Here is a 72,089-nt window from a genome sequence, read left to right on the forward strand (position 1 = left end):
CCCGCGTGCCTTCCACAAAGTTCTACACCATTCGCGTCACGCGATGAAATCAGATAAGACAGGGTTCGGCGACAACAGACAGCCGGATTAGAAGCATCGATAACTTTCCAGAAACTTCGGATACATGCAGGCGCATCCCGCGCTGTGCGATTACATTCGTTAGGTGGCGAAACGTGGTCCCCGATAAAGATAAGTACACGCGTCAATATATATATATATATATATATATATATATATATATATATATATATATATATATATATATATATATATGGGAGCCCTGTTTAATATTTCTAAAGGCGCAAAAGCTGACGCATACAATGTTTTGAGCAGTTGCCGTCACTTTTGTAAAAACCTGTACGTTGCAATATAGCATTATAAGACACGCTTCTCGTCCACTTTGTTGTCCTGTGTCTCGCGCTGGTAGTATACTCGGAATTTCTAACAAGAAGAGCATAAGAGCATAATGCGCGCTATCCATAATGCAGGATCGTAGGCCCACGGCAGGCGCACCTGCCGTAGTTTTTCAGCTTTCTGCTCAGCCTGGCACGCCGCCCACGGTTAGCCTGTTTTGTGGAAATAAATTTTGTTATTATATTATTATTGCTATTAGATATTGTAGTTTCTTCACTGTAATTTATATGAATCATCCAGATTTTTTAAGCTAGTCATGCATTTAACCTGTATTAGATCAACATTGTTACGACATGCTTATGGGAGTCATTTCAAACTAGATTGCTCAGCCAGAGAAAGTACAAATTAATGTCTCAATGTTTATTCCAATTTGGTATTCCTAAACAGATTATATTGGCATAATTTTATGCGTGCTTGCATTATCTGCAATTCAATTTTTAGAGCTGGAGAAACTGATTCCTCTTCTTGCTGTCGCAAGGCTGCTTCAATGTCGATAGCAAGCTATAATTATTCATTTCGGATGTGTTAAGCAATGACTATCTCTCTAAGCTTATCAATGCGTTTTTGTTCCACGAACGCAATTAAGTTTTCTTTCTCTCTCTCGTTGACAGTCATTGTAGGGATTGGGAGGTCAATCCCACCGCCCGTAACCAGTTGTCAAGATTGAAGTCGGGCATGCATTACATGGTAGCTGGACCATGCCGTCGTCCAACTTATTTATTTATTTAGTACCCACAGCGCCCATTCAGGCATTACAGCGGGGGGGGGGGGGGGGGGGAGGAGGTACAGATGAAGAAAGAAGCCTAAAAATTGCAGGTTTGCATAAATTTGTGTACGCCAACAACACATTATTATACGCCTACAAAAAAAAAACAAAAGAGCACACAGCCAAGTTGCACGCAGCCACGACGGACACAGGCACGCTGCAGATGCCACATGTCGCATGTGAAAAAAAAGTACATAAAGCACAATGATTACAAAGACTCATAATAAAAAAGCAAAAAAAAACCAAAGCGAATAAGTTGCAAAAAAAGCCATGCGGTGATTAAGATACAGTGCGACTAGGTGAAAAAAGAGGCACTAAAAGAAAATGTCATTTGCAACTGGGATTCTTTACAGGTCATGATGATTGCTAGACGTACACGCGATATTTATCAAGCCTTAGGGATCACAAGATTCTATTGCTTTTAATACAGAAAAGAACTTGTTACTACAAGAAATTCTTACAACTGAGGAAGGAAGTCGGTTCCACTGACTGATGGTTCTTGGGAAAAAAGAGTTGCTAAAGGCCGATGTATTACATTTGTATTCTCTTATCCTCTGTTCACGATCTTTGCGTGCTGATGTGTAGTGAGGCTGGTTTATGTACACGTCACGCGGAATTCGTGTATGAGAGTGATATGTGCTGTGGGAAAGTTTCAGTCGAAACGACGCTCTCCGGTGCCGGAGAGATTGCCAGTTTAGCATTGCCTTAGATTTAGTTGCACTAAACTGTCTGCATTACATTTATATATCTAGTACATATCTTGCCGCCATGGACGGAACTTTTTCTAGTCTTTCTTTGTTAGTTATTGATGAAGGGTCCCACACAGAGCATGCGTATTCGAGCGCAGATCTTACATAAGATTTATACAGTAACTCCCGGGTTCGTTGTGGAAACGCGCGTGTATTTCGTCGTAAAAATCCCAAGCTCCGACAAGCCTTGCCTGCGGCATAATCCGCGTGCCGATTCCATGATAAAGAGGGGCAAAAGTAAACACCTTGGTATTTATATTCACACACCATTTTTACTGGAGAGCAGTTTATCGTGTATTCAAATTTTCCAGGATTTTTTTTTTCTGGAGAACCTCATACACACCGCTTTCTCGAGATTCAGTTTCATTTCCCATCGCTCACACCACTCGTGTATGGCATATAAGTCGTTTTGAATTACGAAGCAGTCACTCTCAGATGTAACTTTACGGTATAATATACAGTCTTCTGCAAATAACCTAATATGGGACTGTACATTTTCATTAATGTCATTGATATAAAGTAGGAAAAGAAGGGGCCTCAGAACTGATCCCTGAGGTACCCCTGACGTAACTTTAGTTATTGCAGAGTTTTCGCCGTTTACGACTACATATTGTCGCCTCTCGCGTAAATATTCGGCGATCCACGCAATAACTTGGGGATTAATATTAAAACTGGTTAGTTTTTGCAGTAACAGGTAATGCGAAACGGTGTCTCACGCTTTTTGAAAGTCAAGAAAAATACAGTCGACCGATGATTTGTCATCCAGGGCAGCCGCTAAGACATGTGTGAACTCTACTAGTTGTGTGACGCATGATAATCCTCGTCTAAATCCATGCTGATTACAGTTAAATAAAGAATTACTATCTATATGTTTGACTACTGCAGTATATAAAACATGCTCTAGAACTTTACTGCACACAGAAGTTAGTGAAATGGGACGGTAGTTATTAATAACGTTGCGCGGGCCAGTTTTATGTATAGGAGCAACCGATGCCATTTTCCAATCAGCTGGAAGTGAACTGTGTTCCAAGGACTTCTCAAAAATAATTTTCAAGTACATTGACACTATATGAGAGCTAGGCTTCAACATAAAATTGGGTAAACAGTTAGGGCCCACAGCTTTTGCACAATTTAAATCACGAAGCAGTAATTCAATGCCCCAAGCTTCGATCACTATCTTAGGCATGGGTGTGGATTCGTGTTTCAACAATTTCAGATCTTTCCGAGAATCTGTTGGGGCAGAGAACACTGATGTAAAATAAAGAACCAACAACTTGGCCTTTTCTGTGGCGTCGCAAATCGTAACGTCGCCATCGGTCAAAGCGGGGATAGAAATGTTGTCTCATTTATTTCGTTTTATATGTTTACAAAGTTCCTTGGGACTGTGCTTTATCTTACTTTCTATTGTTTTAAAGTAGGCTGATGTTGTTTGGATTGTAGCGTTGTTCACTTCCCGCGTTGCCAGCTTTAGTTTACATAAGTTCTCTTTAGAAGGGTATCGTTTGAATGAACGGTAAATTCTTTGCCTACGCTTCACTAAAACATCCAGTTCTTTAGTGTACCATGGCTTCCACGCTGAGGACGCTGAGGACGTTGTTGAAGGGAAGGACTGCTTCTCATCGAGAACGATGAATATGGGTTTATTTACAGTATCTACATAAGGACGTTGCAGTTCATCAGTCTAGCATGACTGCGGGATAAAGTACCCGCGAGCAGCTGCACAACAGCGGTTTATAAACACTCGGTCCTTTCTCGATCCCAAAGTCAGGGAAACGGCCGACCAGGCACCGTAGACGAGCCGCCTCCTTGCGCGAGGGATTACACAAACACACTTTCGCACAGGTTCACGGTCCCCACCGACGTCACACGGTCTTCGCAGAACTCGGGGCTTACGTCAGGAAAGGCACATCTTATTCCCCGAGCTGACCCCCGCAGCGCGGCCGCCGGTTGTCCATTGTCTTGCGTCTTGAAAGGCGCGTAGGAAGGGGCCTCCGAAGACGTTCTCTCGGCGACTCCTTCGCTCACAGCAGATCGGGTCGGCGGTGGCGGGTTCTGTCACAAAGCCTGATTCGTCGAACTCATCTCGGCAATCCGGCGACGCAGAGTGGCGGACGTGGCGCATTGTCCTGCGGACACAGTAAACTTATTGACGCCGTGTGGCTAGAGGGTTGAGGTGGCGTTGCAGGAAAAGTGGACGCTGCTGTCGCAACTGGCTGGCAAAACTTGCACCTCAGCGGGCCGTTTTAACACCATGGAATGAAACTGTTCACTTCCACAAGTATCAGGATGCAAACATTCTGGAGTTTGTCCTGAGCATTTGTCTGCATTCTATAGCGTGCATGTTTGTATCAAGTTCTGGTGTTGCAATCGCAGTGATCTACGCATATTTTTATATTGCAACAAACGAATTTATTAAAATTTGTTTTCAAATCTACAATGTGGCCATGCATTAACGACCACATTAATAAGCAAAAAAAGCTGCAGATTCAGTGCACGTGTTGGAGTCTATGCGAAGTGAAGTTTTTGTCAAGGGATCAATTAAATGCTGCTAAAGTAACTGCGATATATACAATTTGTCTTATTTTCAACAATCCAACATGTCATCTTTTACAAGGTTTGCTTATGCACCGCATAGGTCACAACCTTAATGTCCTGTAATGTTTATGCACTACACTGTTCATAAACCATACCGAAATTCAAACAGCAGTTAATGTTGATGCAGACTGCGAGACATCAACACAGTGTCATTGGTTGAGCAAGGAATGGTGCGAGGTGTATGCAGTGAATGAATGACATGTGCTTATGTACTTATTTATTTATATACCTCGCAGGCTGCAAGGTGGGAGTATTATGTGAGGGGGGATAAAAAAGTAGTTACGAAAGGAAGAAGGGTACAGCATTAAGAAAAAAACCAACAAGAAAAGCAGCCCCAATACAATGCACCCACTAGCCCAACGTGTTTTACTGGCACAACATTATACAATACTTAACAAACAATAACAGAAAAAATTACTGCCCATGCACCCTGTACAGATGGTAAACCAGCGAAGCTGAAATGTGCTGCCCCAGTGTTTATCACTGGGTTAATTTCGACGGTTTATTCAAGCCTTTCTATAATATTGGTTATGTCTGTGCTTCTTAATGTGGTTTGGAATGCCCCACACCGCGCTTTGCAAGATCACCATCATGGAAAGTGCAATGAGTGGTTCATTGTGGTAATCCGGTGGGTCCATCAAATTCTTTCTGAATTACGTTACGCATTTGTGTTTTGTAATGCGTTAATCATAGTATTTATGACTCGGTTATGCACTGTAGTTACCAATTCACAAACCGGGGCTGCACATTTGATTTAATTTAATACAGGGACACATTTTTGAACCTGTTGGGAAGTCGGAGAGGCTGAAGCTCTGCTGCGAGAGAGAAACGACATCACTATCGGTGTAGCCAATGGCCCACCACACCTTTGCTGCGAGATAATTATGACATCATGATCTTGTCTTAACCCCGACCCACTCTATGTCCCTTCCTTGCAATAATGCGTAGATAATTGTATATGATTTAAATGCATAAGCATTTCTATGTCTACCCAACAAGAAATTTCTTCGTCCATCATGTAAGACGAATAGTGGCTCACACACCCCAAAACAATGGCGCATACCCCTACAATAAGGTTTTTGTGATCGGACCACCAGTGTTTCGCCTAGGTATATACAGCTTCACTGTAAAAAGAATGAACACCTTTCTGCTAGAGACCAAAACAATCATGAGGTGTTGTAACAAATGAAAGTCTATTGAACATGCCGGGTACATGCTGGTCGACAAGCAATAAATCGAATTTACACAAAAAGCAAGAGCAAAATCTGATATGTGTCCATACAGATCCCAACATGAAACGCATCCACCTCATAAAGTGTAACAGAGGCCATGCTGACACAAGGTTCTCCCAGTGTCTTTGCATCTACAGCTTCCGTAATTTATCTAGGCAGCCGATCTCCACAGTATGCTAGCTTCTTCTTCTACAATGCACTCTCGACATCTGAGCATGCATTGCAAAGGAAGAGGCTAGCATTGTGTGCAGATCGGCCGCCTAGAGAAATTATGGAAGCTGTAGATATAAAAATGCTGGGAGAATCTTGTCAGCATGACCTCCGTTAGAAATGGATGCATTTTCTGTCAGGAAACACACATTAATTTTTGCTTCTCCTTTTTGTGTATGTTCGGTTTATTGCTTGTCAGCCAGCATTTACTCAGTGTGTACAATAAACTTTTGGTTGTTAGATCATCTCGGCTTTATTGTTCGTCCTATGTGTTCTCTGGTGCGGTTTGCAGCCAGGCTGTTCTTTATTTTTCAGACTGCAACAAGTCACTTTAATGGCCCTAATGATGCTTCTGTGTACCTTATAAAATCTTTTATTTGGCCTATGTAGCAAGAATGTATAGTGTAAAGCAGTAAGAACAGGGTACGCTAACTTCTAATCAAAAGGTTTATTGTGAAAATGCAGTGATTTATAACGGTTACCAGAAAGTAGTACAGCAATAAAACCTGGTAAAAACTAGTACTTGATGAAACCAAGCATGAAAATGGGAAAAGGAGAAAATACATATAAATATGCAAGTCCAGGGAAATAGACATTGTGATCACCAAGTGCGCATTTGGCTACCTTCCAAGAAACTTGCTTTTTTTTTTCCAAAGGCGTAGAACTGGAAGAATGTGCTTGCATAAGAGAACTGTCAGTCTGTCTATTGGAATAAGAACAGTGTTTCTTGAGAGGTGCTGGCATGCAGGATTGGCAATTGTAATGATTTTTTCCTGCACTTGGAATTTTTCTGTATTTTCATTCTGTAGCATCTTTATTTATGTTTGGTTGCGTCAAGCGCCAACTTTTATCTAGCCTTCAAAGATGTCTTCTTTTTCTGGTAATTTGTACAACTCACCACATTTTTAGAATGAACCTTAGTGGAAAGTTAGCACTCATCCATCTAGTGTCATCCTGTTGATACTGCTTCATGCCTTGCACCCTTGCAACATTTGTGTTTGTGTGTGCGTGCGTGCGCACGCATGGATTTGGATGTGAAATCAGGCCCTTGGGCCGAAGTATGATTCTTCTCCTGTGCAGCCTCATGAATTCATTAACTATAGTGCAACAGAAATACGATGGACAAGAACGAAGAGAACACACTGAGCGCTTCGTTCTTGAATGTTGTCTATCTATTGCACTTTAGTTAGTAATGAATACGCACCAACTCGTCCAGTTTTCAGTTCTTATGTCGGGCTTACAAGCCCGCTTGTGTCCTAGAATGTCTGCATGGCTATGTATCCTGTAATTTAATTTTTGGCAATGTACTTTGAAGTCGCATGTCAATCTCCTGCTTTTCCTGACAATCTCATGTGATGTGCAGGCCCTGACAGTTTCTGGTGAATCCATGCAGGTGTGCAGGGTGTTGTGCAGGGTGTAATTTGCACTACAAGTGCTGCTTTGATTGCTTTCAGTTCAGCTTTTCTAGGTGTAGGATGACCTGGAATGGTACTCACTTATAATGGGTTTAATTTTATGCAGTATCATACTACTTTTACACTGCTGTTGCCACATCAGTGTACTATATGTGCCTGATGTTTGTTCGCATCTTCATGATTAGCAACCTCCTCTGTGTGTTTGGCAGTTGCATATATTCTCCTGGCCTAATTGTTTGCCCCCATATTGGACGGTATGGGCCTGTTGTGTTACAAGTTCAGGTACTCTCGAGGTTGTATTTCTGAAGGGAGGGGTAGTCGTCTTTGCATCTCACATGCTAGCTGGCATAGTATCTGGGAGCCAGGTTCTGAGCTCTTGAGGCAAAGAATTTGTGCTGCAGGCTGGAACTCTACTCTGTCTAGGTGCTTGTTCGTTTGCTCTTTTTCATAGAGGTCTTCAAGCATGGTAAAGTCGGAAAGACCTGTTATTACCCGATGCCTGTATTCGATTAGTTGTATTTTTTGTGCGCTGCTGGTAATTCATACCGTACGATACTTTGGACACAAACACAGCATCTGCGATTTTCCGTAGTATCTGTAAATATGCGCACTGTCATGTTAACACATGCCCTTACGGTACGAAGTGCGCATGCTCATATTTGTACCAGTCCTTATATAAGCAGCCTCTTGTCTGATAATAAAGACATTTTGTTCCCTGCCTCCCGACCGTTCACATGGTGTCAGGAGTGGGGCACGAACCCACGCCCTTCTTCGAGCACCCTCCTCCTTCGCCCTCCTTCGAATGGAGCACGACGGCGTCGTTGCTAAGGTAACAGAACCGACTTCTTGGTCTAGTCACATGGTTGTGGTAGTAAAGAAAGAAAAAGTACGCATATGCTTGGACCCATCCGACTTAAATAAGGCACTTCTGAGAGAGCACTATCACATGCCGACGTTAGAATATATCCTACCGCGGCTGCATGGAGAAAAATTCTTTTCTACTCTGGATGCAGCGTCAGGATTCTGGCGGATTAAGGTGGACGAGCCGAGCTCCCGCTTATGCACTATGAGCACGCCCTACGGGCGATGCAGATTCCTGCGCACGCCGTTCGGCATCGCTTCCGCGTCGGAAATTTTTCAGCGGGTGGTGCGCCAGGTACTAGAGGGCTTGAGGGACGTTGCCGTCGTTATGGACGACATATTGGTTTGGGGACAGTCGCCAGAGCAACACGAGAGAAATTTAGTAGCTTTGCTGTCCAGGTGTAGACAACACAACCTGAAGCTCAATAAGAACAAGTGCAATTTCCTCCAGCCCAGAGTCCGCTACATGGGCCACATTCTGACTCCAGAGGGGCTGTGCCTGGTCCCGATAAGAACAAGTGCAATTTCCTCCAGCCCAGAGTCCGCTACATGGGCCACATTCTGACTCCAGAGGGGCTGTGCCTGGTCCCGAGCAGAGTCGAAGACATCATGCAAGTCGCGCCACTACAAAATCGTAAGGAACTGCAAGTTTTCCTTGGCGTGCTCAACTTCGTGGCTCGGTTTGTCCCTAGCATATCCACGTTGTCAGCGCCACTTCGCGAGCTGTTGAAAAAGGACGTCGCGTTGGTCTGCACAGACCAGCAAGATAACAGCTTTCGTCAACTTCGAGCGACCCTCGCAAAGGCGCCATTCCTTGCCTATTTTAACCAAGAAAAACCATTGACCTTGTCAGTAGACGCCAGTCAGCATGGCGTAGGAGCAGTTCTTCTACAGGATGGGCAGTCGTTTGCCTACTCATTCTGTTCGCTAACGGAAGCACAGGAGCGCTACGCGCAGATCGAGAAGGAAACATTAGCAATTGTTCATGGTAGCACAAAATTTCAAGATTATATCTTCGGGCAGTCAGAGGTTACCGTCGAGTCCGATCACAGGCCTCTGGAATCTATATTCAAAAAGCCACTTCGTGAATTCCCGCTGCGATTACAGCGCATGAGGCTTGTTTTGCAAAGATTCCCAATCAAGGTGACGTTCAAACCAGGAAAGGAGTTCTTTCTAGCTGATGCGCTTTCTCGCTTCCCGAGTGCTACGGAACTAACCGACGAGACAGAACAATTTCAAGTCGGCGTTTTTTCTTCGCTTCCTGTGTCAGACCAGCAGCTCGAGCGTATTCGGCACGAAACTAACAAGTACGCCAGTATGGCTGAACTGCGCCGTCACTCGAGTACAGAATGGCCGGAAACGAAGAACCATGTGCCGCATGCCCTGCGTCCATTCTGGTGTTACCGCAACGAACTGCATGTTGAGGAAGGCCTGCTACTCAGAACCAACAAACTAGTCATTTAGCCTGCCAAGCGACCGGAAATTCTGCGCTTGCTACACACCGCACATGGAGGCGAAGAAAAAATGAAGATGAGAGCCAGAGAAGTAATGTTCTGGTCCGGCATGAACGCAGACATCTCGGCTCTAGCTAATTCATGCGCAGCGTGCGAAAAGTACAAGCGCAGGAACACGAGACTGCCTATGCTGAGCCACGAGATACGAGGCCTGCCACGGCAAGTAGTAGGGCTTGATATTTTCCACCACGATGACCAGTGCTACCTAATCCTCGTGGATTTCTACTCGTTCTTTTTCGAGGTTCAAAAGCTACGTCAGACAACAGCGACAGCGGTAAACAATGCGTGCATGCTCGTCTTCGCGACTCATGGAATCCCGGCAAAGCTGTGCAGTGATAACGGCCCACCTTTAAACAGCGTGTGCTTCCGCTCTTTTGCTGCGCAGCTCGGAATTGCTCACGTAACTTCAAGCCCGTACTATCCTCGTGGTAACGGCATGGCGGAGCGTGCATTGCAGGAGGCGAAAAGACGACGAACGAAGCATCCTTTCGCAACCCTGGAATTTTACAGCGCCCTGCTGGAGTGGCGAAACGTGCCAATGGGCGCGCAACTGAAGTCACCTGTTCAAAGGTTGATGGGCCGCCAAACAAGGAAGCAGTTGCCGGTTCTTCCCCAGCACCTCGAACCTCAGACGGTGCCACCTCAAGCCGTTCGCAATTGCCTCCAGGAAATAAGAGAAAAGCAGCGGATCTTCTACAACCGGATGGCCAAGCGTCTACCCTATCTTCGCGGCGGGTCTCCAGTATCAGTGTACGACACCATACGCAGAACCTGGTCGCCAGCTGTGGTTGTAGGCCCTGCAGGCACACCTCGGCCGTACACCCTACTTACAGACAGCGGACAAGAGCTACGGCGCACCAGGGAGCATCTCAGTTCCAAAGAAATGCAACCTACGTCGGACCCTGAAGGTACAGTTTATGCGGAGTCGGTATCCCAACCTGACCAGATGGCGGAGCTACAACCTGAGGACATCCTTCGTAGAAGTGACCGTCTGCGTAGACCGCCACAACGTTACCCCCTGCCAGAGAGACGACATCATTCGGTCCCTGACATGCGAGTTTGTATTTTTTTCCTTTTGTTTTCTCTTCGAAAAGAAGGAAGATGTAAGTATGCGCACTGTCATGTTAACATGTGCCCTTACGGTACGAAGTGCGCATGCTCATATTTGTACCTGTCCTTATATAAGCAGCCCCTTGTCTGATAATAAACAAAAAATTGTTCCCTGCCTCCCGACCGTTCACAGTATCCACTTGTCCACCCCCCATGATTTCAAGATTATTCTTCTCACCAGGTGTAGAATTTGCGTCCAGGCATGGCATAATTGTTTCAACCGCGTGCTGGCTCTGTCGTCATGACCTTACACTAGCTGAGGATTTGTGTATGTCGACTTGCGTGTATATTTCTTCAGGTATGTGGAGCACAATGTGCAATCTGGTGTAGTTCTTGATTCTAGTCTTTTTTCCGACGTCAATGTAAGCTGACTTATCAGAAAGCGAGAGGCCACACTGGCCAAGGAAGTCTGCAGTGTTGTCGAAAGCTTGTTGTATCATTCTTGATTTCTGTATATTCCCATAGACTGTAGTGCACCATATGCTGTAGTACTTGTAGTATGCCTGTGTTGTTGGTGTGGGTGAAGGAAATGTACCTCCAACTTTCACCTGGAATTTTCTATCTTTCAGAAAGTGACTGTTTAAGTGCTCTACCAGAAATTATTTTGCTCATCGTTCCTCTTATTAGAGTAGCATGAGGCACTACTGCTGTTAAAAGCCTCTTCACTCTCTTCATTCTTTCGTAAGCGGTATTACACAATGTCCTGCAATAAAGTTTCTGCTGCTTATGGCCCACTCATATCTGCCAGAAGGAAAACCTCTTGAAAAAGGTTTTCTTTGTGCTATGTGTGCGAGGTAGTATGAGCATTCATGTCTTGACATTTATACATCTGTAGAACCAGCTTCCTGACAGAGTATTTGCTATACCTGATTATGCTTGTTTGTGCAGTGCTGTTGAACAATACATATTGATGGAATGAATGTTTACACACTCGAATTATCGCGAAAGATGGTTGTTTTACAATTGTGCCCTTTGCGTTCGATTGGTGTTAGATTATAGCATGCCCCCCTATGCAATAGTATTTGGAAGTTTAAGGGTTCAATAAAAGATGATGAACTAAATCAGTGTGCAAGAGCTTTTTTTACCTATGACTCCCATCTAAATGCGACTTCCATGGCTGGCAATTCAGCCCCTCGCCTTGTGTTAGCAGCAGAAGGCTATAGCCACAGTGGCAGGTGAATAAATTGAACAATTTGTCTGCAGATGTTTTTTTTCTTGCCTGTATGTAGGTAAAGCTTGCAATAAGTGTGGCATTGCAAAAAAGTAGTTTGTTGTCCTTCATTGAATAAACCACATATTGTGTATAGTTGAAATGCAGAAATTTGTTCTAAAATCTCCGGGTGATATGTTCTTGCAAGTAGCATGGTATTTCATTACATATAAATATAGTAATCACAGCGGATATCATTATACGGGTTTACACACCAATATATGTGATCACAAACTTATTAGAAACATGTAAGACATGAATGTTCTTGCACGTGCACTTGATCATCTGTGAACGTGCAAGAACTGCTTGTACTTAAAAGATTCAAAGTTTCACAGGAAGGGATGCAACTGGCTGACTTCACTGCACAGTTTTGATTTACTTTTCTTTAACGTGTCGTTTTCTACTGTTTCATCCCCACAAGAAGAGGCTGTTTGCCTGCTTTTCGCATTGCTGCACGAGTTTTACATGACGGTGTAGGTGGGTACGTTGTCACTGTGTCACTGTAGCCAGCGGAAAATTTACTTAATTTACTAGCTGTAGAGTTAATTACCTTTCAAAGCAAATGTTAACACAGGTGCAGTAAGGGCACAAAGTCCGCAACGTATTCAATATTTATTGGTTTATGTGCAAGAAAAAAAGTTCTCCAGAGAAGAGGCGCAACTTAACGTGCATGTAATATTCGAAAACAAATTAACGACGCTGTTTATTCAAGCCACGGATTTAATGCTATCGTAGAAAATTCATTACGATAGTCTACGCTATTGCTCTGTCAAATTTAATAAGTGAGGTAAGGTAACCTTTCAAGATGCATAGGGAAATTCACGCTTGAAAACTGACAAGAAAGTGCAACTGAACGGTACCGCGTTCAGCACAACGTTGAAACATCGGGTACTTTGCTGCCAATTTCAATTTTTTAATTTCAATTCTTTATTTGAAGACATAGAACATACAGAAATGCCAAAACTGGTTGGACCCATAGCCACAGGGAGGAAGACGACGACAACGAACGTGCCAGTAAGCGGCGAAGACCGGCTCCCGCTTCTGAAAATGATTTCGGTGATTTAATTTGAGCCCAGTTCGACTATTTTAGTGCCAACGGACTCTTTAAGTTGACATCCGACTCTTGAAGGTGGGTGGCCTTGTTGCGATTTTATTGGCCTTTTCCGTCCAGACCACGCCGCTGCGACGCTAACCCTAGCCGCGCTTGTGTTAGCGCAGCGAAGTGCTGCTGCATGCGGCCCCAGCTTTTCTCGTCAGTGTCTGCAGTGATGGGATGTGAAGTGGAAGGGGAGCTTCTGACTCCCGAGGAATTTTCCAAGGATCCCGGATGGCAAACAGTTGCTGCCAGGCGTTCCGCAGCCAAGTCGGCACCCGTCGATCGAGTTGGTGCCATTTCTACCGGCGCTAAGCCAAATGACAACGCGACCGCAAAGGCTCGCCGAGACCGCAGCAGCGCTAAAGCCAAAATTATTCGGGGTGGAAGGATGCCTCCGTTGCCCAAAGAAGACGCGAAGATCATCGTCAGGCCGAAGGGAGGTCTGAACATCAGCAAGGTGGGGCCGACAGTTGTGGCCGAGGCCATATGGAACGCAGTCGGTTTCGACCATTCCAACAAAATATCATGGTCATCAGCACCCACAGCAGAGAGAATGCGACCCTCTACGTCAGGGTCGAGTGCATCACTGTTGGCGGGCAGCAGCACGAGGTGAACGCGTACGAGACAGCGCCCAACTCTACGTGCAAAGGCGTCATCCGCGGCATCGCACCGAGTGAAGGCCCGGAGGAGCTCGATCGCAAGATTGTCAACTCAAAGAACCCGCTGGCCTTGGGAGCCAAACGAATCAAGAGCACGGGCACCGTGGTTGTGGTCTTCGACGGCTACAAGGTGCCAAACTACGCGTCGTACGGCGGCACACTGGTCAGGTGTGCATTATTTATGAAGCAAGTGGAGGTGTGCTACGCCTGTGGCCGCCTCGGGCATCGAGCGGACGTCTGCCCCTCGCCGGACGAAACTATGTGCAGGGGACGCGGCATCGCCAACCCGGACGAACAACACAAGTGCGACCCCAAATGCAGGCTATGCGGAGGCCGACACTTCACCGCTGCCAAGGAGTGCAAGCAGAGGTACCAGACGCCGTACCTCGTCAGGCGCGGGGACCGATCCCGAGCCAATAGAAGCAAGTCTCCGGCCCTCGCCATGGGCGAGCGACAACTCCCGGCCGCCGCCGGTCGCTCTGCGGCTCGCGGGAGCTCTAGATCCAGGAGCCCCTCTCCGCCTTGCGGACGCCGTTCCAGGTCCAGGGGCAGATCCGGAAGCCGCTCCAGGAGTCGCTCTGTCTCAAGGGCCCGGTATGGGTCCAGTGCCGGCCAGCAGAGGAAGAGAAAGTCCACGCTATCGTGGGCAGATATGGTTGATGGCGGCGCCCACGCGAGATCCTCCCGGGGCCCACGCGACCCGCTTCCAGAGCAAGCCAGGGACGCCGAGGTAGCACGCCTTATGAAGGAAAACGCGGACTTAAAAGAAATGATCAGAAAGATGGCTAGCGAACTGATAGGGATTAAGAAATTGGTAATCAGTCAGAGTGCTACATCCAACGCGTTGGCGCCGACCGCTACAGAAGCACCAGTTCCGGCCTGCGACTCGGCCGGCGCCGCCAAGCGTAGGGCAGTTTCCAGTAAGGACGATTCAGATTCGCAAACTTATGAGATCAAAGGCATGCTGGCCACGCTCACTAAGAGCGTGCAGCAGGTACAACAAGGCTTAGCACAGGTGCAAGTCGCCCTAGGAGACCCGAGGAGAGGCCTAGGCGCGCTGGCCGATCGCATGGACGCCATCGAGCGTCTGGTGATCCCAAATAACACGTCCGTAACTCCGATGCAGGTCGTTGTTCCGAACACGTCGGGGACTCAAATCAGGGCTACGAGCACATCGGCGTGTCAGAGTGGGGGCAACTTCTTGCGTGCACCTGTGCTTACAGCGGGTATCCCGGACAATTTATCTAATCATGGATAGTTGCAAAGAGGAGTTCAAAATTTGCCAGTGGAACTGCAGGGGGTACTACAATAAGAGGGCTCCTTTGGAGCAATATTTAAGATCGCTACCTAACAAACCACAAGTAATAGCATTACAGGAAACCGTCGTCTCTGCTGCATCCCTCTCTGGTTACCGTGCCGTCTCCGTGCAGGCCGAAGGTCGGGGAGTGTGCACGTTAGTTGACAGGAGGCTTACACATTTGTCTCGCGAACTGGAGCTGGCGAGTTGCAAGGCCGAATACGTCATGGCGGAGGTTCTGCTCAACACGAGACAACGCAACCAGCGGAGAAACAGCGTGTTTATACTCAATATCTACAGCAATCCTAGGGACTCGCAACAACACTTCGAAACGATACTCAAGAAGTCCGTCGACCTGGCCGGCAGCCATCCCTTGGTCGTCGTCGGAGATTTCAACGCACCGTACGGCGTGTGAGGGTACGTCTACGACACGAGCAAGGGCCGGGGTCTGTGGCAGACGCCAACGAAATGGACCTCACGCTCATCACGGACAAGGCGCTCCGCACCCGAATCAGCAACTCGGTGAGCCGGGACACCACCCCCGATCTGGCGTTCGTGAAGAACGTCGAGGGAGCCGAGTGGAGTAATACTGCAATAAATTTTGGTAGCCACCATTATGTGCTCGAGACCCGCTTCGAAGTCACCCGAAGTAAAACCAGAGAATTCACTGTTACGGACTGGGACCTTTTTCGCAAGCTCCGCGGCAACGACAGCGCACTCATCCCCAAAGACCTGGAAGATTGGTGTGAGCGAATCAAGAGTGACGCCAAGTCATCCACTAAGAAGATCGTCAGCGACCTGGAGGTAGAAAAGATGGACAGTAGGCTGGCCCATCTGATCGAGGCCAAGCAGGCGTTGCTTCTAAGATGGAAGGGACAAAGATTTAACCGAAGATTGAGGAAAAAGATCTCCGAGCTTAACAATGCTATCGAAGATCACTGTCGGACCCTCGGAAAGCAGCAGTGGGACGAGGTCTGTGACTCGATCGACGGGCAGATGCGTAACGGCAAGTCCTGGGGCATGCTAAAACATCTCCTCGACGAGGGCAGCACCAGATCCAGTCAGAGACACACGCTCGCCAGAGCCCTTCACGAAGCTACCACATCCTGTTCCGGGGACGAGCTGGTTGCCAAGCTCATGGAGAAGTACCTTCCCATAAAGCTCGGAGACGAGGAAGACCGGTTTCCCGACTACCTCGGCCCAGACCGTCCGGAATTGGACGAAGACTTCACCGTGGGGGAAATTAGGCAAGCCATTTTCGCGCTCAAGGGGAAGTGTGCGCCTGGTGCCGACAGAATCACCAACAAGATGCTGCGGAACCTTGACGACGGTTCGATCGCATACCTCACCGAGATCAACGAGACGTGGAAAAATGGCAGCGTCCCAGAGCAATGGAAGACCGCCAACGTCGTCCTGATCCCCAAACCCGGCAAGGCTCCGAACGTGGACAACCTCCGACCGATCTCTCTCACCTCCTGCGTTGGGAAAGTGGCGGAGCACGTCGTCCTCAACAGACTAAACAAATATCTCGAAGAGAACAACATCTATACTCACAACATGATTGGCTTTCGTGCCGGCCTCTCGTCGCAGGACGCCATGAAGATGATCAAACATCAAATCATCGACGGCAGTACCAGAGACACCAGGGCCCTGCTCGGACTCGACCTCGAGAAAGCGTTTGACAACGTTCTCCACGAATATATTCTGGCCTCCGTGGCAGACCTGGAGCTGGGCCCCAGACTATATAATTACGTCCGTTCGTTCCTGACGGGGAGGAAAGCGAAGCTGCGGATCGGCGACTTTGTCTCTGACGAGGTGCTCCTGGGCCCATGGGGCACGCCGCAAGGCTCAGTCATTTCGCCTGCTCTCTTCAACATCTGCATGATCGGCCTCTCGAGAAATCTGGCCGAAGTTGAAGGTATCAAACACACCATCTACGCAGACGTCATCGCCATCTGGTGCACCGGCGGTAGCGAAGGGCAAGTGGGAAGCGCCATGCAAGAGGCGGTAGACGTCACGGAGCAGTACCTGCTACCCACCGGACTCAGATGCTCCCCGACCAAATCTGAGCTTCTGCTTTATAAAAAAGAAAAAAGCCGCAGACCCAAGGGCTGGAAACCGGTCTCGAAAAGTGACATTCACCTGTTCACTCGGAGCGGTGACCCGATACCCAGGGTCGACACCAATCAGAGTTCTGGGTATGTTCATAGAATCACACGGCGGCAACGGCACTGCGTTACGCAAGATAATTCCGAAAACTGACAATGCTTTTCGCCTCGTCCGAAGGGTCACGAACAGACATCGTGGCCTCAAGGAGGACAACCTGCTTCGGCTCATCAACGTCTTTGTGCTGTGTCACTTCACCTACACGGTGGCCATGCACAACTGGCTCAGAGCCGAGCGGGAAAAGCTTAATGCCCTCATTAGAAAATTCTTCAAAAGAGCCCTCGGGCTGCCCGTCAGAACGCATACACAGAGGACCTCCTTCGGCTCGGCATACACAACACCATGGAGGAGATAGCCGAGGCTCAGGAACGGGCCCAGCTAATTCGGCTGTCCACCACGCCGGCCGGCAGGCGTATCCTCGAGGAGATCGGACTCGCACCAACCGAGAACTTGGCTGAAGACACCCAAATCCCCAGAGAAATAGGGGAGAAGATCGTGGTCGCCCCTATGCCCCGCAACGTTCATCCCGTTCACAACGCAGGTCGTCGCAAGGCAAGAGCAATGATTATACTAAAGCAAATAAACAAGTAAAAAATCGCAGCAAGCTTCGTGGACGCAGCTGCATACCGAGAAGGCAAGGCTTTTGCGGTTTCCGTCGTTGACACGCTGGGCAAAGTCATCAACTGTGCTTCCGTCCGGACGACGAACCCAGTGGTGGCCGAGCAATTGGCCATTGCACTCGCCATGCAAGACGGTCGGAGAGACAGGGTGTATAGCGATTCGAAAGCCGCCTTCAGGGCATTCCAGAAAGGCCGGGTAGCTAGGCAGGTAGTTCAAATTCTGAAAGGCGCCAAACACGGCAACACCTCAATGCACTCGATCCTTTGGTTCCCTGCACACGTCGGGGCGATAGAGGGGTTTCCTCTGAACCTCAACGAGTCTGCCCACAAGGCTGCGCGTGGCTTTACCGACCGCGCTGACCTCGGATCGGGCGACTCTCTCCCCGGACACAGAGACGCTCCTCTCACAGACAATGAAATCACTAAATTCTTTTACTTAGAGAGACGGGTTTTCTCCCCGCCTCCCTCCAAGCTAAGCAGGCCGCAGGCGGTCACACTAAGACTTCTGCAAACGAACTCGTACCCAAATCCGGCGACCCTTAATAGCATATATCCAGAGATTTATCCGAATTGTTCTTGCGTGGCCTGTGGTGAGGTAGCTACGCTTCCTCATATGCTCTGGGAGTGCGGGTCGCTGGGCCCGAAGTTCACCAAATAAGAGTGGGACGCGCTCCTGCGAGGTTCCGTCTTTGAGGACCAAATCCTGGCCGTCCAGCGCGCCCGCGATCGGACCGGCAGACTAGATCTGTCAGTCCCGTCGTGGGATTAGCCGGGTGCGCGTTTTATCGCGCTTTGCTGGACCAAATAAAAGTTTATTCACTCACTCACTCACTCACTCACTCACTCACTCACTCACTCACTCACTCACTCACTCACTCACTCACTCACTCACTCACTCACGCACTCACGCACTCACTCACTCACTCACTCACTCACTCACTCACTCACTCATAGCCACACGCTAGTTGCGGGTCCAATGAAAAATGAATAACAATTGCAAGTACAAAGTAAGATACATCGTGTGCATACACATATTTGTCGCATACCATTAAATTGCACGAGCGTACATAATAAAATGCGAAACAGTGAAAAGCATGTTATACTATTAAACATTTCCAAGTAAACACATAATACACTAGTTAGGAGCATTGCAGGCAAGTTCCTGCATTATTATAAACATACGTTATTAATCTCGACAAAATTAAAACACTAGTTAGATATGTCCAGCCGGTTTCAGCGAGTTACTAAAGAAGAGAAAGGACATCATGATTGTTCACATTGAAAAACATTATTAAGGCTAAGCAAGTATTTCTTAAGCACGGATGAAAAATTATTTGCTTGTTTTATTTCTGCTGGTAGTTTATTCCAAATGTTTGACCCTGAAAACTGTAGCAAACGTTGTCCGTAAATATTTTTAGTTGGAGAGGAAGATTAAAATTACCGCACGTTTGTTTTCTGGTCACACGAAAAGGTGAATAAAATATAGAAACATGAAAAGGCAGGTTGTGTTTTACGATGTTGAAGACACACGTGGCAATTTTTAATTCGTGTATCTTATCAAACGGCAAAACATTCATTCTATTAAATAATGTCATACTTGGTTCATCGTAACAAGAATGGGCAATTATTCTCAGGGCGCGTTTTTGAAGTTTGCATACAGGTTCAGGATAAGTTTTGTATGTCGTACCCCATGATTCATTACAATATGTGATATGGCTATGGATGAGTGCAAAATATAACATACGCAGTGTGTTAGTATCGAGATTATGCCGTGCTTGTGAGAGTGCATAGCATCCTGATGCGATCTTTTTACAAAGTGCGCTTATTTGTTCTTGCCAGGGCAGATTGCTGTCGCAAATCACGCCAAGATATTGAAATGAGTTGACTTCGTATAATGGAAAATTGTTTATTTCTAAATCTAATGATTTAGCAGGCAATGTATTGTTACGCGTTCGAAATACTTGTCGTTTGGCCTTGCCGAGGCTGAATTTATTTATGCTGCTCCGTACGCGGCGATTTTTGCATGCTATTCAACAAAAGAAAATTGTCAAGACCCCGACAGGCCATGTCGTCTCGCGGCAACTCGCAAAGGCGTACGAAGCAATCGGGAAAATGCACTTTATTTGCTGCGTAGCCTGTCAACAAACGCATAGAAATGGGAGAATGGAATCGGTGGTACAAGTTTTTTTATTCTCCCTTCACGTACGTACCGAATTCGACAATCCACGTCTCCGCGCATTGCACTTGTCGTGCGAGGCGCCATTTTCCATAACAAACCGGCGAAATAGCTCCTTGACAGCTCTCCGCGCAATTTTGAAGGAAAATCGCAGTGATCGCTGCGACGGTGCGACTGTGCGACCAACCAGTTGGTCGCAGCCGAAAATCGGGGGGTCAGCAGTGCGACTGCGATTTTTATCGCAAACGATGGAAATCGCACTTCCGGTTCGACGAAAATCGCATCATGTGAAACAGGCTTAACAAGTCGGGGGATTGAAAAGGAGAGCTCGCGTGCGCCGCAACCACAATTGAGGCGGCAGTATGGACGGCGGCAATTTTGATAAGCAGGAGGAGGCCTGGAATCGACATCGGAACAAGATGAAGAGAAAACGAAGCGCCAAGGAAACAGACGAACAGCGCGCCGAACGACTGGCTAAACGCCGCAACATAGCCAGACAACCAGACTAACCTGGACTTGCAATCAAGATTAACCAAGGCTAACCATGCTATGCCTTAGTTTTCACTACGTATATCCTGGCATAGCCGAGCTAAGCCACTGTCAATTTTATTTTCTCGCCCGCCAAAGGCAACTTCATCACTGCTGTCACCGTTGTCGTTCGGCTGATTTGGTCTGGAGCCGATGGCAGCCCCCAGCTGCACTCCAGCGGTCGGCCGGAAGCCACAGATTTCATGAGCTGGACATTGGCCTTCATTTAGAATGTTGGCGGCGCCCTCTCCTGTGTGACGCCAGCCAAGAGGTACCGCGGCGCGCTGCCTGCTCGCTTCGCGTTTGCCGTGGGTTCTGAGCCGCGTGAGCTCTTAAGCAAAAGCTTTACTGACCGCGTCGAGCCGAGTTTCGCCGTCGCCAGCAATTTGACCGCAGCTGCGCCGTAGCCTTGGCAACGCATCACGTGACTCGCCGCGCCGAGCTCCGCCGCAGCTGCCGGTTAAAGGCTGTTTCACATGCTGCGACTGCAACGACGAAAATCGGTGCTCTCGCACGCGTCGCAATGCGATTTTTAGAGGGCTCATTTCACATGATTGCGATTTCAATAATGCGACTGGTGCGACGCCCAGGCTTGCTTACTGCCAGGTTTTGTGGCACACGCTGCATAATTCTTTTATTGTAGTGAATAAAACGTCTACACTATAATATTATTGACTTCTCTTGATTAGAAGCAAATAATATGTACGTTTACTAATTTAAAAACGTTAGGTAAGATTTGTCTTGGAGTGCGCGACGGCAGTTTCTGTAGTTCAGTGCGACATCGCGCACGTAAACAGCTGTTCGCAGGTGGTTCGGCGGTTCTTTATTCTATGGTTCAGCGCTGCGTGTGTTCTTATCTACCTTCTATGACCGTTTCGTTCTGCCTGCACTACAACAATCTACAAGATGACCTATCGACAACTTCATATAGCTACCCTCACCGCATATGCAGTATTCGGAATTCGGCTGCCACGAAGTTGTCGTGTCACCTCAACAAGATCCTCGCGCTACCCGTGCTCGGCGTCAGCTTCTGGAGAAATGATGCGTGTATATTGCCCGTCATTGCGCATATGTGGTGCCTGCTCCTAGCCATATTCTTACGCCAAACGCAACAAGAAGCACCAAACCGAACGCCCGCGTGTGCCCCTGAACGAAGCCTCGAACGATCTGTGTGATTACGACGTGGAATGAAAATTGTGTTGTGAAATTGAACCTTAGCGCTAGCCTGGTTCGTCCATCGCCGTCCTTGCGCTGCGAATATATATATGTGAGCCATCTCTAAATATTTCTAAAGGCGCAAAAGCCGACGCATCAAATGTTTCGAGCAGTTACCGTCACTTTTGTAGAAACCTGTACATTGTAACATAGCATTCTAAAAGACACGCTTCTCGTCCAATTTGTTGTCCCGTGTATCGCGCTGGTAGTATACTCGGAACTTCTAACAAGAAGACCATATCAATACGCGCAATTCATAATGCAGGATCGTAGGCCCACGGCAGGCGCACTTGCCGTAGAATTTTTCAGCTTTCTGCTCAGCCTCGCACGCCTCTCACGGTTAGCCTGTTTTGTGGAAATAAATATTATTATTATATTATTATTGTTGTTGGATATTATAGTTTCTTCACTGTAAGTTATAGCAATCATCCAGATTTCTTAAGCTAGTCATGCATTTAACCTGTATTAGATGGGAGTCATTTCAAACTAGATTGCTCAACCAGAGAAAGTACAAGTGCAAGTCTCAATGTTTATTCCAATTTGGTATTCCTAAACAGATTACATTGGCAGAATTTTATGCCTGCTTGCATTTCCTGCAATTCAATGTTCAGAGCTTGAAAAACTGATTCCTTTTCTTGCTGTCGAAAGGCTGCTTCAATGTCGATAGCAAGCTGTAATTATTCATTTCGAAAGTGTTAAGCAATGACTATATGTCTGAGCTTATCAATGCGTTTTGTTCCACGAACACAACTAAGTTTTCTCTCTCCCTCTCATTGACAGCCATGGAATGAAACCGTTCACTTTCATACGTATCAGGATGCAAACATTCTGAAATTTGTCCTGAGCATTTGTTTGCATCCTATAGTGTGCATGTTTGTATCAAGTTCTGGGGTTACAATCGCAGTGATCTACACATATTGTTATACTGCAGCAAACAAATTTATTTAACTCTGTTTTCAAATATACAATGTGGCCGTGCAGTAACGACTACATTAATAAGCAAAAAAAAAAACTGCAGATTCAGTGTACATGTTGGAATCTATGCGAAGTGAAGTTTTTGTCAAGTGGTCAATTAAATGCTGTTAAAGTAACTGCGATATATACAATTTGTCTTAATTTCAACAATCGAACATGTCATTTTTTGCAAGGTTTGCTTATGGACCGCATAGGTCACAACCTTAATGTCATGTAATCTTTATGCGTTACAGTGTTCACAAACCATACCGGAACGCAAATGGCAGTTAATGTAGATGCACGCTGCGAGACATCAACACAGTGACGTTTGTTGAGCAAGGAATGGTGCGAGGTGTATGCAGATGAATGAATGACGTGCTTATGTACTTATTTATTTATATACCTCGCAGGCTGCAAGGTTGGAGTATTATGCGAGGGGGAATAAAAAAGTTGTTACGAAAGGAATAAGGGCAGAACATTAAGAAAAAACCAGCAAAAGAAGCAGTACCAATACATTGCACCAACTAGCCCAACGTATTTTACTGGCACAACATTATACAATACTTAACAAACAATAACAGAAAAAGTTACTGCCCATGCACCCTGTACAGACGGTAAACCAGCGAAGCCGAAATGTGCGGCCCCGGTGTTTATCACTGGGTTAATTCCAATGGTTTATTCAAGTCTTTCTATATTTGTGGTTCTGTCTGTGTTTCTTAATGAGGTTATGCACATGTTTGGCTTGGGTTTATCACATTGTTTATTTGTAATGCCACACATCGCACTTTGCAAGATCGGGATCATGGAAAGTGCAATGGGGGGGGGGGGGGGAGTGGTTCATTGTTTTAATCCAGTGGGTCCATCAAAGTCTTTCTGAATTATGTTACGCACTTGTGTTTTGTAATGCGTTAATCATAATGTTTATGACTCAGTTATGCACTGTAGTTACCAAGTGACACAACGGGGCTGCACATTTCATTTAATTAAATACAGGGACACATTTTTGAACCTATTGGGAAGTCGGAGAGAGACTGCTGCACGCACGCTCTGCTGCTAGAGCTGCTGCTGCTACTCGTGAATTCATTAACTATATTGCAACAGAAATACGATGGACACGAACGAAGTGAGCACACAGAGCGCTTCGTTCTTGTCTGTTGTCTATCTGTTGCACTTTAGTTAATAATGAATACACACAAACTCATCTAGTTTTCAGTTATTATGTCAGGCTTATAAGCCCTCTTGTGTCCTGGAATATCTGCATGGCTATGTAGCCTGTAATTTAATTTCTGGCCATGTGCTTACAAGTCGCATGTCAATCTCCTGATTTTCCTGACAATCTTGTGTGATGTGCAGACCCAGATGATGATGATGAAAAACTTTATTTATCCCTCTTTAAAGGGAAGGGGGCAATGGAATAGAGGGTGGGAGGAGGAACTACTTGAAGTAGGCCTCCTTTATCCTCTCAGCCCACTCCAGGATGGCCTCCTGAAGATCGGGCCTGGAGCTGCGCAAGGCAGCCTCCCACTGCTCCTTTCCAAATATTAATTGCTTGAGGAAAGGGGGAAGGGGCTGCTTAGGGCACCCTCACATGATGTGGTTTAAGTCTGCTCTGGGATAGATACAGAATTTACAAGAGCGAGAAAGGTAAATGGCGGGATGAATGCGGTGGAGGAGGTAAGGGGACGGAAAGGTGCGAGTCTGCAGCTGTCGCCACAGAACTTCACACCTACGCGGGGATTTGCCCATGAGTGGCGGAAAGGTTAAGCGGTCTAATCGGTAGTGTGTGCAGATGTCGTGGTAAGTAATAGGTCGATCCCGCGCTGTAAACGGCGCCTCCTACATGGCGAGGTCCGACACATCTGATGCCTGAGCCCGGACTGTAAATCCTCGGGCACTGGCATGAGCCGCCTCGTTTGCGGCAAGGCCCGCATGCGCGGAAGTCCAGATTAATGCCACAGTTTGATGGAAAGGATGGGCCAAGAGGAGAGAAAGGGCTAGCTTAGAGACCCTACCAGCTCCGAAGGTATGTATGGCTGCTTTGGAGTCGCTAACGATAACTGATGAATTTGGAATTGTGAGGGCCAGGGCTATGGCCGCTTCCTCCGCCTCCTCCGAGAAAGAGCCAGGAATGGAGGCGGCCGCAGCGACCTGGCCGTGAGAGTTAATGACTGATATTGGGTAATGATTTCTGTTCCCATATTCGGCGGCATCAACATAGAGCACGTCTTTAGAGGTGGAGAATTGTTTTTTGAGAGCCTTTGCTCGCTGCCTCCTGCGCTGTTTGCGATGCACAGGGTGCATGTTTTTAGGACGTGGGGGGATGCAGAGATTCTCGTGTATGTGATGTGGAATGGTGTATTTGGTCTTGATGATGGGTGCCGGAGTGATAGAAAGAGTTTGTAGAATGTGTCGACCTGTTGCAGTGTTAGAAAGTCTGCTATATTGGGATGTGAGGTGGGCTTCTGTGAGTTGTGTAAGTGTGTTGAAAGTTCCAGTAAGCGTTAGCCTTTCAGTGGAGGTACGTATGGGGACCCCCAGAGCGAATTTATATATTTTGCGTAAACGAGTGTCGATCTTATCTGATTCTGATTTAAGGAAATGATGTAGATATGGTGTTGCGAATGTAATCTTACTGATAACGAAGGCCTGAATCAAGCGGAGAAGTTCGGCCTCCTTTAGTCCGCCATGTTTATTGGAGACTCGCCCTAGAAGACGCAGGGTGTGATCGACTGTGGTGTGGAGTGTATGTAGGGTATATGTGTTGAGCCGGTTGCTTTGAATGTGTAAACCGAGCACCCGGAGCCTGTCCACTCTAGTAACGGGGATGTGGTTTAGGATTACCTCTATACTAGAAATGTGTTTTTCGGCCCCCCGGTGGGATGGCAGAAGTAGCTCGGATTTTTGAGGGGAGCATGTGAGATTCATAGCCCCGGCATGAGCCACGACGGCGTCTGCTGCGGCCTGTAGAGTGTCTTGAATCTCTCCATCGGAGCCGCCAGTCGTCCAAAGAGTGATGTCATCGGCGTAGAGTGAAAACTTGAGATCGGGAATAGACCGCAATGCTTGCGCCATCGGCATCATAGAAAGATTAAAAAGAAAAGGGGACAGCACTGAGCCTTGGGGTGTTCCATAGCTACCTAAAGCGTATGAAATGGATTGCTCTGTGCCTATGTGTATCGTTGCGGTACGGTTGGATAAGAAGGTACATATGTAGTCATATGTCTTTCCGCCAACCCCAATGAGATTAAGCTCTCGGAGGATGGCGGAATGTGAAACGTTATTGAAGGCTCCGTGGAGGTCCAGACTGAGAATTGCTTGCGTATCTAGACTGCTATTGGGCGTAATGATGTCATGCTTAATTCGAAGCATGATATCTTGGCATGAGAGAGATTTTCGAAAGCCTACCATTTCTGATGCATAAAGATTGTTGTGCTCCATGTATTTACTGAGTCGGTTGAGGATGACGTGTTCAAGTGTTTTACCTAGACAAGAGGTTAGTGATATAGGCCTGAGATTAGAAGTGTTGAGTGGTTTGTTTGGCTTTGGGATAAAAATTACCCTGGCATCTTTCCACGAACTAGGGAGGGTGCCAGTGTCAAAGCAGTGATTGAAGTACGCCGTGATGGCTGTGACAGAGTTGTCGCCTAGATTGCGGAGTATTTTATTGTTAATAAGGTCGGGGCCTGGTGCTGACATTGTGCGCAGGGTGGCGAGGGCATGGCAAACCTCTGCTTCCGTGACAGCGGCGCTAAGTAGGTCGTTGGGTTCGCCAGTATATTTCGGCATGTCATACTTCTGAGCGGGAAGCAGATGTTTATGGCGGAGGTCGTCGAAGAATCCGTTGAGGTTGTTTTTGTGTGCATGTAGCAGTTTGTTTATGCTATATTTGTGGTGTGTGCGCGAAGTGGTAGGGTCTAATAAGTGTCGCAAGAGCTGCCATGTGCGCTTGTTATCGAGGTTGTCATGCATGTTTTCACATACCTGGCCCCACTGCTGGCAGGCCAGTTGTGTGGCGTACTCCTGGATCCTGAGGTCTAATTTGGCAATTCTGAGTCTTAGTTTTCGGTTGAACCGTTGCCTCTTCCACCGTTTGAGAAGGGACTGTTTGGCTTCCCACATGTGTAGAAGTTTGGAATCAACCGTAGTGAGAGCGGTTTCGGGGGGCAGAGTGGTAGTGTGCGTCTGGGCGTCTGAGTGTAGTTGCTGAACCCATTCTGAAATGTCTTGAATGTTTGTGGGAGCGGATATCTGGCGGGCCTCTCGAAAATTGTCCCAATTGGTAAGGCTGAGGCGTTTGGGTGCAAAGGGTTTGTGTTTTAATTGTAGTGTGATGGTAATGATGTAATGGTCGCTGCCGAGGTTAACTTGTGAGTTGTGCCATGTGACGTGTTGGATTCTGTGTGTAAGCATAAGATCGGGGGAGGTGTCCTTAGCTACGCTATTGCCTAGCCTGGTTGGTGCATTGATGTCGTTATGTAATGTGAGTCTGTGGTCTTGTATGTGGATCCATAGGGCTCTGCCCTTAGGAGTAGAAACGGAGTGACCCCACAAATGGTTGGGTGCGTTAAAATCTCCAAGGATTAAGAGGGGGTGGTGGGTGGCAGCGGCAATAGCTTGAGCGAAAAGGGAGTCAAAGCGGTGATGTTTGTCTTGTGGACGACTATAGATATTGAGAATGTAAAGGCCAGGTGCATTATTTTTGCGAGGAATAATTTCCACAAAATCGTGCTCTATATCGACGCTGTCGAATTGGGAGTGATTGGCAGTGAGGTGCTTTTGCATAAGAATTGCCGTATCGGGCCGGGAGACCTTATTGTTCTGATAGACATTATAACCTGGGAAGCTGATTAGTCCGTGAGTTTCCCGAAGCGCAATGACAGCTGGGAGATTAGAAGAGGAGGCTAGAAACTGCTGGAGGTGTGCTTTCTTTTTTCGAAACCCCCTACAGTTCCATTGCCACACTTCAAACTCGGAGCGGGTCGGGTTATTGGCCATTGTTAAGCGGAGCCGGTGGGGAGGCGGGTCGAGCAGGTGCAACTATGCTAGGATGATTCGCGGTGACTCCAGCTATCCAACCTGTAGTTTGTTGGATGTGTGCTTGTACGAATTCAATAAATTTGTCGAGCTTTTCATTCCTGGCTGTGTAATCTGTATTGATTTTTTCAATTGCAGTGAGTATATTATGGAATTTAGTCTCTAAAGCGGTTAGCCTGTCGTTATAATTTAAGATTGTCTCGTGCAGGGTGTCCTCTGATCGCGGAGTGCTCGGAGTTTTAAGTTTGGTGGGGGGAGGGTGAAGCGGTTCCCGTTCAGTGGAGGGGCTAGTGTCCATGGGGCGGTGTGAAGAGGTTTCAGGTAGGGCTGATGGATGATGAGTCGAAAGGGTCGTGTTAGAGAGAGGGGCTTCAGAGGTTGAAGTAGAGGGGTGACGAGATTGGAGTTCTAATTTAAGTCTTTCAATTTCGGCTTTTAGAATTGTATTTTCTTCAAGGAGGGATTCATTATTAGCAGTCTGGTTTGAGGAGCAGCTGGAAGAGGCTACCTTAGCCCAGCTTACCTGGGGTGGGTTGCGCGAGGAGTTGGCGAGAGTAGGGCTTGATGATAGAGCTGGCCAGGCGACGTCTTGGGTTGCATAGCCAGGCCCACGGTCCTTGCTTTTGCTGCGACTTCTTCGCCGGCTTGAGTTGCGAGTACGGTCGAGACTGGGAGTTCGGTTGGTGGGTGAAGTGTCTTGTTTATGCCTGGGACGGGTAGGGCGCGGTTTGAACCTTTGTTTGCACAGTGAGGAGCCGGTTTGATGGTTTCCGTTGCACACAACACATATCGGGTCACATTCGTGGTCCATGGATGCGTCTTTCATTCCACACTTGGGGCAGAGTGTGTCGGTCGCATTTGTGCAGACTTCCTGGCGATGACCAATCTCGCGGCATCGGGTGCAGGCTTCTACCTTCTGCCTGAAGGGGCGACATCGAAGTGAACAGCCGTCGTAGTTGACGTAGAAAGGGATGATTTTGCCTTGGAATATGACCATGATGGTTTCAGTATTGCCCAGGCGTCGTGCACCCCCAATAATCAATGTTGGGTTGCACCTGCGAAGGGTTGAGGCGATGTCATCTTCTGAGTAATCTGGGGGCAAGTGAATGCATCCTCTGCAGGTATCGATGGGATCGGCCACATGGGTGGCGACTCCGTAAGGGTTACCATTGAATTGCAGACTCTGGATGTTGTGGTAGAGATCTGCACGTCCCATGTCTGGTGTGCTGATTAGAACGGTATTGTTGATGGTGTTGACACGAATTTGGTCAGAACTGGTGCGGTCGGTGATGGGGAGCCCCGCAGCCTTGAGGATGACTTGTCTGAGGATGCATGCATGGATTCCAGCGCAGTTGAGGCCCCCACGAACTCTTAGCATGATTTTATAATCGCTGCGCGGCAGCGGCGGGGGCTTCGGTTCAGCTCTTAATTGAGTCCTATGAGCCACTGTGGGGTATGCTGGTGGCGAAGGATGCTGACGCTGTTTCGAGAGGTTATTGTGGATCTCGCGCCAGGTGCGCGCGCCATCACGCTCCGTTCCTGCGCCCATCCTAGGCGGAGCTAGGCCCAGCAGCGAGACGGTCAGCCGAGAGCCCTAAAAAGGGCTGCGGCTCGCGTAAGGGACGTCGGAGTTGCTAAAAGAACTGTCAAGAAGTGCCGATAACACTCACATAGGTCCAGGCAGGAAATCAGGCTCTTGAAGCGATTGGGTAGGCACAAAAAGAAAAAATGCAGGAGCCGAGGCAACATGCGACCGCTCGCACCGTCGTCGTCTTCTTCCCACCTGCAGACCCAGACAGTTTCTGGTGAATCCATGCAGGGTGTTGTGCAGGGTGTAATCTGCACTACAAGTGCTGCTTTGATTGCTTTAGTTCAGCTTTTCTAGGTGTAGGATGACCTGGAATGGTACTCACTTATATGGGGTTTAGTTTTATGTAGTGTCATACTACTGTTACACTGCTATTGCCAGGTCAGTGTACATATTATATGTGCCTTATGTTTGCTTGCATCTTCATGATTAGCAACCTCCTCAGTGTGTTTGGCAGTTGCATATAGTCTCCTGGCCTAATTGTTTGCCCCCATATTTCACGGTATGGGCCTGTTGTGTTTCAAGTTCATGTACTCTCGAGGTTGTATTTCTGAAGGGAGGGGTAGTCGTCTTTGCATCTCACATGCTAGCTGGCATAGTATCTTGGGACGAGGTTCTGAGCTGTTGAGACAAAGAATTTGTGCTGCAGGCTGAAACTGTACTCTGTCTAGGTGCTTGTTCGTTAGCTCTTTCTCATAGAGGTATTCAAGCATGGTAAAGTTGGAAAGACCTGTTATTACTACCCGATGCCTGTATTCGATGAGTTGTCTTTTTTGCGTGCTGCTGGTAATTCATACTATACCATACCTTGGACACAAGCACAGCATCTGCGATTTTCCATAGTATCCACTCGTCCACCCCCATGATTCCGCGATTATTCTTTTCACCAGGTGCGGAAGTTGCGTCCATAATTGTTTCACCCACGTGCCGTCATGGGCTTACACTAGCTGAGGATTTGTGGATGTTGACTTGGGGGCATACTTGTCCAGCCATGTGGATCACAATGTGCAATGTGGGGTAGTTCTTGATTCTAGTCTTTCTTTTTTTTCCTACGTCAATATGAGCTGACTTATCAGAATGCGAGACGCCAGACTGGCCAAGAAAGTCTGCAGTGTTGTCGAGGGCTTGTTGCATCATTCTTGATTTCTATAAAGATAGCTTTCCCATAGACTGTAATACACCATAGGCTGTAGTATTTCTTGCAGTATGCCCGTGTTGTTGGTGTGTGTGGGCCAAATGTACCTCCAACTCTCACCTGGAATTTTCTATCTTTCAGAAAGTTACTGTTTAAGTGCTCTACCGGAAATTATTTTGCTCATCGTTCCTCTTATTAGAGTAGCATGAGGCACTACTGCTGTTAAAAGCCTCTTCACTCTCTTCATTCTTTCATAAGCGGTATTACACAATATCCTGCAATAAAGTTTCTGCTGCTTATGGCCCACTCATATCTGCCAGAAGGAACAACTCTTGAAAAAGGTTTTCTTTGTGCTATGTGTGCGACGTAGTATGAGCATTCATGCCTTGACATTTATACATCTGTAGAACCAGCTTCCTGACAGAGTACTTGCTATACCTGATCATGCTTATTTGTGCAGAGCTGTTGAACAATACACATTGATGCAATGAATATTTACGCACTCAAATTATCACAAAAGATGGTTGTTTGACAATTCTGCCCTTTGCTTTCTATTGGTGTTAGATTTTGCATAAGTATGCCCCCCCTATGCAATAGTATTTTGAAGTTTAAGGGTTCAATAAAAGGTGATGAACTAAATCTAAGTGCAAGAGCTTTTTTTTACCTATGACTCCCATCGAAATGCGACTTCCATGGCTGGCAAATCAACCCCTCGCCTAGTGTTAGCAGCAGAATGCTATAGCCACAGTGGCAGGTGAACAAATTGAAGAACAATATTTCTGTCTATAATTTTTTTCTTGCCTGTATGTAAGTAAAGTTTGGAATAAGTTTGTCATTGCAAAAAAAAAAAGCCCAGTTTGTGGTCCTTTATTGAATAAACCACATATTGTGTATAGTTGAAATGCAGAAATTTGTTCTAAAATCCTCGGGTGATATATGTTCTTGCAAGTAGAATGGTATTTCATTACTTATAAAGATAGTAATCGCAGCGGATATCGTTATATGGGTTTACACACTAATATATGTGATCACAAACTTATTAGAAACTTACTAGAAACATGTAAGGCATGAATGTTTCTGCACACTTGATCAGCTGCGAACGTGCAAGAACTGCTTGTACTGGCTGAACTGGCTGACTTCACTGCACAGTTTTGATTTACTTTTCTTCAGCGTGTCGTTTTATACTGCTTTATCCCCACAAGAACAGGCCGTTTGCCTGCGTTTCGCATTGTTGCACGAGTTCTACATGATTGTGCAGGAGGGTACGTTGTCACTGTGCCACTATAGCAAGCAATTTACTTAATCTACTAGCTCTAGAGTTAATTACCTTTCAAAGCAAGTGTTAATACAGATGCAGTAAGGATACAAAGTCCGCAACATAGTCAATGTTTATTGGTTTCCGTGCAAGAAAAAAAATTCTCCAGAGAAGAGGTGCAACTTAACGTGCATGTAATATTTTATTCAAGCCACGGATTTAATGCTATCGTAGCAAATTCATTACGATAGCCGACACTTTTGCTCTGTCAAATTTAATACGAGGTAAGATAAGCTTTCAAGATGCATCGGGAAATTCACGCTTGAAAACCGACAAGAAAATGCAACTGAACGGTACCGCGTTCAGCGCAACGTTGAAACTTCGGGTACTTTGCTGTCTTGTCATTTGCCTTTGCCGAGGTTGAAATAATTCAAGCTGCTCCGTAAGCGCGATTTTTGCATGCTACTCAACAAAAGAAAATTGTGACGACCTCGTCGTCTGCTGGGGATCGAACACCTCCTAGCACTGACAACTCGCAAAGACGTACGAAGCAAACGTGCAAATGCACTTTATTTGCTGCGTAGCATGTCAACAAACGTACATAAATGGGAGAATCGAATATGCGGTACAAGTTATTTATTCTCCCTTCGCGTACGTACCGAATTCTGCGATCCACGTCTCCGCGCATTGCACTTGTCGTGCGAGACGCCATTTTCCAAAACAAACCGGCGGAATAGCTCCGTTGACAGCTCTCCGCGCAATTTCGACCGAAAATCGCAGCAGTCGGTGCGACGGTGCGACTGCGCGACCAACCGGTTGGTCGCAGCCGAAAATCGGGGGGTCGGCACTGCGACTGTGATTTTCATCGCAAACGACGGAAAGCGCACTTCCGGTGCGACGAAAATCGCATCATGTGAAACAGGCTTAAGGCATGCGCTCTCCGCAGCTGGGGTGTCACCTGACCACGTGACTCGCCGCGCGCCTGATTAAAGAGCTAAATATAGTCCGACGTAGCGCGAGCGCGGGCACACGTGCCGTCACGTTGTCGAGAACAACAGCGTTGTAGTTCGACCGATGGCTCGACCGCGGTCGTGGTTCTACGCACTGGTGCAGCCAACGCGCTCCGACGAGCCCGGCATCGAGCGACGCTCGCCCGCGCGGCGATAATGCATGACTATAAAGGCGCCTAGAGGAGCGCTCGCCTAGCCAGTGCGAGTTTGGCCATGGATGAGAGCGAGGCCGGGCCGTCTTCTCTGAGCGTTGCTCGGGAGGCTTTGAGCCGTCGTCGCCAAGCGGCGTCTGACCACTTCGCGGATGTCGCCCGGCGTTCGCTGGATAGGGTACGCAACAGGCACCTCGCCGTCGAGATCAGCGCAGCGACCGCGTTCGCTCCCTGTCCGTTTCTGATTCGACGCTGCGCATGTTCGCCGCGTCTCTTTGCATGCCTGGCGCTTGCGCTTTCCCTGTGGCACAACAGGCGCCACACCGCTGAACGATGCGTGTCTACCCAAGCCTAATCACAGTCATGTCTAGCCACCGGCCTAGGCATGCACAGCCGTCATACGTGGCTTAACGATGATTGCATACCTAAGTATAATAATTACATTTAACCAAGTTAAACCGAGACTTAACCAGGCGAAACCAATCTTTAATCACTTTGCATATCCAGGGTTAGCTGAGCTAAGCCACCGGCAACATTTTAATGTGATTAGAATTATTAGGGTACTCGACGCACTTTCCGATATCTATCTATGCCTGTCTAATCGTTTTCCCGCAAACGGGTCACTGTCCATGGTCTAATGAATGCAGCATGCGGCTGCTTTGCTGAAGAAACCGGGTTCGAAACCAACCGTCTGACCAACTTGGGTCACCGGGCATGTGCCGCTCTTCAATGAGCCCCCCGACTAGGATCACTGGGCACATACATGCCAGTGGGTGCGCGCCACTCTTCGACAAACCTCATTGAGGCCAACAAGGGTTATGGGCCACTGTGCATGCGCTGTTTTTCAGTTATACTGTACCAACTTGGGTCACGGACCACTGTGCATGCGCTGTTTTTCAGTTATACTGTACCAACTTGGGTCACGGGTCGCTGTGCATGTGCTGTTTTTCAGTTATACTGTACCAACTTGGGTCACGGGTCGCCGTGCATGTGCTGTTTTTCAGTTATACTGTACCAACTTGGGTCACGGGTCGCCGTGCATGCGCTGTTTTTCAGTTATACTGTACCAACTTGGGTCACGGGTCGCTGTGCATGTGCTGTTTTTCAGTTATACTGTACCAACTTGGGTCACGGGTCGCCGTGCATGTGCTGTTTTTCAGTTATACTGTACCAACTTGGGTCACGGGTCGCCGTGCATGTGCTGTTTTTCAGTTATACTGTACCAACTTGGGTCACGGGTCGCTGTGCATGTGCTGTTTTTCAGTTATACTGTACCAACTTGGGTCACGGGTCGCCGTGCATGTGCTGTTTTTCAGTTATACTGTACCAACTTGGGTCACGGGTCGCCGTGCATGCGCTGTTTTTCAGTTATACTGTACCAACTTGGGTCACGGGTCGCCGTGCATGTGCTGTTTTTCAGTTATACTGTACCAACTTGGGTCACGGGTCGCCGTGCATGTGCTGTTTTTCAGTTATACTGTACCAACTTGGGTCACGGGTCGCCGTGCATGTGCTGTTTTTCAGTTATACTGTACCAACTTGGGTCACGGGTCGCCGTGCATGTGCTGTTTTTCAGTTATACTGTACCAACTTGGGTCACGGGTCGCTGTGCATGTGCTGTTTTTCAGTTATACTGTACCAACTTGGGTCACGGGTCGCTGTGCATGTGCTGTTTTTCAGTTATACTGTACCAACTTGGGTCACGGGTCGCCGTGCATGCGCTGTTTTTCAGTTATACTGTACCAACTTGGGTCACGGGTCGCTGTGCATGTGCTGTTTTCCAGTTATACTGTACCAACTTGGGTCACGGGTCGCTGTGCATGTGCTGTTTTTCAGTTATACTGTACCAACTTGGGTCACGGGTCGCCGTGCATGCGCTGTTTTTCAGTTATACTGTACCAACTTGGGTCACGGGTCGCTGTGCATGTGCTGTTTTTCAGTTATACTGTACCAACTTGGGTCACGGGTCGCCGTGCATGCGCTGTTTTTCAGTTATACTGTACCAACTTGGGTCACGGGTCGCTGTGCATGTGCTGTTTTTCAGTTATACTGTACCAACTTGGGTCACGGGTCGCCGTGCATGTGCTGTTTTTCAGTTATACTGTACCAACTTGGGTCACGGGTCGCTGTGCATGTGCTGTTTTTCAGTTATACTGTACCAACTTGGGTCACGGGTCGCCGTGCATGTGCTGTTTTTCAGTTATACTGTACCAACTTGGGTCACGGGTCGCCGTGCATGCGCTGTTTTTCAGTTATACTGTACCAACTTGGGTCACGGGCCACTGCGCATGTGCTGTTTTTCAGTTATACTGTACCAACTTGGGTCACGGGTATGTGCCACTGGGCATGCGGCAAACTTCAGTGAATATCTCTGAGGCCAATTTGGGTCACTGCCACTGCGCCAATCACAAGTGGTAAAGTTCCTTGACGCTGGTTTACCGGCGTCATCCAGGCGGGCTATGCGGCGGCGCTAGCAGCGGGCCCCCCTTAGAGTTACTGTATATGCTAGCAAAGGTAACAAAGTTGCACGTCTGTTTTATCACACTGCTAGCGCCTCTATTGACAGCACGTCATCACGTGGTAGTCAAGCAACGATGCATGGCAGAGAAGCAGATGCTCGGGCCAATTTTTGTATTTCCCGACGCCGCCGCTGCAGCGAACTGGATTGACACAAGTTATCGCCAGTCAAATTCAACGCGAATCCGCCGAACTTGGCGTTCGCTGTTAGCGTGCGGACTAGCTGCGGAGCAACAACACAACGTGCGCATCTCACAGTTCGTTCATCGCAGTGTCATCGCAGTCGCATCGGAATGATATAATGACCGGGTGCTCTGCTCCCAACGGCAGGAATCACTCTGAAAGCGGAAAAGCTTTTTGTTGGATCCCATTCAATCCCATGCACCACAATGCTTTCACAGAACTGTCATAAAAAGCCAGCGCATTTTTTCATGAAAATGCACTGCTTGGGTTGTTGTTTCTGAACATAAAAGAGCTTCCTACCAAGTAAGGATATTTCATCTACTACTGCTTATGTGAAGCAGGAGGCAAGAGGAATGAATGTCGTCATTTAACATACGGTAAGGGCCTAACTGTGTTTTGGATCATTACCCATAATGTAGCTATGTCAATCATGTGATAAAAACTTTCACTACGCTCCCACAGAAGGTTACTTTTGGAATCCCTGCAGTGAAAAGGGACATAATGAAATGTCACTTGCCGGTGTAACTGATATCCAGAGCCTGCTAGTAGGTGGGTGCGTTTCTACAGCAAATCTAATGGGATACCAGAGTCGAAATGCTAATGGTTGGCCATATTCACCAGTAATATTTCAGACTGCCTACCCGTTGAGAGCTTTGGCACATAAGTAGGTATACCAATTGCAACACCCAGTAACCAGTATCCAGTGCCCAGTGCAGCTCCGGATTATGGGCCCAGTACCGCTCGCTGTATGCGGGGGCGCTGGGCAGGCGAGGCGTACTAGTTACTGGTGCGAAAAACAGCGCCAGCGCGTTAAATAAACGGTGCGTGGACACCGTATATATATATATATATATATATATATATATATATATATATATAATACAAAAAGCAACAGAGAGCGTTTTGGTGCAATAAAAAAAGGAAAAATAAACGTAAAAATAAGACAGCTCCGACCAAGATCTGAGCCCGGGTACTTTACCACTACGTCACGCCAGCAGGTGAACATGGCCGGGTAATTTGCAATGTCAAGGATCAAGCAGCATATTGGTTTCACAGGGATAGTCTCGGACAGTCATGGTAGACGCGCTATCGCCCAGCACCTAAAACTGACGCCTGTACCACAAAGAAAAATTTGCTGTCTGTATTCAGTAGCATGCTCAGAAGTGCCACAACATTGATTTTCACTTGCGATTGATATTTTAACTTCGAAAAAAGTCCTTAATGAACCGCCGACCCGGAACGCTGCTGTGTGGGCTGTTACTGCCGACTTGGATAGCCGTTTCTTGGTTCTTCACGCGAAGGATATGCAACGTTTTCTTAGTTCAGTGATGCCTTTCAGTCGAAACGTCTGTCTAGTGATATATCTCTTCGTCAGAGAAACGCAGGTTAGTGCTGGGAGCCTTCGGTGAGAGCACATATATACCTGTGTTTATGACGCGTCACATCGGTGCTGTTGGAATCTCGGCGCTGACACCCGTTGTTGCAAATGGGTCGCAAGCCCCAAGGGTAGCGTTGGCCTGGCGGCCTGGGGCACAACTGGAAGCATCCGAAGGTCCCGGCAAAGCATGAGTCGACTGGTAACAGAACAACTTGTTTATTCTAGCATCGCAAAAGAGCGGGCGGTCAGGTCGACCGAAGTGGAGAGACGGGATAGCACGTAACTCAACTGAAGAAATCGGAGCCTCTCTCGGCGTCTGGGAGCAGCTGCTCTTATACTCTCGGAGTCGAGGGGAAGAAGGAACGCCTCGGGATGAGGCCACGTGATGGCGGTGCTCGGGCACGTTGAGACTAGAAGGTGACGCATCCGCCGGGCCGGCGGCGGTCAGACCTCCTCGCTTCACATTTGGGGAGCTCCTCTCCCCGGCTGCCGCGCTTTGACAAGCGTGGGCACCAACATGCGCACACACACACGCACACACGAAGACACGTGGCATTGGAACATGCCTGGACGCGCTTGGCGGGGAGGCGTAGCGGCGGCGCCGAACGGGCCAAAATGTCCGCCGCTTTGAACGAAGCCCCGGCGTCCGCTGCATCCGCGCCGGCTATACCGCGCGTCGTAGGCGAAACGTAACAGACCGCCCCGCCGGGGGAAGGAGATCCCGATGGTCAGGGGACTGCATCCGCTGTCCGGAGGGATGTCGCTCGATGATGCTCATAACCGAAGTCGCGCGTCCTTCGGCGTTTCTTGAGCGCAGCGCACAGAGAAGGCCTCGTTCTCTCGTTCAGGTTCACACAGGACACTGCAAAGTGACTTCGGGAGAGTTGACATTTTTGTTCTCGTTCCCGGCAAGCGTTAGAACTACGCCGAAACTCAACCGCTCAGTCAGCAAGCACGGCACAACCCTCACTAAGCCCTGCCAGGCTCTTTCCCCTTTTATACCACTGCCTAGTTCCTTACAGTAGTCTAGCAGCACTCAGAACGCGTCCACAAATTGGAAAATTGCACTAGAAAGCACGTCATGACTTTGAAACACTAAACAAAAGCAATATGTTAAAAATCCTGCCTCAGGAAGAAAAACATCAGTAACAAACAACTCTGAGGCTGATTCCTACGTTAGGGGCTTCGACTTAAGCCATCGGCGTTACCGTTGAGACTCCCCTTTTTGTAACGCACCTCAAAGGAATATTGTTGCAAAGCGAGGCTCCAGCGCAGGAGGCGGCCATTTTTGGGAGAGATGGTCTGCAGCCATTGGAGAGGGCAGTGATCCGTCTCAATGATAAACCTCGAGCCGGCTAGATAGCATGACAATTTCTGAACGGCCCACACGAGACACGCACACTCTTTCTCGGTGGCGCTATACGCCTGCTCACGACTGGTCAGCTTACGACTAGCATACAGGACGGGGTGTTCCACTTCTCCATTTTCCCGTTGGCACAGTACAACGCCCATGCCTCGCTCACTAGCATCGCACTGAACAACGAACCCTTTTGTGTAGTCTGGCGATCGTAGCACAGGCTGGCTTGTTAGGGCGCTCTTTAGGGCGCTAAAAGCTCTTTCCTTTGTCTCGTCCCATACGACTGTTTGGGGCTCTGTTTTTCTTAGAGCATCCGTCAGGGGAGCCGGGATATCAGAGTACCTGGGGATGTACCTCTGATAGTAGCCGGCGACACCTAAGAACGACCGAATATCGGTCTTCGTGCGGGGTTGCGGGAAGTCTCGCACAGCGGCCACCTTTATTTCAGAGGGGCGGCGACGACCCCGTCCAATCACGTGACCGAGGTAGACAACCTCGGCCTGTGCTAACTGGCATTTGGGAGCCTTGACTGTCAAGCCCGCATTGCACAGGCGGGTTAGCACTGCCCGCAAGTGGGCCATATGCTCAGGCCAGGATGCGGAGAATATCGCTACGTCGTCTAGATACGGTAAAGCGAATTCTTGCTGTCCCCGCAACACTTTATCCATGAGGCTTGAAAAGCAGTATGGCGCGTTCTTCAAACCAAAACTCAACACTTTAGGACGGAATGTTCCCATTGGTGAAATGAACGCCGCATACCTACTAGCCTCTTCTGTAAGTGGAACCTGCCAATAACCGCTGACAAGATCTAGGGTGGAAATAAACTGAGCGCTACTAACTTTCTCAAGGCGCTCCTCGATGTTAGGGATCGGATAAATTTGATCCTTAGTGATGGAATTAAGCCTGCGGTAGTCGACGCAAGGACGAGGTTCCTTGCCCGGTACCTCAACTAAAATCAAAGGGGAGGTATAATCACTCTCACCCGCCTCAATAACACCGAGCTGTAGCATTTTCTTTACCTCAGCCTCCATAATATCGCTCTGGCGGGGTGACAGCCGGTACGCCTTGGATCGTACTGGCTCTGGGGAGGTAAGTTCTATATCATGAGTAAGGACAGAAGTCCTACCAGGCCTCTCAGAGAACAGACCTTGAAACTCTTGTAAGAGCTGGTGTAGTTCGGTTTTCTGCTCAGGCGACAGCGGTGCTTTACTGATTAAGTCACTAATGACTTGATCGGTGTCTTCCCTGTTCGTCACTGAGCCTAGTCCCGGAAGCTCGACCGGAAGCTCTGGAACGTTTACCATCATGCACACCACTGCTTCCCTTTGTCTATAAGGTTTGAGCAGATTACAGTGGTAAACTTGCTGTGCTTTCCGCTTTCCTGGCAGACTCACCACGTAGTTAACGTCCGACAGTTTTTGAACAATCCGTGCTGGGCCCTCCCACTGCACGTCGAGTTTGTTTTTTAGCGATGTGCGCAATATCATGACCTCATCGCCCACCTCGAAACGACGGGCCCTGGCTGTCCGATCGTAATAAACCTTGGCCCTCTGCTGGGCCTTTGCCATTGCTTCACCTGACAACTCCTGTGCCCTTCTTAAGCGTTCGAGGAGCCTAAGCACGTACTCCACCACGAGTGGGTCGTCGCCCCTGCCTTCCCACGATTCTCGAAGCATGCGAAGCGGAGACCGCAGCGAGCGACCGTACACCAGCTCAGCTGGCGAAAACCCCGTAGCCGCATGCGGCGCGGTCCGTAATGCAAACATCACCCCAGGTAGACACAGCTCCCAGTCAGTTTGATGTTCAAAGCACAATGCTCTCAACACGCGCTTCATGACGGAGTGGAGCTTCTCAACGGAATTCGACTGTGGGTGGTACACTGAGCTGTGTAACAGCTTTACCCCGCACCTTTCGAGAAAGGCTGTCGTCAAAGCGCTAGTAAACACTGTGCCCTGATCTGACTGGATTTCCGCAGGAAAACCAACTCGCGCAAATATGGACAGTAGTGCATTGACTATCTCAACTGAGCTGAGTTCTTTAAGCGGCACTGCTTCAGGGAACTTTGTCGCAGGGCAGATCACAGTCAAAATGTGTCTGTACCCCGTGGCTGTTACCGGCAGAGGTCCCACTGTATCAATAACGAGCCGTCTAAAAGGCTCCGTAATGATAGGTACCAACTTCAACGGCGCCCTCGATTTGTCCCCTGGTTTGCCCACCCGCTGACAGGTGTCGCATGTCTTCACAAAGTGGTCTGCGTCCCGAAAACAGCCTGGCCAATAGTGCTCTTGCAAGAGACGGTCCTTAGTTTTCTTAACTCCTAGGTGTCCGGACCACGAACCTCCATGAGACAAGCGCAACAGATCCTGGCGGTAGCACTGAGGCACGATCAGCTGATCGAACTCCACTCCCCTGCGGTCTAGATACTTCCGGTACAGGACCCCACCTATTTCCACAAAATGAGCATTTTTCTTGGCGATACCTTCCTTGACAATGCAGCGTATGTTTTCTAGGCTGCCATCCTTTTTTTGCTCGGCTATCAAAGCCGACCGGCTGACTTTTAGCAACCTATTAAGTCCGTCTGACGTAGGCGCGATGAGCAAATCTGGAGATAGTTCTAATTTTCCCGTGTCGGGCATTTCCTCTCCAGTATCTGGTGCCTTCAACGCTACAGGCTCAATTTTATTCAGTTCGGGCGTGCTCTGAATATCAGCTTGCTGCGCCTCTGACCCTTTTTCATTGTTTGACAACGTCGGCCCCGCAACTACCGCCTTTGCAGCGAGCTCCCGAACCTTCGATCTGGTTAAGGCCCGAACGCTAGCCTCACCAAACAAAAGCCCCTTCTCGCGCAGGAGGTGATCGGACCTGTTCGAAAATAGGTACGGGTACTGGGGGGGGGGGGGGCAGCATAGATGACACTGCCGCCTCCGTCTCAAGTGCTCCGAAAGGTCCTTCAATAAGCACTTTTGCTACGGGCAGACACACGCTATGAGCTTCCACGGCTTGCTTGATCCATGCACACTCGCCCGTGAACATATCGGGTTCTACGTAAGAGGGGTGGACTACATCCATTGTAGCTGCGGAATCGCGAAGCACTCGGCACTCTTTCCCGTTCACGAGGAGGTCTCGCATGTAAGGCTCGAGAAGCTTCATGTTCTCGTCAGTGCTGCATAATGACAAAAACACGACTTTTGTTTTTGTTTCCGGACACTGCGCCGAAAAGTGACCCGGCTTCTGGCACGTATAACACACGTGCGCTTGCCTCGTCTCGAACCGCTTTCTGCGTTCGGCTTCGGCTGCCGCTGTCTCCTTAGGTTCGGTCGGACTGCTTTCACTCGCATCCGCACTACGTGTGTTCCCCTTTGCTCTCATGGGTGTGAACTTCGGCCTCTCAAACTTGGAGCCAAATTCACCCTTTTGACCGTCCTTAGCTCCGCGAGCCCGACGCGTCACAAACTCCTCGGCTAGCTCGGCGGCTTTAGCCACCGTACAAACGTCTGGCCTATCCAAGACCCAGTACCGCACGTTCTCAGGTAACCGACTATAAAACTGTTCCAGCCCGAAACACTGCAGAACTTTCTCGTGGTCACCAAACGCTTTCTCTTCTTTGAGCCACTCCTGCATGTTTGACATAAGCCTGTAGGCAAATTCTGTATATGACTCACTTTTGCCTTTCTCATTTTCCCGAAACTTGCGACGGAACGCCTCCGCTGACAGCCTGTACTTTTTTAGCAGCCTCGATTTCACTTTGTCGAAATCCTCTGCCTCCTCTCTCTTCAAGCGAGCGACTACGTCGGCCGCCTCGCCGGGTAACAAAGTGAGCAAGCGCTGTGGCCACGTTTCCCGAGAGAACCCCTGCTTCTCGCACGTTCGCTCAAAGTTAACCAGGAACAAACCAATGTCCTCTCCAAGCTTAAACGGCCGCATCAGGTCAGTCATTTTGAACAATACTCGTTCTCCTGCACCGTGTGCCTGACTTCCATTACGAGCGCGTTCCATCTCTATCTCGAGACGCTTCATTTCCAAAGCGTGTTGACGGTCGCGCTCTTGTTGCTCTCGATCTTTCTGTTCTTTAAGTTCGCGCTCCTGTTTCTCTTTTTGTTCTTTAAGTTCGCGCTCCTGTTTCTCTTTCTGTTCTTTAAGTTCGCGCTGCTGTCTTTTTGCCCCCTCCTCAATAGTCTCAAGGCATTCCGACAGCTCGTCATCCTCAGCCTCTAACTCAAAAATAGCCCTTAGCAGTTCTGGTTTTCTGAGTTTGTCTGAGACATCCAGACCCAACTCTCTTGCAAGCTCCAGCAATTTCGGTTTGCGCAAAGACTTCAAATCCATGGCTGCTCTGAATGCTGCTTTCTCTACTGCCTACTATTGTCTTGCCGCAAACTAACCCGGCAGCAACGACAACCACAATTACCAGCTCTGTTTCTGACACTAACAAAAGCCTGGCAAAACTCAGAAGAAGAAAGTCCCGCACTCGCCAAACCTCGCAGCCAAGAATTCAGCGCAGTCGTTCCGCTGCAGGCAACCAGTCATCACACAGGGCTCGTTGCACTGCTCCCGGATGGTCGTTGTGCTGCTCAGCATAGTCAACCGCATATCTTCGCTGCTGGCCTCCGTTGTCGCGATCTCACCGCTGGCAGACAGTTCTTGGTATCTCGGCGCTGACGCCCGTTGTTGCAAATGGGTCGCAAGCCCCAAGGGTAGCGTTGGCCTGGCGGCCTGGGGCACAACTGGAAGCATCCGAAGGTCCCGGCAAAGCATGAGTCGACTGGTAACAGAACAACTTGTTTATTCTAGCATCGCAAAAGAGCGGGCGGTCAGGTCGACCGAAGTGGAGAGACGGGAGAGCACGTAACTCAACTGAAGAAATCGGAGCCTCTCTCGGCGTCTGGGAGCAGCTGCTCTTATACTCTCGGAGTCGAGGGGAATAAGGAACGCCTCGGGATGAGGCCACGTGATGGCGGTGCTCGGGCACGTTGAGACTAGAAGGTGACGCATCCGCCGGGCCGGCGGCGGTCAGACCTCCTCGCTTCACATTTGGGGAGCTCCTCTCGCCGGCTGCCGCGCTTTGACAAGCGTGGGCACCAACATGCGCACACACACACGCACACACGAAGACACGTGGCATTGGAACATGCCTGGACGAGCTTGGCGGGGAGGCGTAGCGGCGGCGCCGAACGGGCCAAAATGTCCGCCGCTTTGAACGAAGCCCCGGCGTCCGCTGCATCCGCGCCGGCTATACCGCGCGTCGTAGGCGTACGTAACAGTGCTCATCGCTTCTTGTGCTGGCACTGTAGAAAGGAAAAAAATTGTTTATTTAAGAACACCGATGCGATGCATTTCATTGAATCGAAACGGCTCGCCACTGTTACGGTTGGCGTCTAGCACCCCGTGCAAAAGGACTCTCGCCCACCATGCCTCATCGAAACGAAGTGACTTCCTAATTGGCCATGGTTGTCTCGAGTGTATGCCGGTCTGGCGGAAGCCCCGCAGTGTTTACAGGCCCCTTTTGTATGTTTACGACTTTAGAGGGACCCTTTCCTTGAAATGCCAAGCTCTGCAGGAGAACTTCCGCGAACCAGCAACACGCGAAAGAGAAGGGTTCAGCTGTCGACTATTCCCAGAACGGTGGACTGCCGCCTGCAGAGGCGGGCTCGCGAATACGTCAACTGGGAGAACAGATCAGTCGCTCTTCCGCAACTAGATGCCCTTTCCGCGAACCAACGTCGCCTAGAAGAAAGGAAAAAGCGTCTACGTTCCCAGACCTGCGGCTTGGTATATCCGGAGGCGGCTCATTCCTTGCTGCAGGCTTGGTATCTACAGTGGCGTCACGCCCTTTCGGAGAATCAACGTCGCCTAGAATAAAGGAAAAACGTCTACGGACCTGCGGCTTGGCATATACGGAGGCGGGACGCCCATCCACAAACCAGACTCTGTGCCTGTCACGTGACGTCGACGGGAGCAAGATCCCTCCCACGATTGTAGAGAGCCTATTCAAGGGGCTCCGAAATGTACTTTTTTACGCTTCATTCTCTTATAATCATCTTTCACCAACCTTTGAATAAACCGTGCAAGTTTCGCGCTAGAAATCGTCCCGTCCTTGCCTGGTCGCCATGGTCTACCGGATGCCTGCAGCCCGCCGACAACGCCACGCTACCCAATAGTAACGTCGGTCGAGCTTCGATAAGCAGGCGTTGCTACAACTCTGCAGCAGTACGATACGCTACCCTGCAGTATGCAACACCACGTCGTGACAATTCTGCGACTTCCTAGACGAACCTTTGCGAGACCGCTTTGTCGCTGGATTAAGAGACCAGGTTACTCAAGCAGAAGTCATGGAAGAGGAGCAAACTGTCGTTCGTAGACGCATGCGATGTCGCGAGGAGCTTAGAGCTGGCCTACGCTGAGTTAATGAAATACAGCCGTACTGCGGCACAATGCGTTGGCGAGCTAGTTGGTACGAATCCATACTTACTGTGTTTAGCGCAAAAAAATGGGCACAAGAAAGCGCCTTCTCCTGTCGTCTTTCTTGTGTCCATTGTTCTGGGCTAAACAAAGTAATTATACAGTCGTACTCGGCCAGAGAAACGAGAGATTAATACGGTCAAACGGCATGTTCAGTGCGAAAGGTTTGAATCAACAACACCTGGTAACATGGCGGAAAAACAGACATGGGCAAGGCAGGAACACCAGGTACAAGGGTGTTTCCGATGTGGTCAGGACCACGCCGCCAATACTTGTCCATTCTGGAAGTGCAGGTGCCGTGTTTGCCACCGAACGGTGTATCCAGCTAGGTGTTGTCAAAGGTCGTTACGTGCAATAGAAGCTGTGAAAAACAGCACAGAAGACACAGGAGAGACACACTGTGAAGGCGACGCACTGCTGCACAATAGCTTTTCCTGTAACGGTTTCGGTCGTAGCTACACTCAGACTAGGATACATAGCGCAAAAATTTTGACACAGGGACAAGCAGAACACAGGACGAGCGCTAACTTTCAACAATTGATTTATTGCAGCTGGTGGGTAGATATATACTCACTGGGACGCCACAGCAATAGAACACACTGAAGGGAAGGAGGAAAAAGACAGTCATGAGACCATTATGCCCAAAAAATTCAAGCTCTTTCCTTGATAAAAATATAGACGGCGTGCTAACGCACTCGTCACCTGCTCTGGCTATCTCGGCTGCTTCCACAATTTCCCTCGTAATCTTATTCCTGTGGCGATAGACAACAACAGTTTGTTTTAATAGCGGGAAGCATGGTGCCTTCGCGTCACATTTTCTACAATGGGCAGCCAGATGCCCATCTATTGCGATGCTCTCCACTTTGTTACTGTGTTCCGCCAGACGCACCTTTAAACATCTGCCCGTCTGGCCCACGTAGTACTTCCCACACGAGAGTGGGATCTTATACACAACATTGCGAGTGCATGTAACAAAAGGATCTTTGTGCGCGGTAGCGCAACTAGGCTTTCGTTTCCTCATGGGACAGCTCATCACACTCAACCTCAAGAGTTTGTTAGGTGCTGTAAACACAACGTTTACACCGGAACGTTGCCCAACCTTTTTTAGGTTGTGGGAAACCTTATGAAAGTAGGGAATTACCGCCACTTTTCGTTTGTCCCTTTCTTCTTTCCTTTCTCTTTCGTCATCCGCTCTCTGCTCATCGCTCATGCGTGAAGTTAGTTTCCTTTGACGATGCAGGCCTTCAGCAACCGAGATAATGATATGTCTCGGATAGTTCGCTGCTTCCAGACGAGCCACTTGCTTACTAAGGCCTTCATCTAGCAAGTGAGCACATGACTTAGATAGAGCGCATGACCGGAAAGAACGTACGATACTTCTTTTTATGAGTTTAGAGTGTGCTATTAAAACAAACTGTTGTTGTCTATCGCCACAGGAATAAGATTACGAGGGAAATTGTGGAAGCAGCCGAGATAGCCAGAGCAGGTGACGAGTGCGTTAGCACGCCGTCCATATTTTTATCAAGGAAAGAGCTTGAATTTTTGGGCATAATGGTCTCATGACTGTCTTTTTCCTCCTTCCCTTCAGTGTGTTCTATGGCTGTGGCGTCCCAGTGAGTATATATGTACCCACCAGCTGCAATAAATCAATTGTTGAAAGTCAGCGCTCGTCCTGTGTTCTGCTGGTCACTGTGTCAAAAAATTTTTGTGCTATGTATCCTAGTCTGAATGTATCCCACCCACACACCCAAACTTCTTCCCTGCTATAGCGTAGCTACACGGTGGCTGTTAAAGAGGCGGGCCGCGATGTCCAAATGCATATTGACACAGGGGCGTCTGTTTCTATCGCCCCAGAGTGTGCTTATGAGAAATATTGGCCTGACTGTCCTTTGGCCGTGGGTTGAAAACGTATGATGGCGTTTCCTTAAAAGTGCTACGCTAATGTAATGAGCTCGTAGAGCATCATGACGAGAAAGTGAATCTGCCATTTGTGGTAGTGCGAACGACACCAAAATGCGGAACCTTGTTGCTGGGCTGAAATTGGTTGGAGGTGTTAAAACGACTGGATGAGCGTCTGCGGTGTCAGTACCGATAAAGCAGCTCCACTGATAGAGAAATTTGCCGAGCTGTTTGAGCCAGCATTGGGATTATTAAGTCGCAAAGTTGATCTTGAAGGACCGCACAGTGCCAGTTTTCTGCAAGGTGAGAGCGGTGGCTTTCGCGTTGCGAAACGCCGTTGCACAAGAGTTGCAGTCATTGGTCAATAGTTCCAGTTCAACAGAGCGACTGAGCAATGTCCCTGGCAGTTGTGCCGAAACCCAGTGACGAAATTCGCATTTGCGGCGATTACAAAGTGACTGAATCCTCGTCGGCAGACTGACCATTACCCGTCATGAAAGACATATTCGTAACCTTGCACGGATGCAAATACTTTACTGTATTGGATCTTCCTACAGGGCATCGGCAACTACAGATAAACCAGGCTTCCCAGTCGCTCGTCACAGTGAACACACGTGTGGGACTGTTCAAATACATGCGCTTGCCGTACGGAATCACCAGTGCCCCAGAGATTTTCCAAGCTGTCATGGATGAAGTGCTGAAGGAGTTGGATAGGGTGTCATGCTATCTAGATGATGCTATTATAGCGGGACAAGCAATGGCGAAGCGCTACGGGAAAGTGAATACGTGCTAATGAGGTTCAAACAGCGAGGAATCAAACTGCGCAAAGAAAAATAAACGTTTTTCGAGAAATCGGTAAGCTACTTAGGTCATGTTCTTGATCAAAGAGGGGTCGGACCTTCTGACGAAAGGCTGCATGCAATTAAGGAAGCGCCTACATCTAAAAACAGGCAAGAGCTTCGATCCTATCTCGGGCTGGTAAATTTTTTGCGGCAAGTTCGTACGAAACAAGTCCACAGAGCTGAAGGCACTGAATGATTTGCTAAACGAAAACGAAAAATGGGAATAGACAGAGCAAACGGAGCGATGTTTTCGGATGACAAAGAAATGGCTGACGCAGAGTTCCGCACGGTCTTTCTATGACCCAAAAAAAGAGCTTGGTCTCGTCTGCGACGCATCGTTGTACGGAGTTGGCGCGATACTTTTTCATAAGATGATGGTGATGGTAAGATGAGATGATGATGGTTGGCCATCAAACATAGCAGACAAAGCATTAAAATGGCGTCTCTGCTTCAACGCAGATAAGTTTCCGTACAACAAGGCTGCGTAACGTGGGGAAACCGTGTGGTTTTGCCATTGTCCCTCCTGCAGAGCGTGCTGTCGATGCTGCATGAGGGTCATCCAGGAATGATGACACGCATGAAGATGTTATGGCGAAACCACGTGCCGTGGCCCTGCTTAACCCGACACATCGAACAAACAGTGACCGGTTGTGTCACAGGTCGGTTGACCCAAAATTCTGCTCTCAAAGTCCCACTGTTATCGTGGGGATGGCCTGCACGCAGATTTAGTATAGAGTACATTTTGACTTTGCATATCGTGATCAACAGTGGTTTCGTGTGCTAGTGGATGCCCATTCAAAGTGGCTGGAAGTTTTCGCGATGAACACAGTAAAAAGTGAGAGGACGGTGGAAAAGCTGCGAAATGTGTTTGCTGCCTATGGTTTACCAGAAGAAATAGTAATGGACAGTGGTTCCCAGTTTCCTTCAGCCTGCTTTGATACCTTTTTGAAGCGTAGGGCAATCCATAACTGAATAAGTAACTTAGCGAAAAAAGAAACACATATACGCTTGTTTTTGTCCACGTTTCTTGTGTCCGGGGTTTGCGCTAAGTTACTCGTTCAGTTATGGAAAAACAACAAGGCAAACAATCCATTTTTCTAGTGGACTTTCAAAAGATGAAGCACCAACAGCGACATCACACAAGAAAGATCAATGACAGGGCAAGGCAGCAAGAACAATGACAGGAAGAGCCTTGTCCTGTCTTTGTTCTTTCTTAGTGTGACGTCTCTGCTGGCGCTTCACCTTTAGAACGATATGAACCAACTATTCCCACAACGCTCTCACATTACTGCAGAACAATAAGAAAAATTCTTCGAACACTTCGCTATTGTATGAGACGCTCAAAGAACTTACAAAAGCAAGCGCAATGAACCACGTAATTGCACTTCAGTGGATACCTGGGCACTGCAATAGTCCTGGTAATACTGCAGCAGACGCAGCTGCGAATCGAGCGCACTATAACGCAGAGACAACCAATATTCCCCTATTGCGTAGTGAAGTCCGTCTGATCCTGAGACAGATTTCTTGTCGCCTCAGCAAAATTACCTGGTTTGACCAGCAAACTAAAAACTCGGAGTTATACCCTATAGACCCATGTATAAACTTATCAATGCCGGAAACTCTAAGAGACAACAGAAAATTTGAAACTGGTACACCGGCTGCGTCTTGGTACTGCATTTACGAAACACTTTTTGTACAGGATAAAACGTGTCTCTAGTCCGCAGTGTTCTTGTGGCCATCCAGACGAAGATGTGCATCATCTTCTTCTCGAATGCACGAAATACGATACACAAAGAATGGTAATGCAAGCTAATTTGTTTACATTAGACAGAAGACCATTCACTCTTAAAAAGTTACTTGGCCCATGGCCAACTGCGGGCCTTCAAAAATGCACTTCTTGCTCTGAAAAAGTTTTTAGAGGACACCAACATTTTGGGAAGATATTAAGTGTCAGATGATCGAAATACGCTAAATGAGTTACATAAACGTTGTTCGTGGTTCATAATTGGTTTATGTGGTGATCGCAACTTTCACGCAATATGTATAATTCCGTTCTGTACTTGCAGTGTATTACATGTGTTGTGTGTTTGGGCTGTTCAAAACATCTGACTTTATATATGCGTACGTGGACTGAACTAATGCACAGAACTTTGCGACTCATGTACTGTTGGACTGTATATTTTTTATTGATCCGGTGTTCTACTGAGTGTTATATTTTGTGTCACTATTCTTCCTTTTTACGCAAATTCGTTTCGTTTTCCAAGTGACAAGGAGTAGCCGGTGCTACTATAAAGGCGTCTACCTCTCCTAACATTCACTTCAATAAAAAAAAAATCCCCACAACGTGTTCCACTTCTAGTGGTATCCATCATGCCGATACCTCTCCCTATCATCCTGCCTCGAATGGTACTGCTGAACGTTCTGTGTAAACGTTAACGCGAAGCCTGTTTAAGGAAGTCCTAGATGAGGAAAGAAGATGTAAACAGCGCGGTCGCTTCAGCACCGTATTGATCAGTTCATTTTCACATGCATGAATACGCTAACCTGAACGACAGGCGAAACACCAGCCCAGCTGTTTATGTCGTGGAAGCCCAGGACAAGGCTCAGCCTTCTGCACCCGGACCTTGAACGACGAATGCAAGAAAAGTGAGACTGGACAAATTAGTCTGCAAACCAAACTCGAGGTAAATGGGAAGAGTTCGCTGAAGGAGAGGCTGTTTTTGTAACAGACTTGAAGCCAGGTGATCGAAAATGGCTGGTAGAAACTGTGCTTAAGCGCGTGAGTAACTCGACCTATTTTGTCCGTACTGGAAGGGAAGTGCGGTATGTTCACACAAACAATGTACGACCCCATGTTCTTCAAGAAGAATCGGCACCTGATGTTCCACCGAACGTAGTCTACGACGGCCGAGACACAGTGCCGTTAGTTATACCGACAGGTGTTACGGATGCAGGGGACCTCAGTTCGCTGCCAGCGCCAGACATGGAGCAGCGAAACTCCTGCCAACAGCGTGGACGGAGTTCGCCCACCCAGTGGCAACCTAGCGAATTCGGAGCAACGTGCCAGGCTTCACCTCCGGGGCATCGCAGTACTCGTCAGAGGCGATCACCAGATCGCTATGTCCCGTAGTGTCCTGCAAACAAGGCTCGCATAAATGGGAAGGAGTGTGCAGTGCGCGTGCAATCAGTGCACTTGTGTGTGACGGGATTGGCGTCGCCTTTATCGTGACTACTACCGATATATAAAGCAGCCAACTTCCGTTCAGACTGACATTCCTTCTGTAACTGTTACTTACAATACACCGCTGTACATGTGTAAGCCCAGGCATTACGCTGTTAAGCAAAAACAGCCGTGTCGCGTGCATTGGGGACGCGTAAAGATTCCCTGATGGTCAAAATTAATCCGGAGTCCCCACTATGGCGTGTCCCATAATCAAGTCGTGGTTCTGGCACTTAAAACCCTAGAATTCATTCATTGATTAAACACGCAGCGTCCTTCGTCCTTCTCATCGCCCCTGTTATTCCGTCGTCTAAAGCTTCCGACAAGGCGGTCACAACGTGACCTCGATTACTGCAGTGACCAACGCATATCAGTGACAACTGCAAATACACACCCCCAATTTTCGCGGCGTGCTGTTGTACAGATGTGACCCTTGTAAGCGAACCCTAGGCCAATAAATTGGATGATTTTTTCCTGATTCGTCAGAATAGTGTTGTGGCCTAAGGAAAATCCTCCTTCATCCACCTTATTCCACCCTATTACTCCTTAATACATGTTAATCCTTGTTCATGCAACTTAATTCTACTCCATACACCCTGATCCAATCCACTTAAGCCTCCCTAATCCACCTTAATCGGTCTTAGTACTCCTAGAACAATTCAGAGGGATCCAGGCAGCTGCAAGCAACAGCTCGAAACTAAGCCTTTTCTACTGCTTTCTGCAGGATCCGGCGCCCGACCTGACTACTGCACCACGCTTGCCATCGATAGCCGCACAGGCGACTTGTCCCTTCAACAACCTGCGCACTTCGCTACACGTGTACAACCTGATACGGAAGATCAAGTGACTTGGTGTGGCAGTGGCATCTCATGCGCATATCAAGACTTCAGCCCTTTCTGCGCAACTGGCTACCGCTTAAAAGGACGTGCCGGACCTTCATCGGCCACAATTCAGAGCGATCCAGGCAGCTGCAAGCAACAGCTCGAAACTAAGCCTTTTCTATTGCTTTCTGCAGGTACGTTCTACAGCTGTTTTTTTCTGCTTGATATTATTCTTACGCTCCTGGATCGCTCTGTTTCTGCTGCTTATTGTTAAATATGGGTGATAATCCTTTAAAAAGCCTTGGACAGAGACTTGCTGACAAACCACCGTCGACTGTTAAAGAACTGGCTAAGGCTCTAGTTGATGTTACTTTGCGCCTTGAACAGATCACTACAATCATCAGAGCAGACATTAAAGGTATAGCTGACGATAACAAGAAATCATCTACCGATATGGAAGGACTCAAAGATTCTATGACCCACATGAACACCATATTTGAGCAACTCAGAGCAGATGAGAAAGGTGTGTGCAGCGAACTCGCTGAGGTAAAGGAGAAGCAGTCCGACCACAGTCGAGATATAAAGGAATTAAACACTCAAGTAAAGAGCATGAGGAAGGAAATGATAGAGCTAAAACAGTATAGCCGTCGGAACAACTTAGAAATCAAAAACGTCTTTACCCGATATGATGCTGAAGATAGCCACATGCCTGAAGGAGGATCTTCGACTGGAAGACATTGATGTGGTTCATCGGGTTCCGACAAAAGACAAAGGACGACCAAACATTGTCGTTAAGTTTGTTTCCAGGAACGTTCGTGACCATCTGCTGCAGAGTGCTAAACGTAACAGGTTAACGACATCGTCACCTGGTCTTGAAAAGAACGAACCTGTGTACATCAATGAACATCTTTGTTCAGAGTACAAGATCTTGCTCGGCAAAGCCATACAAACGAAGCGGGATAAAAACTGGAAGTTCGCTTGGGTGTCACAATCTAAGATCCTAATGAGGAAGCTTGAAAATTCCACTGTACTGCACATAAGAACGGAAGAAGACCTAGCCAACGTTGTCTAGTGTTCATATCTCTAACTAGCTACTGCTTTTCGTCCTTATGGCATATTCAATCGCCGAAGTTAACACCGAAATTCATGCAAAACCATGCATACCTATACTTCATTGCAACATCAGAAGCCTGAATAGAAACAAAGATTTATTGTGCGCATTTTTGGCGCAGCATCAGTTTTCCTACGACATCATTGCGCTCCCGGAAACATGGCTAAGAAACAGCGAACACATTCCGATTTCCGGTTATCATTTTCTATCTAACCCAAGACAGACTTCATCAAGTGGCGGAGGTGTTGCCTTATATGTTAGACAAGAACTAGCTCTCATCGAAATGCCTCAATTGCTTATAAGTAATGATAACATTGAATCACTTTTTATCGCCGTACCTACAGGCATGGTCATAGGCGTAGTCTATCGACCACCCAGTTCAATTTTACAACAGTTTTACAGTGTTCTGGAAACCATTCTTTCCGGTTTGACCGATAGAAACTTTAACTCTGCAGTTGTAACCGGGGGCTTCAACATAGACACTTACGGAACCTAAATGCCGATTATTCTTTGTTATTACAATCATACAATTACAAGAACACAATCTCTCAACCCACAAGAATTACAGCAACGTCAGCCACAATCATCGACCGTATTCTATGCAATCATGCTAATATTCTCGCAGGTGTATACAATACGAGTATAACAGATCACTCTCCTGTCTTCGCATTGATACCTAATGATGGAAGCATTACTAGGAATGAACTAAATCCACGCACAGGTCGAATAAATTACTCGCTGCTTCGTGATAAAATTAAAAAGATAAATTTCTCTGACGTACTCACTGCAGACAACAATACCGAATGTGACAAGCTACTGAAAACCCTCTCCCGTGTCATCTCTGAATGCACAACAACCAATCATCACAGGTACGAGCAGCCGTTGTGTCCATGGACGACTAAGACTATATTAAGCGCCATTAAGGAAAGAGACACTTGGTATCAGAAGTGGAAACAGCAAAGACATAATATGTACTACTTACAGCAGTTTCATAGCTCCCGCAATTTTGTCGTTGCAACCATTCGTAACAGGAAAAAATAGTTTAACGCGCAACTGATCCGTAAGGCTCAGGGTAATTCTAGGAAGATGTGGGACATTATTAACAATGTATTTAGTGCACCTGTGAAGAGGCACATTGCTCCTGGCCGAATTGACACCGAAAAACTTGATGAGTTTAATACATACTTTAGCAACGTTGGGCCAGTTCTAGCTGACTGTATAACTCATCAGACATGTGATGTTAATTACCCGTTATTATGCAGCACATTTTGCCTTAAACCAATAGAAGATACTCTAGTACAAAATATATTAACCGATATGAATGCTAACAAAGCGGCTGGTCACGATGGCATTACTGTCAAAGTTTTAAAAGATAACGTTGACCTTCTCTGCCCTGTTCTTACAGCCATATTCAATCTTAATATCGCACGTGGTACATACCCTGAAACTCTAAAGATTGCTAAAGTATCTCCTATATATAAATGCGGTGATAATAATGACCCTGGAAGTTATCGACCAATTTCTGTTTTGAGTGTTATTAATACCGTGTTTGAGAAGGTTATTTCTATTCAATTGAAAGAGTCATCATCATCATTATCAGCCTGGTTACGCCCACTGCAGGGCAAAGGCCTCTCCCATACTTCTCCAACAACCCCGGTCATGTACTAATTGCGGCCATGCCATGCCTGCAAACTTCTTAATCTCATCCACCCACCTAACTTTCTGCCGCCCCCTGCTACGCTTCCCTTCCCTCGGGATCCAGTCCGTAACCCTTAATGACCATCGGTTATCTTCCCTCCTCATTACATGTCCTGCCCATGCCCATTTCTTTTTCTTGATTTCAACTAAGATGTCATTAACTCGCGTTTGTTCCCTCACCCAATCTGCTCTTTTCTTATCCCTTAACATTACACCTATCATTCTTCTTTCCATTGCTAGTTGCGTCGTCCTCAATTTGAGTAGAACCCTTTTCGTAAGCCTCCAGGTTTCTGCCCCGTAGGTGAGTACTGGTAAGACACAGCTATTATATACTTTTCTCTTGAGGGATAATGGCAACCTGCTGTTCATGATCTGAGAATGCCTGCCAAAGGCACCCCAGCCTATTCTTATTCTTCTGATTATTTCCGTCTCATGATCCGGTTCCGCCGTCACTACCAGCCCTAAGTACATGTATTCCCTTACGACTTCCAGTGCCTCGCTGCCTATTGTCAATTGCTGTTCCCTTCCGAGACTGTTAAGCATTACTTTAGTTTTCTGCAGATTAATTTTTAGACCCACTCTTCTGCTTTGCCTCTCCAAGTCAGTGAGCATGCATTGCAATTGGTCCCCTGAGTTACTACGCAAGGCAATATCATCAGCGAATCGCAAGTTACTAAGGTATTCTCCATTAACTTTTATCCCCAATTCTTCCCAATCCAGGTCTCTGAATACCTCCTGTAAACACGCTGTGAATAGCATTGGAGATATCGTATCTCCCTGTCTGACGCCTTTCTTTATTGGGATTTTGTTGCTTGCTTTATGGAGGACTACGGTGGCTGTGGAGCCGCTATAGATATCTTTCAGTATTTTTACATACGGCTCGTCTACACCCTGATTCCGTAATGCCTCTATGACTGCTGAGGTTTCGACAGAATCAAACGCTTTCTCGCAATCAATGAAAGCTATATATAAGGGTTGGTTATATTCCGCACATTTCTCTATCACCTGATTGATAGTGTAAATATGATCTATTGTTGAGTAGCCTCTACGGAATCCTGCCTGGTCCTTTGGTTGACTAAGACTTTGAAGTCTAAGGTGTTCCTGATTCTATTTGCGATTACCTTAGTAAATAGTTTGTAGGCAACGGACAGTAAGCTGATCGGTCTATAATTTTTCAAGTCTTTGGCGTCCCCTTTCTTATGGATTAGGATTATGTTAGCGTTCTTCCAAGATTCCGGTACGCTCGAGGTCATGAGGCATTGCGTATACAGGGTGGCCAGTTTAGCATCCTTCAACAAATCTGTTGTTACCTGATCCTCCCCAGCTGCCTTCCCCCTTTGCATATCTCCCAATGCTTCCTTTACTTCATCCGGCGTTACCTTAGGGATTTCGAATTCCTCTGGACCAATTTCTCTTCCATTATCGTCGTGGGCGCCACTGGTACTGTATAAATCTCTGTAGAACTCCTCAGCCACTTGAACTATCTCATCCATATTAGTAATGATATTGCCGGCTTTGTCTCTTAACGCATACATCTGATTCTTGCCAATTCCTAGTTTCTTCTTCACTGTTTTTAGGCTTCCTCCGTTCCTGAGAGCATGTTCAATTCTAGCCATATTATACTTCCTTATGTCAGCTGTCTTACGCTTGTTGATTAACTTCGAAAGTTCTGCCAGTTCTATTCTAGCTGTAGGGTTAGATGCTTTCATACATTGGCGTTTCTTGACCAGATCTTTCGTCTCCTGCGATAGTTTGCTGGTATCCTGCCTAACGGAGTTACCACCGACTTCCATTGCACACTCCTTAATGATGCCCACCTGAGTACCTGAGCACAAACAACATCTTAAATGGATCTCAGCATGGCTTCAGAACCAGTCGCTCTACGTCCTCAGCAGTACTAGAGTTGTCGCAGCATATAAACGAAGCACTACATAATAATGAATTAGCCTTAGTAATATTTCTAGACCTCAAGAAGGCTTTCGATACAGTTATTCATTCCATACTACTAAAGAAACTTGAATACTACGGTTTCAGTGCCAGTACTTTGAATTTATTTTCTAGTTACTTCACCAACCGACAGCAGTTTGTTAAAACTACTAATTTTACGTCTTCGTGTTCTTTTGTTAAAACTGGTGTGCCACAGTGGTCTGTCCTAGGACCAATTTTATTTTCTTTGTATGTCAATGATTTTCCTTCAATTCTCACATCTGCCAAAACTGCCATGTACGCGGACGATACTGCACTAGTGTTTACAGGCAAAATACTTCACGAAGTAATACAGATTGCTAATAAAGAACTAATCTGTGTTTCATCATGGTTTGGAGCAAATAAACTTACACTCAACAAAGCTAAAACTCACTACATGATTTTTCATTCTAGGCATAGTCATGTTAACAGTGCACCTCTGCAAATATATCTTGATAATAGCACTCTGGAGCAGGTGAACACAAATATCTGGGCGTGACACTAGAAAGTAGTTTAAACTGGAAGCCACACATCGATAATGTATGTTCGAAGCTAGCGTCAGCGTGTTATGGGCTCTTAAAGGCGAGGGCATGCTTCGATATTTCGGTACTGAAAATAATCTACTTTTCTCTGTTTCATTGTCATATTACATACTGTTGCGAATCATGGTCGTCCACATTTAAAACACATTCGGATCCAATTTTGCGCTTACAAAAGAGAGCGGTGCTGATAATGACGTTTTCTAGTCCATTCGAATCCAGCAGTCATGTATTTTGCAGGTTGAAAATACTTTCCTTTACCCTATCATTCGAAATGAAAGTTGCTATTTTAGTGAATAACATAATATGTCGCAATCACTCATTGTCGTTTAGTATATTTGTGATTCCTACACGAAATACTAGACACGCCACTAACATAAATTTCAATTTACCCGTAACCCGAAACACATACGGTCAATGACTAATTCAGTATCATGGTACAAAAATATGGAACGCCTTACCAATAGAAGTGAAGAGTGCCAGTAACTTTTTGTTTTCCATAAAAAAGATTATATCTCTCAAAAATTAGTTAAGAATGTTGCTTTGTCTTTGTGGTGATATTTTTTCAGTAATACTATTCTATTGTTGCACTGATGTATGTTTTCTTTTTTCCCTCTTGTTTCTCATCCTGTACAATTATGTATAATCAATACGCATTTGTTCATCACTGTCCTGATTGCCGCAGCACAAATGCATGTATACCACATGGGCCCACACTAGCCTTGGTTATGGGCCCAACAGTTGTTTGCTTATGTTGATGTAGAAATTTATTATGAAATAAATAATGTCTAATGTATAATGTCATTAACACTAATCCACCTTAATCTTACTTCATCCACCTTAATTCACCCTAATCATCCTTACTACACCTTAATTCTTGTTCATGCGCCTTAATCCACCTTAATACACCCTAAGCAACTTTAATCCTCCCCACCCGCCGTGGTTGCTCAGTGGCTTTGGTGTTGGGCTGCTGAGCACGAGGTCGCGGGATCGAATCCCGGCCACGGCGGCCGCATTTCCATGGGGGCGAAATGCGAAAACACCCGTGTGCTTAGATTTAGGAGCGCGTTAAAGAACCCCAGGTGGTCGAAATTTCCGAAGTTCTCCACTACGGCGTGCCTCATAATCAGAAATATACACGGCTGGACATGATTTGGGTCGCTTCTGTCCTTCCTGGGTCACGTGATATTTTCTGTTGACGGCGTAGCCTCGAAAAAAAGATCTAGATGCTTTCACCACAGAACACCTATACAAACTTAGAGAAGAGGAACTGTACCTTCCACAGTGCTACGGAAATAAGCGTAGCAGTGGCGTCGTGAACTAAAGTATGCGACCACAGGTGGCGCTGTACAACAGGAAACGGAAACGGGGTTTTGCACAGTTTACCAGGTGTTCTGTGGCTTTACTGGGTTTCTGGCTGCTGCGCCTCGATCGTGCTCCCGCCAGTATAGTTGCTGTGTGGCAAACGTAGCGCCTACATATTTATGTAGGCGCTACGTTTGCCACACAGCAACCAAACTGGCGGGAGCACGATCGAGGCGCAGCAGAATACATGCAGCGCTGGGTCATATCGAGTTAAGGCACACTCTGAACTGACTTTTAAGGGCATCCCGAGCGGTTTTTCGTTTATTACGCCGCCGTTACCCCGAGTTGTGCCGCCGCGCTCCAGCTGTTGCATTTCGTGTAGGGCTACTGACAGAATGCGGTTTCTAGGTGGCACGATGGCCTCGACTGGAATAAACGCACACGACACCAAAGATTGAGTAAGCCTGAAAATATTTTATTTGCATTTTACAAGTACAACAAAAAGCACACGTCTACGCATCCACACAAACGCGGTTACATAGTCAAGAAATGGCTCATTATTTAATAAGGGTAGCACAAACGCACAAGAAAGAAGACCTAAGCTACAAAACGTACGGTCGACTGCTAAGTATAATAATTTCCCTGTCACCGCGTGTCACTTTTATACAGCATCTTTACAGCACTACCAGGCCGGGTAGTTTGGCGGAAAGAACGCAACAGCTTATACGGCCGTCAGCTGCCTCTTCCTTACGGGTGTCATAATTATCCTAATCTCCGCATCAACGTCGTGCAAGTCCGCATACAGGTATCTGTATCTGAACCATATGTGCCAGCTTAATACACGTGTAGTGAAATTATGATAACCACTGCGTCTTATCAAACGTATTGTTTTTGCAAATGCGCATTACAGCTGACGGAACGACATACTGTAAGTGAAGCACAAGAGAACAAGGACAAAAGGAGGATACAACACTTGAAGAAATGAAGAATTAGTAGGCGTACAGCAAACAAGCGATGACGGAGAACACACAATGGTGCATCGGGTGTTCTGTGACATCGGTTTGCGTACTTACGGTGTTATGGAGATCAACGGCATAAAAACGTACCTTCAAGCGTACACCCTCAACCTCCGCCGCATTCATTATGATAATCAACGCCTAAATAAAATGAGGCACTATTTTTTGCCAAGAGTAGACCTCTTTACAGCAAGTCTATGTAATGACTCGCAGACGAAACCAGCATGCTGTCGAAAATGTTTTACCGCCGTAGTATTCGAACGCCAACGGCCAGGAAACACATCGATACCAATAGGCTGTCGGTGGTTAATCAAGTACAAAAACCTTGACGCTAGGACTAAAAAGCAGCTTCAACAATCAAATTAAAAAAAATCGACTGCCTATTTGCCTGAGGTAAAAAAAAACGTCCTAAGACACCTCGATTGTTTATGCCAATGGTTTGTGTAAAGTAAAAAAAAATCAGCATGTTCAGCCCCCCTAGCAGAAAAAGCACAAATTAAAGTATGCGACCAAATTACAGTAGCTCCACTTGCGCGCTTACGCTGAAACACGCCTTGATCGATTTTTTGCCCTCTGTGGCCATTTGCTGAACTTGAGAGTGTGCGGGGCCTGCTTTCACCATAAAACTTAAAAAAAAACGTAATGTGTACTAGCTAGCGATCGTCACCTGCAATACCACAGGTATACTTGCCACTATTTTTTTCAGGGCCTTCATTCATTCTATTACTGACGCGCACATCGACGTAAGCTGAAAATAATAGCTCCTCTACAAGCCGCTATGTTAATTTTCAGTAAAACAGGCAACGGATCCTAACAATCTCGAAAAGTGCGATAGAAAGGCTGTATCTTCGCACATAAATGTTCACAGCAGAAAGCAAAATCTATAGTGCTCCATTTCCGACTGAATAACAACAGTTGGCGACGTGCGAGGTGATGGAGTCCCAGCAGAATATTATGCATACTGAGGACAACCCCTTTCTTATGCAACGTGCAAATTACCGCAGCAATAACGCTGGTGAGCATGCCGGAATAATAAAGAAATGCAGCGTTATGGGCTTCTTCGATACGAGCAATAAGAAATGCGCCTTACCTAGCAAACAACACTGTTATTTCTTGGAACAAAGTTCTTTCGGCTAGTGTTATGCAGCCACAGCTTCCTGCGCAAGCCGTCACGCCTTCCTTGTGGCATAAAAGCTGCATAACCATATTCAGGCTTCTTGCTGCAGTTCTGCAGTTATATGTCCAACAGCATGGCATAGTGCTGGCACAGAGAGCAGGAAAAACAGCGTAAAACGTTCGCTATGCTGAGCTAAAGCGCCGAGCTAGCCGACCTGAGGAGAAAAATGGCGCAAACAAAGAAGCAAGAAAAACACAAGCAAAACGCAAGATCCGCGCGTTTCCAAGGGCAACAGCAGGGAGACCAATCGTGCAGAAAAGTGGCCGCAAGAGCGCTTCCCGCGGGGGGGGGGGGGGGCAGGGTCGAGGTGGCAACGCCACCTTGACTGGCTCACGGCCGGGGGGCTGCCTCTGTGACGTCAGCCGGACGGAGCCGGCTCCGGCGGACGCTCTTCAGCGCAAGTCCGCATAATAGTTGTGCGCTTGGCTGACTTTTTTTTTTCGGCTACGCGTGTTTTTTCGGCTACGCTCTGAATAAAATTAGGCAGAAATAGAAAATAGAGAGACAGGTGTTTTCTACACGCACCGGCGTTCTATTTATTTATTCGTCAGAGTTTGCAGCTTCCACTTTTTAGCCTTGTTGTCCGGTTCAGGCACCACGTCATTCAATCACCGGCACATATTTTTTATAATGTTTGTGCTGCACCACAACACATTTTTCAGCACCACTTCACTCGTGTGTCCTTTTTCAGAGACGTCAAAGACTGAAGGCTCCCAATCGCCGAGCAGTTGGAGTGTCAGTTCCGTGGCTACTTGGCGCTGGTTCTGGGCCTTTAGAATTTCCGCACACTTGGCAAGCTCTTCCACGACAATGTAATTGTGAGCCACGGCATTCACAGCTGGCATTGCTGGGTAAAGCGGCCCTCCCCTGTCAATTTCTTTGACAAGACCTTACATGTGATTTTCGGGGGAAACTGCGGCAGTCTTGTCAATCATCAAGAGCTCTTTGCATTTGTCGCATTTCAATCTCTTCAGAGCGATGTGCAGCGAGTAACCAGCAACGCAGGCAATGATTGGAACGGCGTCCTTCAGTTTTGACAGCGCCTGTTCGGTCACAACAATGTTGAATTTTCCGCTTGACACGGGTGCTTGCGTTTGCAGTTCTTCCCAATTTTGACTTTTCTCGTTGTCGATTTCTCGTTGTCGACCACGCTCATTTGTGGAAGTGTGCCCTGTAGTCGCAACTTGTTTTCACACTCATAGATTAGTTTTACGGAGAAATGGTATTGACACGTGTACTTATCTTTATCGGGCAACCACGTTTCGCCGCCTAACAAATGTAATCGCACAGCGTGGGACGCGCCTGCATGTATCCGAAGTTTCTGGAAAGTTAGCGATGCTTCTATCCGCTGTCTGTTGTCGCTGAACCTTGTGTTATCTGATTTCATCACCTGACGCGAATGGTGTAGAACTTTGTGGTAGGCACGCGGGTCCGAACGATTAGTCTGGAACATTCGACGACTGCTCTATAAAAGCCGACGTGCTTGACCCGCTGATCAGATTTCCGACGATCGCCGACCGTGTTCGCCGCTATCGTTGTGCTATAAGTCTAGCCTGTTTTTGAGGGCACAAGTTCGACCAATAACACGCTCGTTTTGTTAATTACAGTTTTGCTGCCTTCTTAACCGTCACTACCACGTGACAGTATTGACGCGTGTACTTGTTTGTCTTTATCGGGCGACACGTTTCACCGCCTAATAAATGTTATCGCACAGCGCAGGATGCGCCTGCTTGTATCGGAAGTTTCTGGAATGTTATCGATGGTTCCATCCGCTGTCTGTGACCGAACCTTGTATAATCAGATTGCATGTGTGCGCGGGTACCAGGAAGGATTTGTGGAAGGCACGCGGGTACCAGCAATTACTCTGGAACATTCGACGACAGATGTTTAAAGGCCGACGCGCTTGACCCGCTGATCAGATTTTCGACGATCGCCGACTGTGTTCGCTGTTTTCGCTGAGCGTTGAGTGTAGCCTGTTTTTTCTGGGCACAGGTTCGCCCAATAAAGTTAGTTTTGCCATTCACAGTTTTGTTGCTGTGCCCTAAACCGTCACTACCAAGTGACAACTGGTGGAGGTGCTTTGCGTTCATGTACCGGACGCCCCCACAAAGCCGTGATTCAAGCCCGGACCGCAATGACGACAAAACCTACGTCGTCCCGGATCATCCAGCAAGTCGCCGACTGCAACAGCTACCCCCGGAACACGGACCTCTACTTGAGACGACGAAGAAGATCGTGGCCAAGACTACCCCAATGGCTTACCCAGCGTCCTTCGTTATCTTGGAACAACCTCGGGACCCCCCGACCTTCCATGGAGCAGCGACTGTATACCTGGAGGCCTGGCTGGAGACCTACGAACGAATCGCGACTTTCAACAACTGGGACTTCGACGACAAACTGCGGCAGTACACTTCGCCTTAGAAGACGCCGCCACGACGTAATTTGAGAACCGGGAGTCGAAGTTGACAAAGTGGAACCTGTTCCGTCCCGGCTTCCTGCGCACCTTTACGAGCGTCGTGCGCAAGGAAAGGGCCGAAGCTATGCTGGAAGCCAGAGTGCAGCTACCTAACGAGAACACTGCCATCTTTACGGAAGAAATGAGCCGTCTGTTCCGCCATGCCGACCCGGATATGCCCGAGGAGAGAGAATTCCGCTTACTCATGCGTGGTACGAAGGAAGAACTTTTCGGCGCAATGACACGAAGCCCACCGAAGACCGTAGAAGAGTTCCTTCGCGAGGCCACCAGCGTCGAGAAGACACTAGAAATGCGGAACCGACAATTCAACCGCCGCACGAGCTGTACAAACAACGCAGGAACTCAATCACTGGCCACCGACAATCTGTGCGAGACCACCAGAGCGGTCGTGCGGGAGGATCTGCAGAAGTTGCACCCGAAGTCGCAGCTTCAAATGGCTTCAATCGCCGAAATCGTCAAAGATGAGGTTCAGTGATCCCTTGGAATTCCTGAGGTGCAACCAGAATCACCGCAGTCCCAGCCGGAGGCGATGACCTACGCCGCCGTCACCCGCCGTCAAGGTCCTCCGCCACGACCGCGCCACGGCCCTGTAACGCCGCAATTCCGTCGACCACCGCCGCCGCTGCCAGCACGCCCAACCGTCGCCCAGCGCAGCTACCCGAGGAAGGCGGACATTTGGCGCGCTCGTGACCACCGCCCGCTCTGTTACCACTGCGGAGAAGCGGGACACGTCTACCGCCGATGCCCATACCGGGAGATGGGACTGCGAGGGTTCGCCATTAACGCGCCGCGACCGCAGCTTGGCGAACGATTTCGCGATATCGCAGACTACCTCGCCGCCACTCAGTGGAGCCTTCGACGACCGTCGCGTTCGCCGTCACCAGGCCGCTACCTGTCGCTGCAGCGCCGACTATACACTGGCCCAGCCCGAGGCCGGTCTGGGAGCCCATATCCGGAAAACTAAAAGCAGCAACTCAAGGAGGGGCAGTTGCTGTTCGTCGAACTGACGGGAATCGAACCCGGGACCACCGCCTTTCCGGGGCAGCCGCTCTACCATCTGAGCTAACCAGGCGGCTAGTAGATGACAGGGCGAAGTCGAATTTGTCGACAACACGAAGAAAAGGCAAGTGTTTGACGTTGTAGTTCTGCGGAAACCCGCAAGGTGGAGAGAAGTAATGAATAAAGGGAAAATCAGACATCCACCCGTTCGTAGCAATTGCTGCAAAGGAAACCCATACGGTTTCGTCGAAGGAACCTTCGTGTTTTGTCGACAAATTCGACTTCGCCCTGCCATCTGCTAGCCGCCTGGTTTGCTCAGATGGTAGAGCGGCTGCCCCGGAAAGACGGTGGTACCGGGTTCGAGTCCCGGACCAGGACGAATTTTTCTTCAACTATGAGGCTTTTCCTTCGAGGAACCCGTATGGGTTTCCTTTGTAGCAATTGCTACGAACGGGTGGATGTCTGATTTTCCCTTTATTCATTACTTCTCTCCACCGTGCGGGTTTCCGTAGAACTACTACGTCAAACACTTGCCTTTGCTTCGTGTTGTAGACAAATTTGACTTCGCCTTGCCATCTGCTAGCCGCATGGTTAGCTCAAATGGTAGAGGGACTGCCCCGGAAAGGCGGTGGTCCCGGGTTCGAGTCCCGGACCCGGACGAATTTTTCTTCAACTATGAGGCTTTTGCTTCGAGGAACTCGTATGGGTTTCCTTTGTAGCAATTGCTACGAACGGGTGGATGTCTGATGTTCACTTTATTCACTGAACAAGATCACAAAGAAACCCGCCGTGGTTGCTCAGTGGCTATGGTGTTAGGCTGCTGAGCACAAGGTCGCGGGATCGAATCCCGGCCATGGCGGCCGCATTTCGATGGGGGCGAAATGTGGAAACGCCCGTGTACTTAGATTTAGGTGCACGTTAAAGAACCCCAGGTGGTCGAAATTTCCAGAGTCCTCCACTACGGCGTGCCTCATAATTAGAAAGTGGTTTTGGCACATAAAACCCCACAATTTAAAAAAAAAGATCACAAAGAAGGATGTATACCCCCTACCACGGATAGGCGACGCATTCGATCGGCTCTGCAACGCCAAATACAACTCGTCGATGGATCTCAAGTCTGGCTACTGGCAAATAGAAGTCGACGAGAGAGATCGCGAAAAGACCGCCTTCATCACGCCAGACGGCCTCTACGACTTCAAGGTCATGCCATTCGGACTGTGCTTGGCGCCTGCAACGTTCCAGCCCGTCATGGACACGGTTTTAGCAGGATTGAAGTGGCAGACCTGTGTCGTTTACTTGGATGACGTCGCTGTATTCGCCGGAAATTTCGACAATCACCTTAGGCGGCTTGCCACAGTACTAGAGGCCATCAAGTCATCAGGGCTCACTCTGAAGCCAGAAAAGTGCCGCTTCGCTTATGATGAGCTTCTGTTCCTAGGCCGCGTCATCAGCAAGTCAGGAGTCCGCCCTGACCCGCAGAAGACTGCTGCCATCACAAAGTTCGCGCAGCCCATCGACAAGAAGGCAGTGCGTAGATTTCTTGGCATGTGTGCCTACTACAGACACTTTGTCAAGGACTTTTCACGCATCGCTGAGCCGCTGACACACCTAACCAAATGCGATGTCGAGTTCATGTGGGAAACGCCGCAAGACGACGCGTGCAGTCGCCCCCAGTACTTGCGCACTTCGACGAGGACGCCGATGCCGCAATCCGCACTGACGCCAGTAGCCTAGGCCTCGGTGCCGTCCTAGTCCTGAGAAAAGACGGACTTGAACGCGTGATAGCTTACGCTAGCGAGTCGTTGTCAAAAGCGAAAGGCAATTATTCTACAAGTGAAAAAGAATGCCTCGCCATCGTTCGGGCTATAGCGAAATTTCGCCCTTACCTATATGGCAGGCCATTCAAAGTCGTCAGCGACCATCACGCCTTGTGTTGGCTAGCGAATTTAAAGGGCCCTTTTGGACGGCTGGCGCGGTGGAGCCTAAAACTGCAACAATATTATATCGCGGTAACCTACAAGTCCGGACGAAAACTGTCTCATGCCTATTGCCTATCACGCGCCCCCATTGACTCTCCGCCGCAAGATGTCGAGGATGACGACGCCTTCCTTGGAATATTAAACGCGGAAGACTTCGCTGAAGAGCAACGAGCAGACCAGGAGTTGAAAAACCTCGTCGAGTATTTGGACGGGCACACCGCCATTGTCCCTAGGGCAATTAAGCGAGGATTGTATTCGTTCTCGCTTCAAAACAACCTACTCGTAAGGAACTTCTCACTAATCCGCGCCAACCACCTTCTTGCTGTTCCGTCAGGGCTGCGTCCAGAAGTATTGCACGCCCTACATGACAATCCGACCTCTGGACACCTCGGATTCTCCCGGACACTATCGACGATACAGAGCCTGACCACCGACGACGCCCATTATGTCAGGACATGGCGAGACTGTCAGAGACGAAAGACACCACCGATAGGGGCAGCGGGATTACTAAACGCAGGTCTCTGGAATACACGCTTCAATATCACCAAACTAAACCTGACGTAGTTGCCTTCCAGGAAACTGGGATAGCGGCAAAACTATCATGTTTTCCGGCTTAAAACGAAATTACCGCAGAGGCAATAGCATGAGTCAAAACACCTCGCCTGATTTGACCTTCACCAAGAACATAGACAATGCCATCTGGGAGAACACCGAACTAAACGTTGGTAGCGACCATTACATTCTCTCCATTACGGTACCATCCAGAGGCTAGAAGCGACATAAGCTGAAAACTAAGCACACTAAATGGGACGCTTTCCGGTATGTTCGCAATGGACGCGTACCCGCAACCATGACAAACCTTGAAGAGTGGATATCCACTCTGCTCAAAGACGCAGCTAACTCGACCACGGAGGTAGAACAGGAGGAGGACGGCCCGGCTCCTGATGCTAAAGTGGTCCACGTGTGGTCTGCGCAGCAGAGCTTGCAGAAGCGCTGGCTCGCGCAGAAACACAACCGTGGCCTACGCAGACGCATCGCACAACTCGAACGAGATATCGAGAAATACTCACAACAGCTCAGTCAGGAACACTGGCACCAGCTATGCGACCGCCTTAACGGCCAGCTAGGGCGCAAAAACAGCTAGTTCCTGCTTAAACACCTACTTTCAGACTAAAACAGCATCACAAAAGAACCTTCAGAGAATCATACGCTCTTTCCCGGGAGATGATGCCATTTTTGAACCTCTTAAAAACCGCTACTTTAATACATGCACCAATATTCCTCTACCCGTAGCTTATACCGGAAAAAAAAACAGGGAATTAGACAGCGAAATTATGGAATCTGAAGTACGCGCTGTCCTAAACAACCTCAAAACTACAGCGGCGGCCTGCGAGGACCGCATCACCAATAGAATGCTACGGAACCTAGACGATCAGTCGGTTACCGAAATCACCAATCTTTTCAACATCCACTGGAAAGAGGAAACTATACCCACCAGCTGGAAACATGCAAACGTAATTTTCATACCGAAACCAGGCAAGAAGCTGGAGCTAGAGAATCTCCGCCTTATCTCCTTAACCTCTTGCCTGGGGAAGGTTATGAAACACGTAATTCTTAACAGGCTAAACGAGTATACTGAAAGCAATGGGCTGCTGCCTCATACGTTGATAGGCTTCAGATCAAATCTGTCAACTCAAGACATTATGTGGCAAATTCAGCAAGATATCCTACACCCGGGCCCCATAAGAGCCACCCGTACAATTCTAGGGCTGGACGTGAGTAAAGCGTTTGACGATGTGTCACGTGCTTCAATACTCACAAATCTAGCTCAAATGAATGTCGGGAAGCGCACTTATAGCTATATTACAAACTTTCTCAAGGATCGCACTGCAGAAATACATTTTGGGGACATTAAAAGCGGACAATTTCGATTAGGTACAAGGGGCACCCCTCAGGGAGCGGTCCTCTCCCCCTTCCTTTTTTATGGGACCATGCGAAACCTACCTCCATTACTGGAAAGGATCCCGCATATCAAACACTCCATTTATGCTGATGATATCACCATCTGGACCAATAGCGGTTCCGATGGAGAAATCACGGAAGCATTACAAGCGGCTGCGGATACCGCACAAAATTTTGTGTGACAGAATGGTCTAGTGTGCAGCCGAAAAAATCGGAGCTTCTCGTCATCTGAGATAAATCAACCAAACACGCCACCGAAAGGGACGCTACCTCACCTATACGAGTCAGTATGGAAGACGGCCCAGTTCCGCCCGTACTGACTATAAGAGTCCTGGGCATGCTAATTCAACATAACACCCATAATTCTGAGGCGATTGTCCGATTACAGACGACAGCCCGCCAAATATGTGGCCTAATCAGACAAGTAGCCAGATAGACAGCCCGCCAAATATGTGGCCTAATCAGACGAGTAGCCACACAACACCGCGGTATGAAGGAGGCTGATATCTGCCATCTGACGCAGGCTTTCCTCATCAGTCGAATTGTGTATTCCTTCCCTTACTACCACCTACGCCTTTCTGACAAAGAAAAGGTTAACAGCGTCATTCGCAGAGCTTATAAAGCTCCCCTTGGTCTCCGGAGGTTCGCGAACACTGAACGATTACTTGAGCTAGGTATATACAATACCCTAGACGAACTCGTGGAGGCCCATAAAACTGCCAAACGTGAACGACTCTCCAGCACCACAACTGGCAGGGTCATTCTAAGTAAACTCGAGCTGAATCCCGTTATGAATTCAGCAGGAAGAACAACATTACTCGGTGCGCTAAAACGCCGTTTGGTTATAAAATCGTTACCCAAGAACATGCTCCCTGGGAGACACGACAATAGGCAGTCTGCCAGAGCCAAAGCCCTTCAAGAAAGGTACAAAAGCAACCAGCACACCGCTTATGTCGATGCAGTAAAGCAACACCTCCAAACTTACGTAGCGAGCGTCGTGACCGGAGAGGGAAGTATCCTCAACGCCGCGACCATAAAAACAGCGTCCACCGTGGAAGCAGAAGAGACTGCCACTGCTTTGGCCATCATGAATCCCTCCGTGCAAACTATCATAAGCGACTCAAACAGGGCAATAGTCAACTTTTCGAGAGGCAGCATAGGCGTCTGTGCTCCTGCGGGACTTTACGAATGAAAATACTGTTGAACTCGTATGGGTCCCTGCCCATTCGGGGAATCAAGGGAATGAGAAGGCGCACTGTGTAGCCCGAGGTCTAATCAACCGGGAGGTGTACCCCTCAGACTCGGATCCCATGGATGAGACACCGACGTCATACCACGAGATAACAAACTACTACAAGCAAAAAAGGCGAATCTACCCGCCTCCAAACGCAAGTCTCATGCGAGCGCAAGCCTCAATCCTGCGCCGAACCCAAACTAAGTCGTTCCCCAGCCCACATTGGCTGGCCATATTTACCTACGGGCAATGGAACCCAATATGTCAAAACTGCAGAAATCAAACATTGGCTACCCAAAATCACGTTCTTTGGGGGTGCGAGGGCTTACCTCCTCCCAGGTCGCTCCTGCCAGCTCCCTCACAACAGACGTGGGAGGAGCTGCCCAGAACGCCGGATGAAAAACTACAAAAAACCCTCGTTGCGTGGGCCGAAAGGGTCGCTCCTCGTGAGAGGCCATCCTAGGACTCGGGCCTGCCAGATAACTGAGCAGAATCTCAATAAAGTTGTTACCACCTACAGCCAATCGAGCCTCCTTGCCGACCATTTCAGCCGATCGGGATGGACTTGTTGTGACCCTTTCCGACGTCAACAACCGGAAATAAGTGGATCGTCGTGGCGACGGACTACCTAACCCGCTTCGCGGAAACGAAAGCTTTGCCGAAAGGTAGCGCAGCCGAAGTGGCGAAATTCTCTGTCGAGAACATCCAGCTGCGACATGGCGTCCCAGAAGTCCTCATCACCAACAGAGGAACAGACTTTACAGCGGAGCTCACCCAAGCCATTCTGCAGTGCTGTCAGACAATGCACAGGAGGACAACTGCCTAACACCCACAGACGAATGGTCTTACGGAGCGCCTGACTAAGACAATCGCCGACATATTAGCAATGTGCGCCGACGTCGAACAGATGACCTGGGATGCCGTCCTGCCGTACGTAAACTTCGCTCACAACACGGCGGTGCAAGAAACAACACAGATCACGCCATTTAAGATGGTTTACGGCAGGAACCCGACGCCATGCTACCGCACGTGACTGACGAAGAGAATCTTGACGTCGCTACCTATCTCCAGCGGGCCGAAGAAGCCTGACAGCTCGCCCGCCTACCGATCAAGAACCAGCAGCGTACCGACAGTCGACACTACAAACTCCGACGACGCTACGTCGAGTACCAGCCTGGCGACCGTGTTTGGGTTTGGACCCCGATACGCCGACGAGGACTGAGTGAGAAGCTTTTGCGTCGCTATTTCGGACCCTACAAAGTCATCCGACGTATTGGCGCACTGGACTATGAGGTCGTGCCAGACGGCATTTCGCATTCACAGCGGCGCCGCGCACGATCTGAAGTGGTCCACGTGGTGCGTCTAAAACCCTTTTACGCACGGTGGCAAACTTCCTTATTTTGTTGTTTTGTTTGGTACGGTTGTTTTTATTAATTACTTTCGTTTGTTTGCAGCATCGGGTCGATGATTTTTGAGAAGGCGGTATTGACGCGTGTACTTGTTTGTCTTAATCGGGCGACACGTTTCAGCGCCTAACAAATGTTATTGCCCTGCGCAGGGCGCGTCTGCATGTATCAGAAGTTTCTGGAATGTTATCGATGGTTCCATCCGCTGTGACCGAACCTTGTGTAATCTGATTGGATGTGTGCGCTGCGCGAATAATGTAGAAATTAGTGGAAGGCACGCGGCTCCCAGCGATTACTCTGGAACATTCGACGACAGATGTATAAAAGCCGACGCGCTTGACCGGCTGATCAGATTTTCGACGATCGCCGACTGTGTTCGCCGTTTTCGCTGAGCATTGAGTGTAGCCTGTTTTTCTGGGCACAGGTTCGCCGAATAAAGTTAGTTTTGCCATTCACAGTTTTGTTGCTGCGTCCTCAACTGTCAATACCACGTGACAATATTGCGAGCTAGCCAGTGGCCGGTGGCCTATGGCCTATGTAAGTTTGGCCACAGGGCCACAGACAGGCCATTGCATCAACATTAGACTAATGGAGCATGCCAATTCATTAGACAAAAGAAGACACTAACCTGGCAAAGCATTGCAGTATTTGTAAATGCGTACCTTTCTTTGACGATACACAATTGTTATTTTTTCATAGTGACAAGACTACCAGAGAAGTCGCTGAAGCACTTCATATCATCAGAAAATCTAATAGTTGCGTTAGCAAAACATCTTTAATCTTGTCAGCGAAAGAAATGGCATTGCTGCATAAAGGGTAGATTGCAATGCAGGTACAACGCGTGCGAATGTCGGCTGTCCGGAGTTTGTACCTGATCATCGATGTATGACAGGGCGCATGCATGCCCAGTTTTGTACGTATAAATGTTGACTTCTTACTTCAAATAAAACAGTTGTAAGTTCAGCGCCGTGTTTGTCTCCTCCTCATTCTGGTCCTGTCGTTTAGCGCTGTTTGAATTTTATTGTTGCCATGCAACACCAACTCGCCCAATCCGCTGCCCTTCTGCACTAACACAGTCTTGGCCTTTTTTTTTATATGATAAGCCTCCATCAGTTCGCGTGCAGTCTGGTCCTGGTTTCTCCCCAGAATCTTTATGTCCTTAAAAAGGGGTGCACAGTGACAGGCATTGCAGTGCGCAGGCAAGTGCGCTAATTCATCGTTCGTTAACTTTTGTTCACGTTCCCTGGCTCGATCACTCAGGCACCGTCCTGTCTGCCCTATGTAGGACTTGTCACGTGCACGCCAGGGGGATTTCTCACACAACTCCTACACAACTCCTATAGCTCCGCTATAGCAGTCGTGAGTAACGACCTCCAAACTGTACATACGGAGCCCAGAGACAGATACGACCTTAGCGGAGCTGACAGCCATCGCAATCGCGATCAAACACATGCCCCCTAGTAACTCAGCCTACCCAATAATCATATTTACCGATTACATGGAAGCTTACAGAAAATTGTTGCACAACGATCTCCGGCCCACATTTTGACACTTACTCAAGAGAACCTTCAGGGACCTTTGTAAA

Source organism: Dermacentor variabilis, chromosome 6 (genome assembly GCF_050947875.1).
Source record: "Dermacentor variabilis isolate Ectoservices chromosome 6, ASM5094787v1, whole genome shotgun sequence".
Taxonomy (NCBI): domain Eukaryota; kingdom Metazoa; phylum Arthropoda; class Arachnida; order Ixodida; family Ixodidae; genus Dermacentor; species Dermacentor variabilis.